The 72,089-nt window shown below is 37.7% G+C and overlaps 1 protein-coding gene across 2 annotated transcripts; it reads left to right on the top strand.

The window, feature by feature from the left end:
• Positions 1 to 8,032: 8,032 nt before the first annotated feature.
• Positions 8,033 to 51,592, top strand: lrrc4cb (leucine rich repeat containing 4C, genome duplicate b). 2 transcript variants are annotated; one of them, XM_055209240.2, is made up of 2 exons: positions 8,033 to 8,407; positions 47,070 to 51,592. In XM_055209240.2, the coding sequence occupies exon 2, from the start codon at positions 47,120 to 47,122 to the stop codon at positions 49,013 to 49,015; it is 1,896 nt and encodes a 631-aa protein (XP_055065215.2). In that variant the 5' UTR covers positions 8,033 to 8,407; positions 47,070 to 47,119; the 3' UTR covers positions 49,016 to 51,592. The 2 variants fall into 2 exon arrangements, with proteins under 2 accessions (XP_055065215.2, XP_055065209.2); XM_055209234.2 differs by lacking the exon at positions 8,033 to 8,407 and adding an exon at positions 16,260 to 17,303.
• Positions 51,593 to 72,089: the final 20,497 nt, after the last annotated feature.

The following is a 72,089-nucleotide window of genomic DNA, read 5'->3' on the forward strand; positions in this document are numbered from 1 at the left end:
ACAGGGAAAAGCACTGAGCTTTCTATTTTTGCAATTTACAGCTATAAAGCAACCATCTAAGCTTCCTGTAGTCGTACATTTGCTCCATTCCCAACCATCTGTTTAAAATAATCCACTATCCATAAAAAGTGCTGATTTTAATGCATTAATCAACCAGTCAATCACACCTGAGAACAGCGGCATCTGTGTGGTGTCTGATTTCATGCAATCACAATAAGGTATGAAGGGAATTCCCTCGGCGATCCACAGCATGGATTTACTGTTATTAAATCTTGTCACTCATTGTGTCATGCATGAAATCATGGGTCTGCTGGTTTATTCATATTTTTCCCATTGTATATGATCGATAAAAAGTGATAATCCAAAGTTTATTTTTACAAAAGTCTTATTTTATCCAGATTTTACATTGATGTAGTCACAAAGAGGCTTGAAATGTATCCAAGTATAAAACATGAGTCTTTTCTTTCTTTATGTTTCTGTCTTGTGAACGTTTTCTTGTTAAACTTGAAATTGTACTTTTAACACCCACATGTGCGCAGACTCATCTGTATGCAAAGGAAAGCTTGTAATCTCATGACATGTATTTATTGGCAGAGATTCAGCGTTTAGAGAGAAGTATGCTGAAATGTTCCAGTTTTTCTCTCTGTGATGAGAAAGTTAAATGAATAAAGCTCAGTTAGTTAAGATTGCCTCACAAAAATAATGTCTTTACTGTAAAAAGAGTGAAACCACAATTTGGCTTTGCACACTTTCACAGAGTTTCAGAGCAGCTGCATAAATAGAGGTGACTGCTGAGCAGTGGGTCTGTGGCTTAGATGCCTGTGATTTGACCTGGTTTACTTATGCTTAGGCTAAAGAGTGCAGTTATCTTCTGCCTGCACCATATGATGGCCATATGCTTTTCCAGTAAATGCCAATCCAAAACCCTAGAGCCTCATCCGAGAGGCTGTGCTTTCTGATAGCCTGCTTCACACAATTAAATGTCTAAACAGCATATTCAAATCTATATTCTCTTTAATATTAAAGTATATAATGTATGTAAAAGTAGTTTGATTACAATCTTGTGGCAATTCATAAATATTTTATAAGATGGCTAATTTGCATTAGCTACACTCTAAAAATGGCTGGGATTAATTTTGACCCATAATGGGTAAATATTGGACAGATCACATGCTGGGTTAAAAATTGACCCAATGCTGGGTTATTATACCCCATGGTTGCATCACAACAACCCAACATTGGGTCATTTTTGACCCAGCATGGGGTAATTTTTAACCCAGCATGTGTTCTGTCTAATATTTGCCCATTATGGGTTAAAAATAACTAAGACATTTTTAAAGTGTAGTACTAGCACATTCGTACATTTTTGTATGATTTGCTTTCGCCCCGTGACGTTGGAGTTAATAGTGGGGTTTCAATATTGATTTTCTTTCTAATTATTGTATGATTTTGTATGATTTACTTAATTAAAATTCATATGAATTAGCCAACTCCTAAAATTTGTATTAGCCAGTTCCTCCATTAAAACGCGATTATACGATCGCATGATTCAACGCATTATCAGCCAAAGTCTGCATATTTATGCAGGGGCCGCATTTTTTTAAATACGCCGCACTTTCGCTGTATAAATTGCAGAATTCCGTACGCAAAATATGCAGGTCTTGCATGATTTCATAATCCCTGCATTTTTGTAGCAAAAATCACATATATCTTACTTTACACAAGCGCAGCCATGTCCCCTGTTGCCATGGGAACGTTATGACGTGAAGTTATGAAGCGACGTTATGAAGTGACGTGATGATCATGTGACATGAACATCATTGAAAAGCTGCAAACAGTTTTTGCAAGTTCCCACAATTTCTGCAATTTCCAGCAATTTCATCGCATAAAATTGCATAAATATCCTGCAAATTCCATCGCCTTTTTTTTAAAGAAAACGTGCTGCAAGATCCATTCATACATTTTTGTATGATTTCATTTCGCCCCTGTGATGTTGGGGTTAAGGGTAGGCTTTCAATATTATTTTTCTTTCTAATCATCATACATTTTTGTTCGATTTACTTCATACAAATCAGCCACCTCTTAAAATACACCTCAAAAAATACAAATTCCTACACGTTACTACAAATGCCATGATCTCAGTTGATCTTTACATTCAGTAACTTATTTGTGACAGCTATACAGTATAATGTTAAACTATTTTGTAGCTGTTTATATGTGACCCTGGACCACAAAACCAGTCCTAAGGGTCAATTTCTTGAGATTGAGATTTATACATCATCTAAAAATGAATAAACACGCTTTCTATTGATGTATGGTTTGTTATGATGGGTTAATATTTGGCCGAGATACATTGAAATCACCCCAATTTCAAATGAAGTCCTTAGCAACTGCATACACTCACAGAAATAAATGATATATTGATTTACGGTAGGAAATGTACAAAATATGTTCATGGGAAACGATCTTTACTTAAAGCACAACTATGGTCCGATTCACGATTTTACATTTCCTTTGGTGTGTAAGTGTGTATAAGTACATGTTAACGATATTCAAAAGGTACAAACCCCAAAGTAAATGATGACGCGAGTTATCCTCTCCGACGTAAATTTCTTGTCTTCACTCTCAGAAATAAAGGTACAAAAGTTGTCACTGGGACAGTAACCTTTCAAAAAGGTACACCTCTGTACCCAAAGAGTGCATATTAGTACTTCAAAGGTACATATTGGCAGTTAAAAGATACACACTGTATTTTGGTACATATAAATGGTACATATTAGGAACTTTTTTAAAGGGTACTGCCCCAGTAACAGCTTTGTACCCTTATTTTTGACAGTGTTGGACTACAACAAACAGATTGTAGGCAACAGTTTACTTTCTGGGCCTGTTGACATAGACAAGACCGATTGTCCTCTCGCTTTGATTCGCAGCCTGTAAATTAAGTCCTGTCAGCAATGCATTGTGAGTAAATCGTCACATTTCCGGCTGACTTCAGATGCATTCAGGCCAATCACAACATACAGATTAGCTGGCCAATCAGGGACACAGAGCTTTTCAAATCAATGAGTTTTGGACAAAATCAATGCGTTTGAGGAAGGCAGGATATCTGTGGCTATAAAAATGTACGGTATGTGGAAAAGTTTTTAACCATAATCCACGCTAACACATTGTATTATACCAAATACACAAAATAATATTTTGCAATGAAATAAGTGCAATTTTATATCCTAATGATTTTTGGCATAAAATTATCATTTTGACCCATACAATGTATTGTTGGCTATTGCTACAAACATACGCATGCAGGTGTGGTCCAGGGTCACATATTATGATAGTATCCATATAGGTGTGTTCGATAAACTGTATTATCTTTCCTGGACAGTAACGGGGGATGAACAGTCACGGCTGATGTTTCTCACAGTCCATCAAACAGACATTTATCAGTGAAGGGAAATGAACTGATAAATACCTTTGTGGTTTCACTTTAGCACATAAACCAGTCCACCACAGCTTTACCTCTGACATGGAGATCAGTCTGGTGAACTTGCTGTCTTGTACTCTGCTGAATGTTTGTTTCTGTAGTGTGAATCTCTGCAGAGCAAAGTTGCTTTTCATTCACCAAGAAAATAGTAGGACCGACATTCAATGACAAAAACATGGCGCCAAATAAATGTATAGAAGTCTACAGATGTCAGTTTGAGTCAGATTCCCAGACATTATGATTGTCGCAAGTTTTGGTGATATAAAAGTTGACGCCTTTAATTGTCAGATCTGTGAAGTCTCTATGTTTTTGACAGGATCTGAACCCTGAATTTAATTTCTCGGCTTTCAGAGAAATGAGCATTTATTGCACACAACATGCTCCGTGGACAATATTTTATGCCTTAAAAACTAAACAGGTATACAATCATGATTTAAAGTGATTTAATAGGTGTATGAGTTCCATAAAACATGTTTCAAAAGTTGTTTGCTCGAAATAGCTTGTAGGAAAAGATTGTTACCCATCTCTAGTAGCCTCTGTTTCAGTGCATTTCAGATTTTGCTGTTTTGAGGTAGTTATTACATATTTATGAGCTGCTGCTCCTTTGGCCATGCCCCACTACTAACGAGGGGATGTATACTGCTTGTGGGCCGCGTGCTAATTGCTAGAAGCTAGCGGGAGGTCCGGACCGTATTTTGGGAAAGTGATAGAGACTCGGCGGTACGTTAGCCTCGTCAGAAAAGCCGGGTCGGTAAGGCCCGGTCTTGGTTAGTTTGGCAAAACACTTTTAGTTGGGCAAAGCACTATTACTTAGTTCATGTTAAATTGCCAAAATAAAGCCAAATAAATATTTTTTTTTTACTTTCGAAACCACGCTGCAAACTATCTAGCCTGCAAAAAAATATCTAGCCTGTCTACAAACAATAATATTCACATTATTATACATTTAAAAGGTATAATTTACGGGATTTGCATCAATGTATGGTCTCTGTTTTGAGATACAGATGCTCTAGCATCATAAATGTAGTATTTTTTGACAGATGACAACATGCAAAATATAACGTGACTTCTTACCTTTTGTGTTGATATAACGATCGCGAATCGAATCAAATCTGTTTCAGATGTGTGAATAATCCATGAAAGTCCAATAAAATACATCCAATGACCATATTTGTCCACAAATGCGTATCCGTGAAATATAGATACATAGTCTGTTGTTTACATCAGATTTCACATGAACGTCTTATCGCCTACAATCTGATGACTATTTGCGTCGCAACACACTGTATATAAGATTACACTTTAGGTTCCAATAAACAACTCGTTAAAACGTTGTTCTTAAAAGTAGGCGGGAGTATAATCCATAATATCCAAATAGCGCTGTTATTTCCGTGAGACATGATAACATCATAGAGGGTATCAGCGAAGTGACTGCTCTGTGCTCTCTAGCTACCTGGTGGGTGGAGACCTGCGAGTGGGGTGGTGGGCGGGAAAATTCAAACTGAATGTGACGAAACGGCTAGTTACGTCACAGTGATGCTGAGTTTGATCTTGTGCAATCTGAGACTCAAGGCAGAGGACATTCAGAAACATGTATCTCACTCAGAACAGCATGGATGGATTTTTTTCAAAGTTTGTATGTGTGTGGGAGCATCGGAGACACAAATGAACACCCCAAAACCCAGAAAAAGTGAGTTTTTCATAATATGGGCACCTTAAATACTCAAATCTCTTGTAAAACACTAGTTTGCGTTACCAAATTTTCATTGCTGAGCTGCAGTTTTGCTTTTATTCCTTAATGTACACTGCATAATATGAAATTTAATCTTAAAATGCACAGTATTGCAAACATTCAACTGGCATCTAGAGAATAGACAGTGATATCTTCTCAGATATGTCTATTGTGAGAGCAGTACTGGGGAGCTGAATATGTAACTATAATTTCCATTCACCCATCATTCAGCCTGGGGTCTGATTCCACCCGCTGAGAACAATGTGTTTGTCAAATTTTGGCTCTGGGCTGCAGGTGGCTTTCTGGGACCTCGTATAAAGACTGGGAAAACCCGAATGAGAGAGCGCTGCATGTGATTTAAGTGATTGAAAATCCCAAAGGTGTAAAAAGCCTCTGAGATTTTATTCCCCCGACTCGATTCCATAACAAACGTTCAGACCTCACAGATATGTTCACTTTCCTTTGGCTTATGCACAGATCATAAATAAAACGTGTGTGAATAGTGCCTCTTATTACAGTTTGCAATGTTTGCCTCTATAGAACTGGTAAAAGTGGTTAGCGCCTATGATTCAGAATAGGATCATTTGTAATCATAAATGTCTCTGACTCCCTTTCCTGAATCAAACCCAATGCAGATATGATGTATTGCTTCTGTGGGGTAAGGATGAGGAAATGAGGGCATCTTTTAAAGATCCATCAGCCCATTTCAGCTCATTTAAAAAACTAAGAAGCCATCGGACGTAACGGCCGGTAAGTGGAATGCAGGAAATAAAATCAGCTATAGAGCACCGTGCTGTAATACTATGAAATGCTTAAAGATGCTGGAAGTGTTTATGTGCCGTGCAAAATGGTAAAGCAGAGATTGCTTGGCTAAATGGGTCTATGAATATGTCATAACCTTTGGACATTTTTCTGCAGGCATTTTCCTTCACTGCCTTTGTGCTGCTCGCTCCACAACTGCAATAAAATGGTGCAATTCCGCATCCGATTATGAATTATGTTTGAATTTGTCGCTTTCTTCTTTCATATAGGTTACAGTAAATCATTTTGTCCTGTGGTGCATTTAGAATAAATTTAATCATGATTCATGAGAAAGATTAAATATATCTGTGCTTGCATGGCCATGCATTAGTTTTAGTACTGTATGTTACATATTAATACTGTATATTATTTACAGATACAATTTTCCTAGTTATTTGGCATGATTCTTATACTGTACATCCAGAATTTAAAGTCATTATTTTGACTCTTTTAAAACAACCCATCTTTCAGAGCACCACAGTCAACTCCCAAACTCTCCACGTGACTAAAATATATCGGTTGTTTAGACATTTGGGATTCAAATCCAAAGTCATATTCGAAATGATTGATGTCAATCTCAACTCTCGGCATACCGCAAATTCAATCTCACAGATCTTACAGTTCCGCATCGGTCGCTTTCCAACCCGCTCGGCTGAATTTGAAATTTGCTGTCAGTTTATGTCGATGCCATTTATCTTGAATTGTGTCACCATCAGGTTCGATCATACTGATGAAAGTGTCTTCCGTCACCAGTCTGTCCTTCCCTGTCCAGACTGAGGGGAAATGGAGGAAGAATAGGTACCTGCGTCTTGATTTAGGCACGATGGCAGTGGGAGGATTTGACTGAGTCTCTGGACTTTCAAGAGGCCAAGGAGGAGAACATTTATCATCTAGCACTACAGCACAGCCAGGGAGTCTCTCCTCCAGCCACTCCACCCTGTGATGGATGAGCACATCACGTAGGATTCTTATTATTTCAAAAGAGGCCAAAGAAAAGGCCGACGAGTTCAAATACTGAGCGATCAGTCGCTGTGGTGGATCAGAGTTTTAACTATGGACATAATCCATTTATAGGCAACTTACACATTTTTGAAGTGGTTGCTGGTTGGGCACAGATATTCTGTGTTGTAGGGTAAAGACAGAGATTCCTGAATCGGGAGTAAAAAAAGGACAGATCCGGCATGGGACAGATATCTCTAAACCAGGGGTTTCCAACCTTTTTGTAAGCAAGGGCTACTACAATGGATAAAACAATCTGGAGGGCTACTATTTTTATATAGTCTACTCAAACCCTTTGAAGCCAACCTAATAAATAATTAAAATAATAAATATTAAAATTGAGTATATTAATAAAAAATGTGCTTTGGCGGGTAACTCACAGACTCCAGGCGGGCAACCTGGTGCCCGCGGGCATGATGTTGGAAACCACTGCTTATGTGGACCTATCGCTTGTTTAACCTCTACTTTGTCACAATGGCACTTTTTATGGATTAAATAAAGAAGTTAGATAAAAGAAAAGCATATACTTGAAAAAAATAACACTATGCCTATACAACAATAACAAAAATATGTGTGACTTAAAAAAAACAATTATAATGGCAACGTTACTGTCTGAGGTCCTTTAGTAAGCAGAATAATTAGCACTTATGTGGTATCAGTAATACAAAACTAGATTAAGTGTGCTGTATATTCCAATTAACAAAACAATAAACTATCGTAATTCAATTCGCAGTAAAAAAAACAATCTTGTTTTTCAGTCCAATAACATGGATTAGACTGAAAGCCTTAGTTGTCTTTGAGATATATGAGCTAAGGATCTGATTTGTAGTCTAGACTGTCCTCTTGTGTCCTCACGTGTTCTTGTTAGAGTCTGAGAATCAGAGAATGAGAGAGGAGGGGGGCGAGGGGAGGATGGTTGGGGATTTGGGGCAGAATGCAATGCAGCACAATGTCATTTATCTACTGTATGAAGAAAGTGATGCTTATAAGGCAATGGCTTTCAGTAGCGCCGCGGTGCTCAGGTCCATCAGCCTAAAGACAGGACCATGCCGCAATTCACACAGCAAGACAAGTTTGGGAGTACATTGTTTTCTGTCTTTCACATCTTATTTTTTTCTCTTCAACATACTCAACTGGGAATATGTTAAGACCAGCGTAATTCTTAGTGGCGGTAGTTCTTGTTATCTTGACTTGTAAGGCTGTGTCACCAGAGGACTGCTTTTTTGGAGGAAGTGTGCTTTGATTTTAGTCACCATCTGGTATGCCTTCGTAGCCGGGGGATACAACTGATAAAAGGCACCATCCCAGATGAAAGTTTCATGGGCTACTGTACCTGGATGGATAAGGCAAAGGAAGAAAGAGAGAAAAGTCTGAAGAATGATCCATGCCCTGAGGTAAAGATTTAAATGATTTATTTTGCCAGTCTATTTTGGTGGGTCAGAGAAGCCTATTGAAGATTTTTTTTTAGGTTTTGTTGTAATCTTGTATGTCCTTTGCTGATGAAACCTTGTATGGAAAGACAGGATTGTAATCTCTGACTATGTTTTTTAAGAACAAACTTTAGCTTTAAAAACGTTATAGGAGCTATAGTATAGGGTATAATGACTATTTATTTTAGGCATTAGTAGTCGTTTTTATTTTCAGAAAAACACTAATGTTGTTTTTTATCCATTCATTCTAATTAAATAGTTAAACCTTCTGTTGCTGCCACAGGGATCTCTTCATTTCAGAAATCATTTTTACAAATGATTTAACCTGTCTTTAAAGGTGCAGTGTGTAAATTTTAGCTGCATCTAGTTGTGAGGTGCTGGTGAATTGCAACCAATGGCTCAGTTCACTGCTTACCCCTCGCTTTTTAATCACATAGAGAAGCTACGGTAGCCGCCACCGGACAAACATGTCATCGGAGACAACTTAGTAAAAGACAGTTTGTCCATTAAAGGTAGGGTAACACATTTGATCCTGAAACATTTTTAGTTATGCTTTTTAAAAGTCTCCTCACATCCTGATAGCAATCACTATGTTAAGTTGTTTAAATGTATTTGTAGAAATTTATGTCATCTGTGAAAGGCGTAGGACCAAAAAATTTTCAACCAATCATAGATTTCGGTCCGAACGGACGTTGCCTTTTTTGTCCCACATACGTAAGCGTGATTTTAATGCCGACCGCGCAGCTTGTTCACGCAGACACCATACGCCATCGGCGCGTTCACGTGCCCTCACCTCCCGTCTGTAAACAGCAAGAATGGCAAACTTTCCTGCTGACAACCTGCACCGGAGCCACAAAACGAAAGACATGTTTTTTAACAACAACAGCAAAAACTGCCTAGATCAGGAAAGAACAAAAACCCAAATGAACATCGGTAACTTTACTGCTTTACCATGAGATGCAAACAGCTGCAGGAGGCAAAGGGTCTGAAAGGGTCATTGCTCTGTTTATTTTGGTAAGGTAGGTACGCAATATGTTTGTATTGAGATGGATTCAGATATTCTACTTTGATGAAACATTGTGTTTCTTATGAAATTTGTGTTCGTTTACGGATTAGCGTAACAATGTAGTTACAGTAGGCGATCTGACTGGAGGGTGGGATCGTGATTTCATTGCTAGACGGCAACCGTTAGCATTTTTCAAAATGTGAAACCCTACCTTTAAGGGTTTCTATAGAAATATATAATATATATTTAATAATATAGTTTTGTATATTATTTTGCATTTCTGTAAAGAGATCCTTCTAAAAATTACACACTGCACCTTTAACCTAAACACACATTTTAACATAATCAAATCATTCCTGTAAGCTGTTAAACTAATAAGATGAGCACAGTACTTGAACTAGAAAAAAAACATATTGATTATATGGGTTACAAGAAACACAAATCCTGAATTTAAGAATACATATCAAAAACACAATCTTATAATTTCATATTATAAACAGAGAAATATTTTCATAAGTGAAACATCAGTTTTACAGCTCATTTATTCTATAACAGAATACTATTTTAAATGGGGAAATGATTGTGTAGTGCATTACTTCTCAAAGCAAAAAGAACTAATCATATGTTGACAATCACAAAGGTAAGGTTTGCATTTTATTTTTAAATTTGATTTCATTTCATGACATTCTCCGGGGAAAAGCTACATTTTAATGGAATATAGTGCCGGCCAGACTCAAAAAAAAGGTAAATGAAGACGAAAAAAAGCGCTTCCCACCTCACTTTGTTTCTTTTTATTATATTTAGTTCATTTTATCTTCACACTCCAGTAGAGAGGTCACGCTCCTGAGCTGCTGTAATTCAAAAGAACTGATAAGACTTCTGAAACAACAATCAGGCGTTCCACAGACAACATTACATCAGGTGTTGTTCTTTAGGACCACAACTTAAGACTTAAGATTTGACCGTCTTTTCATTTTTATAACTAAATGACCTCCAAACTGCTCATTTGTCCTATTTTCACTTCAAACTACAGTATTCAAATCGTAATAAATACTAAGAAGTAATACAATGTGAATTATATCTTCAAGCACCATTTCTGGAGCCAAACCCCCAAGCGACATTATTTGCAATGCATCAATTTAAACACAATAGGATTTAGATAAATGGTTAAAGATGGTCGACACTACACTCATCAAGCATGGATTTAGGCATATTATTCAAGAACTACACAAATTTTTGATGAGCAGGTGGCACTGTCCACAAACCTCACCATTGGGGCATATGGGTAAAATGAATCCAATGTTTTGTTTAAATAAATCCACATGTTGCCAAGATGCAACCATACATATGGTTTCATGCTAATAAGAATAATTTTAATCTAAATTAGAAATAATATAATACTGAAGTGCAAAATGTAAGATATTGCAGACTTACTGGAAGAACCATGCTGTGAGCATTTAACATTTTGCCTTAAGAGCCATAACAAGCACAGTATACAAAGCTATGTTTACAATAGAAATGGTAATTAAGCTAGCAATGAAGAGTCTATAAAAAATTTTAAAAAGCATCTTATCTCCAACATTTTCTTAAACATTTCAACACGTCTTTTTAACTTCAATGTTTATTTATGGAATGTATGCATTGAATATTCAATGTTTAAAGACACTGGTTCAGCAAACAGAGTAACCCTCTAGGGTTCACAAAAGTATTTGATCCCGTGGACATGTTTAGAGCAAATAGCCCCATTGATATTCCATACTAGTACTATTTTGAAAAGTATTTGGTTTTTGATTACTAAATATTAACACCGATAAAGCCACAACACACCATTGGCATTCCTCTTCCACTCTACAAGTTTACCCTGAACTTCTGTACTTTGCTTCTGAATGAATTATAGATGAAGTGTTTGGTTCTTTTGATTTACTGCACTGCTCGGTGCTAATATGCTGAATGTGTGTGCTGTTTTAATGCCATTCCGTGCTGGGCTTTGTGCCTTTGCTTTTCTGGCCAAATGCCTGTCTCTAAAAGGAGTAAAATGAGTTTAGATCTATGTAATATATAACTAGATCCCTATGTATATGCATATAAATGGATACTAGAAACACACACACACCCTTTTTATATACAGTATATCCATATGGACCTAGTTTCCAGGGATGGAAATAATCCAAAGAAACAGTTATACCCCCCATATTCATACAAAAAATAATGAAAACATGTATAGTTGACACCTCAACCAACCCAATGTTAAAACCAAATCTACCCTCCTTTGGTTATAATTTATTGGCTGTTACTGTTTTAATTTAGCAATTTAAAGGTAGTGATGCCATCTATAATTTTAAATGTCTTTAAAATATTCCCCAGGCCCAATATTTTAGATAAAAGTTCAGCCACTGTGCAACATTTTTAAAAACCAATCCAAAGCCTCTGCCATTGCTACAGGAGTGAACTCATTTAACACGCATGGTTAAAATAATAACTACTCATTTGTCTGCCTCTCAACAAATACTACTGAGTGTTATGTAACCTAATTACATCCCCCAACATACAGTACAGTTATGCTTGCTGCAATATGGTGAAAACTGATTTGACCAATGTATTTTGTATTTATGTGTTCCAAAGTTTTCTCTATTTAAAATGTTTAATTTAATAGTTTTTTGTAATGAATATACACTCACCTGAAGGATTATTAGGAACACCTGTTCAATTTCTTATTAATGCAATTATCTAATCAACCAATTACATGGCAGTTGCTTTATTGCATTTAGGGTTGTGGTCCTGGTCAAGACAATCTCCTGAACTCCACACTGAATGACAGAATGGGAAAGAAAGGTGATTTAAGCAATTTTGAGCGTGGCATGGTTGTTGGTGCCAGACGGGCCGGTCTGAGTATTTCACAATCTGCTCAGTTACTGGGATTTTCATCAACAACCATTTCTAGGGTTTACAAAGAACGGTGTGAAAAGGGAAAAACATCCAGTATGCAGCAGTCCTGTGGGCGAAAATGATAGAGTCAGAATTTGGCATAAACAGAATGAGAAAATTGATCCATCATGCCTTGTTACCAATGTGCAGGCTGCTGGTGGTGGTGTAATGGTGTGGGGGATGTTTTCTTGGCCCACTTTAGGCCCCTAAGTGCCAATTGAGCATCGTTTAAATGCCACGGCCTACCTGAGCATTGTTTCTGACCATGTCCATCCCTTTATGACCACCATGATGTACCCATCATGTATTGGTTTCTTGAACATGACAATGAGTTCACTGTACTAAAATGGCCCCCACAGTCACCAGATCCCAACCCCCACAATTTTTATCAGTGGTAGAGTTTACCTGTTCACATGAACTTTCAGTGCAGGCATTGCTGAGACTGCTGGTTACATGCTCTGTGAGCGTGGGCATGTGCATTTTTGTTTCGGAACCCATACTGCCCGAACACTTCCACTAGTGCCATGGAAGGTCTCAAGTTGAATTGTGGGATTGACAGCGGCCAGCTGGCTGATTCGTACTCACACGGTCCAAATTACTTGTGCTGCAGTGGTACCTATACAGTGTGAGTAACCCTATCTAAATATATATATATCACGTGCACACTATACTGTATACATCCTTGTTAATAAGAGATTATTTGGTATAAAAGTGATTTCCAATGTTAAATTATGCGATGGCATTGCTTATACCTATGTTTACATCCAGGACCATGACGCAGGGTTCAAGACCATTGGCCCTGGCTAAAGAGTTGATGGTCCGCTTATACTGTTCTGATGGTGGCAGTGCAGCTCAGAAAACGAGTATAAATTATTATTCTGTTTGAAGAAAGTTAAGTGAACATATTACAGCCCATCAGTATTTTTTATTAAAGGGGACATTTCACAAAACTTTTTTAAGATGTCAAATAAATGTTTGGTGTCCCCAGAGCACATATTGTATGTAAAGTTTTAGCTCAAAATATTATAAAGATAATTTATTATAGCAAATTAAAACTTTTACTTTGTAGGTGTGTGCAAAAATGTGCCGTTTTGGTTGTGTCCTTTAACATGCCTGTGAGCTGATCTCTGTACTAAATGATAGTGCTGTGGTTGGATAGTGCAAATTAAGTGGTGGTATTATCCCCTTCTGACATCACTAGGGGAGCCAAATTTCAATTACCTATTTTTCACATGCTTGGGGAGAATGGTTTATCAAAACTTAGTTACTGGGTTGATCTTATTCACATTTTCTAGGTTGATAAAGGCACTGGGGACCCAATTATAGCACTTTAACATGGAAAAAGTCTGATTATGTGCCCTTTAATATATTATTATCATACTAAGTCATTACTACGACTTATTTTGAGGCTAAAGTGTTATATTTTTATTATAATGATGTGTATAGTTTTATTTTAAAAATGCAACATGCATGATTTGGATGAAAGCAATGAATAAATGTATAATGCAGCAAATATAAAAATATAAACAAACTTCGGACCTAAGTAATGTTAAGTAATGTTATCCTCTAAAACATCAGATTGGGTTTCCCATTTTTAGATAAGACACACAGTTTTTTCAAGACTTTTCTTACACCCCCATGCTTCTCTCAGAGTCATGGTTGTGTTGAAAAGAAATATGTTCTCAAAGGTACAAACTCTCAGGTTCGGAGGAGGCAGCCTCGCCTCTACTCTCTGCATGGTTCTTATCATATGGATATTCTATGTTGGGATAAGTCATTTAAAATTAAAGTGAGACATGAAAGAACAAGAGCAGTGGGACAGCAATATTAATAATTTAAAGCCAGTCTTAGTAGCTTTAAAAAGTCTCTCTTCTCGTCTTTTACTTCTTACAGTCTGTCCCAGAAAGCTGACATGGCACTGAATCTATGCTCAGAACCGCAGATGTGTGGGATGTAACAAAAGGACTAAAAAAGTAATGCTTGAGGAACAAGAATGCTGCTAGTTTCTATCAAACAAGCAAATCTACCTGGCTCACACACATGTACATACAGCCACTAGAACAATACAGACAACCCATCTATCCATCCATGCAGAAGTTCATGCACATTAATGTGCACCAAATAGAAACTTTTAAATCAAAACATGCTTGATGTAACAATTTCACAGTTTAGCAATACATGCATAAATTGCTGAAGCTTAGAAATCTGAACCAGCGAAATCAAAATGAATGTGTTTTTGAAGATGAAAGTGTTGTCAGTTCAAAGTACATAACTATCTAGCTTATTAATAATTTGCTTTTTGTACGTGGCATTACTTCTCTTTTACAGGCGTAACAGCACCACCCACAATAAAATAACTTTTAGATGCACCATATTAGGCAGTTTTTGTTTATCTTTACTGGCAGAAGAACCAACAGCAATGTGTTTTATAGGCCTTATGATACAAATAACATAAAATGAATTAGGAACAAGTGCACAAACCCAACTGATGATGGGTTGTTACTCGAAACAGCATTTGGGTTGTTTACTTAAAACCCAGCGGTTGATTTTGTCCACATTTTACCTATATGGTTTCAAACAACCCAACATATACAGAAGATCAAACACAGGCAGGCAGTACCACATCCAGTACTTTTGAGTTTAAAATGCACATTTAAACACAATCCTTGCACATATAAATAGATTCCAGGAAACAGTTAAAAAAATCCCCAAGCAACTTTCAAAGAACTACAGGCATCTGTGGCATCAATAAGGTCAATGTTCATAATTCAACAACAGCAGTCTGAGCAAAAATGTATTTCACAGAAAAGTAGTAAAGTGGAAATCCCTGCCGTCTCATGTTTCCTGAAAAAACATCTAAAATGGGACATTTAGAGAATGCAGGTCTTTTATATCCAGTATAAAGTCAATACCACATTGCACTGTAAGAACATCATACTTAAAGTGAATCATGTAAGTAAGTGGCAGTGTTTTTGGAATGGGAATATATTTCTGTCGGGCAAGTTGGACAACTTGTTGAAGGATCATGAATTCAGCTGTGTACCACCAGACAGTTCTTAGGAAGAATGTCCAGCTGTGAGCTGAAGTTAAAAATGGGCGATCCGGTTGGACAATGGTCTAGAAAAGAAAATAAATCCACATTGAAATGGCCTCCCAACATTGAACGAAGCTTGCCAGTTGGCTATAATGATGATATGATATGGCAGTGGCAGGGCCTGAAAAGAACAGTTTATAGTTTAATGGGCCAGAAATGTGCACGGCTCAATAAATTAAAGGTGATGTGCTATTTAGTTGCAGTATTGCTGCCTATGGTTGTCCAACCAGATATTTGGTGTATTTACATAGTCTATCAACTATTTTCGCAGAAAGAACTTTTAAATTGTGCATTTACTTTTTCAAGCATGCAATAATGCTAAAACGTGATAAATAGAGGTGATGAATATGTTTTGAGGACATATGTATTTCAATGGTGTGGAAAATCAGTTGCCCAAGTTAATATTTGCCCAGTTCTGGTATGTTTGTGATGCAGAACCATTAACTTTAGATTACAAAATAGCAAAAATTAATTGGAAAAAAATAAATTGATTTTAATATTCTAACAAATGAACACATACCTGCTTTGTATTATATCGACAAGATATGTGCGTACATAAAGGGAAACGGCAAGAATGTTCAGAAATGCATACAATGCCATACACTAAAATTGTGGCGTTATCCTAATGGTTGACAGAAATGTTGAGAGAGGGATGTATGCCGGTAGGTGGCAATCCCACATCAAAATGTGCCAGGAAAATATTAATAAGCTAACTTTAAATAAAGATATTTCGATGGTTAATCATGTGTAAGGTAAAAACTAACGCGCGCGCACACAAGTAATGCGCATCATTCAGCAACAGATGCCTTTCAAATGCACACGGTGTCATATACTGAGTAATCAGCCGTTAAGCTCGTGCACATATTCTCTTCTTATATAGATGCCGTTTAAGGACTCGGTGCATCTTTTCGTGGGCTTTTACTTTTAATCAACATTATCTGACGAAACACAGAGCTGTCCAGCGCAACTGCGAATCATGTAAGAGAGCAAGAAATCTGCAGCGCATACGCGTGTCAAAAGATGATTCATTAAGAGGACCCTGTAAGTTTACGTTGTGGATTTGAGTTTATTGCGTCGGTAAATTGAAAAAATATACCGGAATTCGCATTGGCAACGCGAACAGAAACATAATTACTGGATTTTGAGACTTAAGTATTCAGTGGAGGCAATTGTATAACTTTGAGGAGGGCTCTGCAGTGCACATCGCTCACGAGAAATGATCAAATATCCAGACGAGAGGACGGAGTCAGAAGGATGCTGTGAGGTGATGCTGTAACACATTAAACGCCATTCAGCGGAGTCAGCGCGTTATGTTAAATCTATGGACTGCGGTTGTGGATGTAGGCAAGATGTGATCGGGCCAGTATGCGTTGAAAACGGCGGTATATCGCGTTGTTTTTTTCTTTAAGAGCTCGCCTCGATCAAACGTAGATTCGGGAGCCAGTACCTACACTACTAACTACTAACTCTGCTGGATTTTACCCGAAGGGAATATTCGGACTAGACAGGCTGTTGAAAACCCATGTGATACAGACATTTCCTTCCTGGATGTGGATATTAGGCTGCTTTATGTTTCCAGCAAAACATACCAACGTTGGTACATTGCTCTCCTTATTATTTACAGATTTTGTGTAAGATTTTTTTCCTTTAGCCCCCCTTTCCCTTTTTTTGCACCTGCTTCGCTTTGTCAAAGCTCACCGACCGCTTTAGAGAGCGCCTGCCCTTACTTACATCTCCTGAAATCGTGCATGGATTCTACATGAAGTGGGATTTTGTGAGGGCTGCAGTAATGCTCCCATTTACTGGCATCGCTTCACATCTAACACTGAAAATAGGTAAGAAACCTAATCTAACAGTTCAATCTATTTAAAAACGTCTATATCTATCTAGATATGGTTTGCATTATTTCTGACAGTAGATTTTTCATTTATTTCATTTATTCAGAGCTCTCTAATGCCTTTCTGTTGCTCTACTTACCATTACTTTTGCTAGAATATGGCGTTGGGTCATTCATATTCTGTTCACATGTGCATTGCTATGCTCTAAAGAGACGAGGGGAAAGAGGCAGTGTATCCATGATGGTCGACACAACTATTCCTCATTGATTCTAATAGAGACTTTGAGACTTCCTGGATACTGCATAAGTAACACATTTCAACTGCATGATGTGTCATAACCCTTTATAGCAAATTTAATCATTTCTGACCGAATAACCCAACAGTTTAGTTACAGGAAAACTGGCAGCACACACTGATGCTAATCTGCATTTAACATTCAACCCTCGAAAGGCTTCAGAACTTGACTGTGCATTGGTAAAGAGATGCTGTAATATACAAGTCAGATCCAGAGGAAAAGCTTCTGAGCCATGTATTGGTTTTCGAGAGCGCTTGCGTAATTTTCGGTGGATGATTCATGGGTTCGTGGGTTGTTGCTTCTTCTGTGGTTTTGAGTATTGAGGAGCTGTCTTTTCTGGGAAGGTGCTGAAATCCATTGCTGGTTTTGATAGAAGAGAGCATCTATTTAAACATGGATACAAATCTGTTACCTTATTGGGCTGCCTTTGGGTAAATCATATGATTGCATTATGCTCAGCTGATACTTATCAGTGTTAAAAAAACACATTTTGTTGTGTAAAGAGGCTAAATCAGTTACAATCAAATGAGCTCATTTTAGGATGCAACACATATTTTAACAAGCAAAGTATTTCTTGGTTACTTGTTTGTATGGCTGATCTTTTCTCTAAGCACTTTGTGTGCTCTGATATTCTTAAGCTGAAAGAGTAACAAAAACAGTAAACATTTTAAAAAAAACCCGAATGCATTCAGAAATAAAAAAAACTGTATATTCTCTTTGTTAGATTAAACACACTAGATGGGCTTCAACTTGGCCTTTCGCTGTGAATAATCCATCACAGATGTTCTGAGCAATCCAGTCCACCGTGGTCCATAATCATCTTATCCAGCTTAAATGAAAGCATCAAATAGCTCAATTAAAGTATGAGATGAAATGAATTTGCTCAAATGAAATGTGTAATTAAAATCACACATCTATTGGGCCCACTGTCTTTTTTATTTCATTTATATATTTATTTGCAAGATGCAAGACCTGCACTAAAGCACCATACTATTTTCACCAAGGTACCAAATGTACAATTGAAAACTTCCTGTGGTGGAAAGCTTGCTTGTACTTCAACAGACTGTGACCTGAATTTATTTTTGGACTGGAAATTCCTCATTTTTGATTCAGAAAAATGTTTCAGTGTGATTCTAGGCAGTGTCCTGCTGTCATGAAAATGAGTGTTAATGTATTAAATGTGTCAGCTGAGCCAAAAATATGCCACATAGCATTCAGTTCCCCAAAGGCAAGAAGGAAGAGCCTGTAAACGAGAGCATTTAGCTAATATTGCACCCATTAACCTCAGTAATCTCTGCCATTTAGAGAAAAATGAAGCAGCTGAAATGTTTCTGCTCAACCTGATACTTCATAAAGACCATCTCTAATGCGGGTCAGGCTTAGAGATCATCTTGTCATGTCTTGTGCGGAATTGAAAAGTTTAATGTCCGCGAATAAAGTGATTGTACGTAATGGCTTCCTCTAAAAATGTACAAAATTTGGCAAGATTGTTCTCGTATTTGCAAGCGCATTTGCAGTGGAGATGCAGTAGGGCCCAGATGAATGACTACTACTGTTCTCAGGTCAGAGGAAGTGCTGTTAGAGGAGATAAACATTATAGCTATGCAGACTTTCTCTTTTAAATGACCTTTTATTCATCTTTTGTCGTTCCTCTATTCCTGCAGAATTCAAAGTAAGAAAAGTATGATAGTGGAATTTTAAATTGAGTTATAAATGAAAGTTTGGCAGCAGCAGGATTTTCATTTAATATTGTCAATCACGATGCAAAAGAGAGACTGTATATCGAGAGTTACTTGCCTCACACAATTTTCCATTGACCGCAACCACTACTCCGCCTCAATTCACTTAAGTTTTAAATTATTTAATACTGTTTTAATTAAACAGTCCAAGAGAGGGCGTTTAGAGTTAGAGTCTAGCCTGTAGCAACCCAGACAAGTTTATCTCATTCAAAGATTATATGAAAAATATGAATTGGGAAAAATGTCTGACTTCCTCTCTAGCTAAAATGTTTGACCTTTGGACCATTAGAATCAATGTAGAATCAATAGCTCAAGGCACTTGGGGGAGGCTTAATGTAACGTTAAATTATTTTGTGGTTATTGATTCATTCTTTCTTGTGTTAGAAGACAATATCAGCCACACTGTACAATGACCAATGCAGTAATACAACAGATACACTGTCATGTTAGTGGATAGTTTTTCATGCTAACAAGACTGCAGTTTTCAGATTCCATTGAAGTGAAATATCATTACACAGATAATGTTCTCATAGAACTCAAAAGATTCATTCAGGACTATAAGATGCATGTTGGTTTTAGAGCTTGGTTTATAACTTCTCATATCTGATCTTGTACCCAGGATGTCTGAACAACAAACCAAGTAATCCCAATAGCACACAGCCTCCAGGGCTTCAGTGTTTTAATCAGCCTTTATACTTGTGTTTAATAGGGTCTCCTGTGGCAGATTCTCGCTGATAATAATTGTGGAATCACCAAGGGCTGTTGCCAGGTCATGCGGCCTCTGCGAATGCCGGTTCACATTAATCTTTTGCGAATTTGTGCAAGAGTGATGATCCTGTGGTGTATTACCAACAGTATGTAGGTTGTCACAGTAGATCTCCCTTAACAATTTAAGCTACACTGTGGTGAATGTGCTGCTAGAGTAGCCTAACCTTGTTTCTTGCTCATTGCCCGCCTAGCAATGTTGGGGTCACAGGTTCAGATCCCATTTGGAGCCAAAGGAAAATTCATCAGGCTTATATGTAATGAACTCCCTTGCATAGTGACACACACTAATGATAAGATCCATTCAAGATGACCTGCTGCCCAAGAACCTGTGCAAATTTATATAAAGCTCACACTCACTGTACTGTTTGAATACATTTTACCCTGCTATCTCGTATTCTGTGCTATCAGTCAATTGTTTATGTAGATATATCAATCCACATAATTAGTTTGTGGCGGGTACAAGAAGCAGATCGCCCAATGTGCATTACGTTAGCAAAAGGTGACTAGGGCATATCAGTCAGTGTCTTGCGAAACAAGACAGAGCCCAAATGGCAACAGATAAATGAGGGGGCAAGCACGCGGCACTGGTTTTAGTTCTGCAGCAGATGTCTAATGCCATACTCGAGGGAAATAGACTTTCAGAGGGACATTTGGTGCACTGGAGAAAAGCCAGGGTGGTGAACATGCGCATAGGCATGAAGGGTTAAAGTTCATGCATTTAAAATCTATGGTGCTTGTGCTTCTAGGCAGGTTATTAACCAAACCTTTCATTTCAGTGAAAATGAAAATTGACTTCCATGCCCTCCGGCTCAGTAACTGTAATAAATGTCTGTGCATTTAAATTCCCCTGCAAAGACCTGCAATGGAGATTACGCTGTCACACAATCTCAGCCTTTGTGTTGATTGTCAATTCAGAAATCCTGTGTCAACATGATATTCTACGGATGAGCCATAAATTGTACTGTTCTCCTAATATTAGTCAGCGGAGACAGAGAGGAGGTGTGTTCAGCTCAGCTCGGCTTATAAATATCAGTTTGCCTTGCTTGAATACACTGTATGTTTTTCACCACAAGCATGGAAGGCACGGTACAAATCTGGGTTGCTCATTATATCGGAAACCCTTTACAAACAACCACCCTTCCCCTCCCCTGGAGGATGTCTTATCCCACTCTCAGCATATTTTTTAAAATAGGAGAAGAAGAACATGAAGGCAGTTGTCTTTTTCAAGCCTCTTAGATCAGTTGGCCTGGATTCATGAACAGAAGTGTATCAGAGAGATTCATGTCTTAAATCACAGACTTGCTCGAATACATGCTGTTGTGACATTGTCCGGGTTGCAACCGGTTCTGCAATGAAAACATTTGCCAACCGACAGACTTTATATGAAAGGCGGTACAATAGTCCAGGGAATACAATCCATAAGCTTGTGCGGCCCAGGTGCAAATGCTGTGGGAAGCAAATACATGCTCTTTTGATGCCTGGGTACCATTGTGCCTTTTATATAATAAGGCACTTGAGACCGTGCATTACAGGTATTTTTCTATTGATAAGTGATGTTTGTTAAGCTCAATTTCAAGGCAATCACTATATTGCACAATAATGCAATTAACATTGAGTGTTTTTTTTTAATGACGGCAACATCACTATAAAACAAAGCATATTTATTACACAATTTTTTAGAGTAAAGTAGTATATGGATAGGTGATGTTATGTAACTTTTTAATATCTTAAAAACTGACATAGGCCTTTTTGAGTTGGTAAAAAGGTGATGTAAATTAATATAACTACTAATCTTGGTTTTGTTTTAAAGAAGACACTTTAAAGTGTCTTTTTTTAAGTGTCTGGAGGTGAAACATTAAATAAAAATTTTGTAGTAGTTTACATTTATTGTGATAAATAAAAATAATGCAATAAATTCAATATTTATATAATAGTTATAAAAATTGAAAATGTTTCACTCCAGAAATGATACAAAAATTAAGACAAATCTAAACTAGTTGTGATCCAAATTTCAAGTACAAATCACAAAAAAGTGAGATTTGTCACACTTTTAGTGGTTTTACCAACAACGGCCACTAGGTGTCAACAGTTTTTTGCATACTCTTGTCACAACTTGATAAATTACTGTCACTGTATTATTATTCAGTCCCTCCAGAAAAACGTGATTATGCGATCGCATGATTGAATGCATAATCACCCAAAGTCTGCATATTTATGCAGGGGCCACATCTTTTTAAATACGCTGCACTTTCGCAGCATAAATTGCAGATTTCCATGTGCAAAATATACGGGGCTTGCATGATTTTATAATCCCGGCATTTTCGTAGCAAAAATCACATATAGCTTAGCAGAAGGTTAAAAATGTGTGCAATTACTTCACACAAGCGCAGCCATGTCCCCTGTTGCAATGGGAACATTATGAAGTGACATGATTATGTGACGTGAACATCATTGAAAAGCTGCAAAATCTGCAGTTTTTGCAAGTGCTCACAATTTTTGCAAGTTCCCACAATTCCATCCTATATAATTGCATAAATATTTTTTAAGAAAACGTGCCTCAATATCAATGATTTTTGCCCGCAACAATCACACACAAAAAAATTAAGTTTTTCTGATTATTCCATCGCATTTTTTAAGAAAACGTGCCACATTATCAAGGATTTTTGCCCGCAACAATCACACACACACACAAAAAAAGTTTTTCTGATTATTACTACAAGATTTATAATATTATATAGTGTTATAAATATTTAATAATTTGTATATAATAACTATGGGGGAATCATGTAACAAAATACTGCCAATAAATTATTTCTATTATCAGATGACCATGAAATATAAAAAGTACATTCTTAGAGCTTTCCAATGATATATAGTTTATCAACATTTTTGAAGATTTATAATAGGATATAATGTTATGAATATGTAATAATTAATACAAATATGGGGGGTCATGTAACAAAAAACTGTCACTACATTATTTCTTTCATCAAATGACCTTGAAATATGAAAACCACATTCTGAGAGCTTTCCAGTGATATATAGTTTGTCAAGGTTTTTAAGGTTTAGAGTAGGAGTGTCAAAATATGTAAAAACAAATTGGGCCTACCTGTGGGCCTGTGACCTTTTAGAAACGGACTCTCACTACGTCATTTCTTTCCCAAAGTGGTGATGATATATGACAACTGCACTCTAAGAGCTTTCAAATCCAACGATATATAGTTTTCAAGATTTTTTAGGTTTAGAACATGGTATTGTTACAAATATATAATAACTACATAGGCCCACATGTGGACCTGTGGCATTTTACAAAATGACTTTCACTATGTCATTTCTTTCCCAAAATGGTGATAAATGAAAACTACATTCTTAGAGCTTACAAATGATATATAGTTTGTCATGATTATATAAGAATACATGTGCAAAACACTGAAGTAAACATACATGTCCCTGGTGGGAAAATGGCATTTAGCAGGATATACATGTTTTGAGGCACACTCTTTATAAATGAATCAATTACTCTTTCTAAATAATTTATGTATGAAATATGTAGCTATAGAGTCTTAGACCTTTTCAATGATGTATAGTTTGTCATGATTGATTAAAATTTACATGCAAAATATTAAAGTAAACTCGTTTACAGGACAGTGCCATAAGGGGTTTTAAAGTATGTTGCATTAATGTTGTAATGTTGCAAGCAACTTTTGATGTACGATATCATAATGCTTTAAATTAGCAAAATCAAATGAAATTATAATAAAAAATACAATTATATAACCAAAAAGCAAGCAATGGCTGTTATTTCACTGTCACTGTCAGATTATATATAGACCCGATATAGTCCAGCTATAAGAAAACCCACTTCTAGCAAAAATAAACTAAAATGTGGTTACATGTTATTTTTCTAGGCTATACTGTAGGTCTGTTTGAAGAGTATATGCTGCTTTGCAAGTGTGAATGAGTGTCTCATTCAAATCAATCAGATTTTGCCAAAATTATGTGTTTCGTTCTGTTCCTAAAAAAGGTCAAATTGCTTGCATTTGAATAAAGAGCTTGAACCCAGGCTGGTGCAATGTTATGGGAGATTTCCATGATACACTATAAAAACAAGTAGTTTTATAAAAGAGAAAAAGAGAATGAATTGAAGTAATGTGCTGGCTTCCTTGGAGAGGCACTCAGGGGCTGGAAACCCGCTGGATTTATGTGTGCCGCCATGCTCGCAGCCGAGTGCTACAATTGGCTGGGCCTCATGCAGAGTCAATACTAATGACGGAGGAGACTCTATGGCCACAGTGAGATTATAGCTTGGAGGCCCTCAGCTGCTCCTATTGTCATCTCAAGCAGGGAAAGTAATGGTTACCACTGTTTGCCTCCCCTATTCTCCTCTGCATTGTCTGTGTAGTGCAGTCATTAAGGTTAATGACTAGGCAGATGTATTTGTTTTGAACTGTGAAAAGCACAGCTCACAGGAATATATAGGTGTGCTGAATGGGGAAGTTTGAAGCAGAGTGGTTTTACATTTTCCTTCACCAGACATAAGAAGTGGGATTTTAGGGTTTTAGTATGTTTCCCTATAAACACTGTCGAAATAAACACTTCCTTTCGACATCGCAGGTGATGGATGCTAACATCGTACTTTGTGTTTCTTGCATGTGACAGTGTCGGGTTCGCGTGATGGATACTTCAGTCCCATCTCGTTCCTGCAAATGTCCGGCTGGATGTAATCCCTTTGCTGAGTGGAGTGCAAACAGATGAGGGCGTTCCATATGTTGCTAAATTAATCAAGCAAATTGTCACCATGAACAGCCCATCTCATTTAAAGACTTAAGCACAGGCCTCTGTTTATCCACCAGTAGTCAATAAAGGCGGCAGGCACTGTATGTCCAGAGATACGTTTAACATTGGTAGGTGTGATAATGATCCTGCTAACAGATTCTCTATTGATATTGAGCATGGTGGTGGCGGATGAGTAAAACAGTCTCCCTTGTATAAATCGACCATAGGGGAGCGTTCAGCTGAGCGAGACAGACTGCATCCACACACTAAGGCATGCCAGTGCATTAAAGGAGCAAAGGCTCTTTGAGTGGATTGGCTGTGTAATGCAATCTGTATGCACGGGATGAGCACCATGCTAGCTGTGACTCCTTCATTTGTACCCAACCAGGAGGGTGAAGCCGTCAGTTTTTTCTCAATCTTGCTGTTCTATTCTGGCCTTCCACAATCATCAAGTTTAATTCAAGCAGAAAGCGAAAACACCAAGTTCTCATGGCAACAATGAATCTGCCATGTCTACCGTCTGCGGTGTACGTACAGTGAAGCACATTACCGTCGAATGTTGCTTTTCAGTGAGATGAAAATCAAGATAATTGCTGCCATGCAAATTTAGACAACCTCCCGGGAATTTGATGGCAGGGATTACTTTTGGAGTTCGGTATGGAATCACCTACAAACACAATTTCTGTTTGTAGGTGAAGATTTTTGTGTTTTAATTACTATAACTTAGCTAATGAATAATGAATGTGGCTCTGTACTGAATGTGATCTGACTTTTAATGCATCACTATCACTCTTTGCCTCCGTCTCAGGACTATCTTTCTCCCCGTCTCCCTCTCTTTCTCTCTCTCTCTCTCTCTCTCTCTCTCTCTCTCTCTCTCTCTCAAATTCAAAGGCTATTCCAGAGGTGGAAGTGTCTATTTCGTGTGTTTGAGCGTCGCACTCTGGATACGCGTGTTTGAAATTATGCTTCAAATTTGAAATTATTACAGAACATTTCATTTATGAATTTAATTTGAACTAATCAAAATAACTTAAACAAATCCTACTAAAGTAGCCCACGTGTTTTATATCTTTGGCTGCTTATAATAAACCCATAGAAATGAGGAAATCATGATAAATAACAATTTATTATCTTCATTAATTGACATTACCATTCATAAGGTTGAGTTACTTACCTGATACAGATATATTTCAGTGTCCAGTCTTAACAGTGTACGAGATTTGGCTAGTCTTGATAAATTTTTTTACAGTTATTCTGAATTGCTAAAACACATTTTTAGAAACCATCACTCATTTTCTCAAAACCTTAAACATAAATCCAAATTTACAGAACCCCTGACTCTTCCAGCAAAATCAAACAATTTCTTCAAAACCATTTCACTTGTACTGCAAAAATCTATATTACTGTAATCACAAGTTTAGTTCAGTGAATATAGCGAATACTTTACTGTAAGTACTGCAAGTAATAGTAAGTTTTCAATATTACTGTAAGCAGCACTTGTATTTTGTAAAAAGTCAGCAATCCAACTGCAACTTTTGCCAATTGCATCGTCTCTGGTGTCATTTTCTTCCTCATACTCTTCATCTGCTTCTCAGACTGTTTCCAATCCACACAATTGGTAAAAAATACTATTAGATAAAGGTGTGTAGAGTTGTTGTGTTTACTCTATGATAACAGTGTTGTAGTTGTGTTTAGAATTTTGCAAAAAGAGTGCATGATTTGACAAATGGGTTTAGGCCACTATGAATTTGGTTCAGAGATTGGGGTTTAGTGTTTTAGCCATTCAGAAAAACTGTAATCATCTAAATGGACATGTCTGAATGAATGGAACGCAGGAACTACCAGTGGCGGCTCGTGACTTCTCTTCCAAGGGGCGCAAATCATAGACTGTAAAAAAGGTGGACGACGTGATTTTCTCCCTCCATTATAATGAATTGAAGCCAAAAATGTCCGACCATGGTCGCCACCATGTTATGTAAACACGTCAGTTTGGAGCCAAGGCATGCGCAGAAGGAATCGTCTGTAGAGCCAGAGGCGGAGGCGCGGTATCAAACTTCCGCCCAAACGCTCGCGCGACCACTTCAACCACACCAATCATAACGTCACGCCCCGTTTCTATAGCATCAAAGTACTAGCTAAAATAAAACGTATCACAAAAACGAACAATTGAACATATATCCGCGTGATATCAACTACCTGAAAGGACCAAAACCATCTTTCGGAAACTTTTATTGGAAGTGTAAATATTTATTTTTTTTAAAGCAGAGTCCCATTTGTTTGAATTGAGAGGGCGGGGTTTATGACTCTTACTGCAGCCAGCCACCAGGGGGCGATCAAAGAGCCAGCGGCTTCACTTTTCAAGACTTATGAGGCACACTCGGCGCAAATTTAAAATATATGTCTGGAGTGTCATGTGAACCATGTGCATCACGTGTTTTGTCAAAATAATTGCCTGCTGCACATGCGTCAAAACCGTTTATGATAAAAGAGATGCTCAAATACATGCAAGACACTCCCTTAACAGTAAACTCTGATTAGGCATGAGATCATGCGAGTATCTGGCAAAAGCAAGCGTCTCTTTTATCATAAACCCTTTAGAGGCATCTGCAGCAGGCACTTATTTTGACAAGACACGTGATGCACATAGATTCACTCAACGCGTCGAACATATATTTTGAAATTTGCATCGTACGCCCTCGAAAAAAGAAGTCACCGGCCGCCACTGCAATATACGCGCGTTAGAAAGACCTTACGGCAGATCACGTTGGCCAAAACACGAATAGAATGTTTTCACAAGATATTGCTGGCAAACACAGACATTCGCATTGGGATGGGATTACATTTCTCAGAGGAACTCTGAGTTCGGCGAAAATTGCTCTGGAATTTTTTACGGAGGTCGGGAGAGAAAAACACATCCATGGCCGATTCGAAAGGGATTAAAAACATAGAAGACCTCTGAGAAGCAACATTTTCTCAGAGGTCCCCCTGTAAAACTAATCCCGTCCGAATAGGGCTTTAGACACTATGGGGTGGTTTCCTGGACAGGGCTTATCCTAGTCCCAGGCTAAAATGCATGTTTGAGCTGCTTTCGTAAAAACATCTTGTCCTGTTTCATTTTAACATACTGTATACCAGTGACATTGTTTTGTCTTTAGATGCACACCTGTAGTGTTTTTGTAAGGTATGTTTGTAAAAACGTCTCAAATGACCTAATATAAATGAGGCCTAGTCCTGGATTAACCTAAACTCTGTCCAGGAAACCGCCCCTAAATGTAAGGGGTAGGCTCCTTAAATGGTCAAAATGACCTCAGGTGCTAATATGACATTGTGCAATGCAGTATTGTAAGTTCTCATTCCTTATAATATGAAGAAAAAAATACTAATAGTGTGTAATGCAGATCTCTTACTATATGAGTGAAATACATCATATACTGGATGTGCAATAGATATAATAGAAAATATAGTCAAGCACTTCAAATTCTTTATCAAAGTACAATCTAAATTATTTTCCACAATTGCTAAAACACATTTCTTGAAACTGTTGCCCACTTTCTCAAAACCTTAAACACAAATGGTGGGTTATGGCTATCCACAGTACGTATTTTTGTTGTTACTACTTCTGTTGCAAACGCTGACAGTCGTGCACAGTTGCTTTTGACCAAACATGACATAATTGTATTATGACTTCAAAATTAACTGGAAAAGTAAGGCTTCATTGAGTGTGTGCAAAGGAATTGGACAATTCAGCAAATAGATGGTAAAGTGTTTTAAACAACTTTAAGTAAACAAACTTGGCTGTTTTAGCACTTTACGTGTGTTTAACTTTTAAAAAGCGAGGGAGGTAAACGTGCATCTGTGTCAGAGTTTTATGATTGACCGAAGCTGTCAGCACGTTTTGACATTATCCGTGTTCATACTGCTAATCTGTTCACACATAGCATCATACAGTACCAGTAAATTTTACTGGTAATCTTACAACTTCTCATACTGGTAAATTGACAGAACCGATTTACCATTTTTTTTAATGGTCCTGTTGAAATATATATGACATTAACAGTAACATACAAAACACTACATAGCACATTACATCAAAAAATTAAAAACACAGCATCCAGAGTATATGGATAGAGAAAAATACATCTTTATTGTATGAAGTATAACAACACACCTTTTACACAAAAAATCTGTAGTAATCAGATAATTTAGTGAACATATTGTATACTATGTAATGCAGGTACGTTTTGAATGCTTGTACATGCAGCACTTCTGTAAAAATTCAGTGGTCCAACTGCAAAAATCCTAAATATCAAAGCAAGCTGTAAATGCAAATGATGTTACAGTAAAATGCTGCAAAACCAAAGTCAATGAGAAATTTATTCTGTCTTAGCATCACTGTGTCTTCATGCTGGTCTGACCACAAGCCTTTATCCACATCACAGGCAACTTTGTCCCTTGCCAGTAAACAGAGGATAAACCCTCTTGACACCACACCTATCACACCACAGGCCAACTGCTTTTTTCTGGAATCCTCCTCTTCCTCATGCTCTTCCTCCTCATCTACAGTACCACCTCATACTTCCTCGTTTGCCTTTCAGATTGTTTTTATTCATTGTTGGTATAAACATACGAAAAAATCTTGTTTAAAGGATTAGTCCATTTTCTTAAAAAACAATCCAGATAATTTACTCACCACCATGTCATCCAAAATGTTGTCTTTCTTTGTTCAGTCGGGACGAAATTATGTTTTTTGAGAAAAACATTCCAGGATTTTCTCATTTTAATGGACCCCAACACTAACATTTTTAATGCAGTTTAAAATTGCAGTTTCAATTTCAAATCTCTAAACGACCTCAAACGAGGCATAAGGGTCTTATTTAGCAAAACGATTGTCATTTTTGGCTACAAAAAATAAAAAATATGCACTTTTAAACCAGAACTTCTTGTCTTCCTCCGGTCACGTGACGAGCCAGCGTGACCTCGCGTAATATGTCATCACATCAAGAGGTCACGGATGCTTATGCGTTGTTGAATGTCGAATGATACTAATTAATGTCTTTGTGTCAGTTTATTGTTTAAATTGGTTCGCAAATGTGCGTTTCATATATGTAACACGTGACCTTTCGGCATCATTACGCAATTATGTGAGGTTGTGCTGGCTCGTCACACAGCTGTAGGAAGAAGAGAAGTTGTGGTTTAAAAGTGCATATTTTTATTTTTCTTGACAAAAATGACAATCGTTTCGCTAGATAAGACCCTTATGCCTCGTTTGGGATCATTTAGAGTCCTTTGAAGTTGTGCTGAAACTGCAATTTTGAACTGCATTAAAACTGTTAAGTGTTGGTGTCCATTAAAGTCCATTAAAATGAGAAAAATTCTGGAATGTTTTTCTCAAAAAACATAATTTCTTCTCGACTGAACAAAGAAAGACATCAACATTTTGGATGACATGGTGATGAGTAAATTATCTGGATTTTTATTTATTTTTTTTTTTTTTTTTTTGAAGAAAATTGACTAATCCTTTAAGGATTGCTAAAAGAGATAATCATTTGACAAATGGGTTTAGACCACTGGAAATTTAGTCCAGAGGATGGTCTTTAGTTTTTACCAATTCAGAAAATATAAGAAACACTCATTTTAAAAATATGAACCTTAAGCAACTGTATCACTTTGCTTTTGCAATTGTTTGCACTGTAGTGGCCCTAATGCAAACCCATGAATTATTCCTAAGCAAGCTGTCTGTGTGGATAAAAAGGGAGATAGAAAGAAAGAGACAGAAAGAGAGACAGAGAGAGAGAGACATAGAGAGAGACTAATAGAGAGAGGGGTGAGTGTAAGAACTGAGTCACAACTGCTGTGCAACAGCCTGGACACAATGTGGGGTCCAGTCATTGAATTAAAATCACAGTAACATGAAATAGGAAAGACTGCATTTACTGCAATACATGGCACAGTTCTCTAAATAACCATTACACCGAGTGTGCTTCACATCACCAGCTTTCCTGTTCATGAAGTCAACATAAAAACATATTCATTAGGATTTTATTGTTTTGTGAAAAATGGCTGTAAGATATTACAATGGAGCCAGGCGGTTAAAAATGGGTGTGAAAATAAGTCATTTCAGTTACTGACTAATATCCTTATCACTGAACCTAAACATGAGAGCCTGATAAAATGCTCATTTACAAAAAAAAATGTCATGTTAGATGCACTTAGAAGGGTTTGCATCTGAACTACTGATATATTTTTACTAAGCCATTTAATACATGAATACCTGAATATGCTAACATACCTCATTTTCCGTTCTCTTCTTATTTTGAAGGCTTTCAGGAGTAATTTGCATCAAACGCACCTACGACTGAAATTCTTTAACTGGCAAAAATTTCAATTAGGGTTGATGATAAAAGCAACAATTTTGTTTGCTTGATGATAAAAGCAAAGTCAGATCTAAAGCTAGATTAGACATTAGATGAATTTAGTTGGCCTGAGTGCTTTACCATTGATGTCCCTACTGCAGGATACAACTTTGAAAAACATTTTATATTAAAGGGATGGTTCACCCACTAATGAAAATTCTGTATGAATTTCTTTTTTCTGATGAACACAAAATATATATGAAGAGTTTGGTTCCAAAACGCAATTAATTCATTTGGACTAATTTCGGTAAAAATGTGTTTTCTATACCAAGAAAATGACAAGATGAAAACCACTATTTTCTGTTACAAACTTTCACATAGCATATTTAGGTTATAATAACATTAAAAATTCAAATCCATAATTAGATTTTCAGATTTATTATAAAACTGATTTTTTTTCCGCAAATTGCTATAAATCTATTGAATCAATATATAAATGTGCATTCATCTTTGCCATGTTATATTCATTTAGTTGACAAGAGGTATACACAAAAAAATTAATAAAAATAAACATTAATGGCATTAATCAAAACACATCATATCAAAAACACTGTCATTGCTGCTGTCATCCTTGGGATGTCGTCGCTGAACTTTTTTGACCGCGATCAGCTGTAAAATGTTTTGGTCCTGCTCGATTTCCGGTGACTTCGAGTAAAATAGTGGAAAGTTTTTCATAAGATCCCCTATGGTCAATGTATTAGCATGACAGAAGCTTGATGCTGTCGTGTGAGAACTACCAACAGCCGGCATTTTTCTGTCGCCCAAGTGGTTTACCTTTCTTCCCCGCCACAGAAAACCACCACAGGTTTATCAATGCCATCAAAATTATTATTTTGTTTTTGTTTGTTTGTTGATCACGAAGTACAAAGTAGATGAAGAAAACTAGGATTTCATGTGTAGCAGCAGGCGCCGCCATTGTTGCTTACTATGCGTGGAATGGTGCGCTGTGATTGGTTAAGTGGATTTATTGCATTCTGCAGAGAAGGAGGACTGCCGTTATTGCGTTTTGGGAAAAAAGGGAGAAAAGATGACAGAATAACACAGATTTTGCATAAACTCTTCATATTTTGATAAATGAATTCCATCGTATTTGTTTTTCCTACCATGAAAATCAATGGATACAATCAGCTGTGTGGTTACCATCATTTATCAAAATATGTTCTTTTGTGTTCATCAGACATTTGTTTTATACAGGTTTAGAACAACATGAGGATGAGAAAATGATAACAGAATTTTTATTTTCGAGTGAACTAACCCTTTAAAACCAAATGAATACTGTATAGTGTAGTTCAATGTTAGTACCCTGCAGCATGTTTACCCAAGATTTCATCTTACACAACTGCATTTGCAGATAACAAATCATGTTACTGGCAGGCAGCTACTTAGCTAAGCAGGACCCTTGTGGTAAATCTTCAGGGTAAATGTAATATTCTTAGTTAAAATGCTATACTTTTAGATACGTCTCTGTACTGTGCATACAGTATGTACTGTACAAAGAAGGCTGCCTAGAGACAGCAAGCATAGTGTTGCAATATTGCAGGTGTACAGTATGTAACTGTAAGGACAATGTAACGTGTATAGGTCTTGTATTTTGCATTTGTTTTTTTTTTATAAGGTATAGTCCTCCTAAACCCCTTGTGATTCTTTATTCGCTTAGTGTAGATTGCATTTGTGGGTCATTGCGGTGCGCCTTTAAAGATTGCTGTCTCCCGTCTCGTGTTTTAGCATGGTCAGCACTCTGCCTCCCTGATTTTCAATTTGAACATTAAAGTGAACTGAAGTGGCCAGACCCAGCTGTGATCACTGTACTCAGATAGTCTAGATGAAGATCGTCTCATGCTCTTTCACTGCTTAACGTGTTTAAGTACAGCACATGTGCTTTGACTTGACAGCTGTTATTTAGGGGTAAACAGAAAGTATGTTTTTAACTAACCGGGTGTTTGAATAACTTGCAAATTTTTCTTGTGCTTATGTTTCAGTCATGTATTCGCTCGCTTTGTGTCTGCCCGCACAAACAAACAGGCTAGTTGCAAATGCCTCGCCTAAATTTCTGCCAGAATACAATAGGAGAATATGCAAGATCCCTCCAGCTGTGTATTTCCAGCAAGGCAGACTGCTGCCAAGACTCGGTTTGTCTTGTAATTGTATTCTTACTCAACACCTTAGCCCATTATAATATGGATTTTCTCCCAGGGATGTGGTTGGAGAGCAGTCGTATGAACAGTTTCCTTCAGGAAGATTATGTGCTACAATAGTCAAAGGGTCTGTTATAATGAAGATGGCTAATGTCAAATGGGCAAATATGATGAAGTCCTGCTGTTGCCCACGTAATGTGCTCAGAATAGCTAGACAGATTTTTTTGCTGCAGCTATGTTAGGTGCCGCAGCGACATCAATTTTTGAGAGTGGTTTGCAGTAGGTATGTTGACAGGTGCAACAGTGCTATGCGTGCTTTAGCTTCATTTTATATGTTAAAGAAAATGATCGAGGTTAATTCTCAACCAGCCAACTTTTCCTCACCTGCTCCAATACTGTGAGATGCAGTTTTGGCTGAGGTCCTGACAGTTTAAAAGTGCACCAGTATTTCTGCTAACAAGGCCCTCACAACATCAGAAAACATTGGGGTGCACCATCCCACAGCCAGTAAATTACCCTTACGGCTAGATGTTGTTAACACCGCTCATGGATGTGCTTGCTTTCTGCAGAGCCCGTGCCCAATTTTATACTGCACCTTTTATTTCTCCAGCCAACCCCAGCTTGCCGTAGGACAGTACGTGCCATATATCATCTTTAAATGAATAAAGTCGATATTAAGGGCCATCGTAAAACCATAAAACTGACTATCAGCATGAGGTCTTCTAATGATTTACCAACTGGCCATAAATATAGACGGCGGATTTGATTCGAATCAATATGTGTAACTCATCTGTAAATCCGTTTTCTCTGTAGTATTGCAAAGTTGAGTGCAAATGTTGATTTTTCCTGTGTTGTTCATTAGAGAATGAAAGTTTTCCTTTTGCTATGAATATAAATAGGTGGCAAAATTAACCGTGGAAGGTCATAATTTCCCAAGTGAGGGTTGCTAACATCCTTACAAGTAATGATTGCGATTTCATTTTCTTGATTTAATTGGCCAGAAGAAACACAATTAAATGGCAAGAGAATCTCTCTGTGTTTGTGCCCATGCTAGAGTATCTCCATTGATTCAGATCCTTGAAAGTCGCTCTCAGCAGAATGCTCGGGAGAATCTGGGCCGAGCAAATGACAAGAGGTAGTCTCATTAACAAGTTCATTTAAGTGATACTATTACAGTACTAATGATATTTAAAGCGGCTGGTGTGGACCAATCGAATTCAATGTAATGACCATGTATTAGTAGTGCTTATATGAATGTAAGAGCATTAATGTGTTAATATACTGCAGCCTACATGTGAAGAGCTCAGATGCAAAAGCCTTTTAAACGGCTTTTTTACCGAATGTTTAAAGGATAATTCCGGTATTTAACACTTTGAGTCTCATTTCTGGTTTGTTTTGGATGAACTACAGTGATGGACACAGAAATTTTGACAATGGGTCGAGTCTTGACTTTTCGACTCATTTAGAAGCGTCTCTTGACTGCTTCCGAATGGAAGTCAATGGCCATGCACAAACATGTCATAAAAACAACACTTAACGTTCATTTTCAAAACTGTACTACTCACCGAGTGGTTCGTGGTGTTCGTTCATGATTAAAAACAAATATATTGGCGCAATGTATGATTTCAATTCGTGTTATTTGCTATAGTGGAACTATTTTTTCAAATACCTCACAACCGCGTATATACTTCCGCTCTATATTTGAGTCTGAAGCATGAATGAACGTAGTCCAACAAACTGTAATAAAACGGTAGCATACTTTCAAAATCAAGTTTATTTATAACAGTTACACCATCCAATATGTTTTTTTCATCGGCAGAACAATAAAGAAGATATTTTGCAGAAACCCCGGTGCTCCGTCATGCAAGTCAACAGATCCGCACACTTTAAGAGCTAAAGCATATATATCCAATACAACAGTAATCCCCCATAACTCCGTGTGACATATTGACATCTTGTGAACCAAATCAATCAGTTTTTGCAAGAAACTGAACGTTATTTACAACACTATTAGCGTAAATGCCAAAGCAGGAAGCGCGCTTTAGGTTCAAGGCGATCTCTTCCACACTGGTGCCGCTTGGTGGCTGTTGGCTATGGATGTTGGTCTGTCTGCGCCACCTATAGAGCGGGAGCGTGAAGCGCACTTCCTGCTTGGCAAAAGCTCTGCATTAACGCTGTAAAATATTTATATATATATTCGAATCTCAAAACTGAAAATCGAATGTCAACCCTCGGAACAAATATTCGAATATTCTGGTCCAGCCCTACAAATATGGGAAAAATTTCTTCTGAGAGAAACCGAGCGAAAAAACTACAACCACATGTAAAAACAAACAGACCCTTTTCTGTTTCCCGGCGGCGGAGTTATATATCAGCGAGCAAACAGTCTTCCAAGAGAAGTCAATGGAATTTTACAAAATGCCAAATAAAACACGACAGAAACTGTATTTCGCTACACAACTTGTTTTTAATCATCAACGAACACCACGAACCACTCGGTGAGTAGCACAGTTTTGAAAATGACCGTTAAGTGTTGTTTTAATGACATGTTTGTGCATGGCCATTGACTTCCATTCTAAAGCAGTCAAGAGACGCTTCTAAACGAGTCAAAAACTCAAGACACGACCCATTGTCAAAATTTCTGTGTCCATCACTGTAGTTCATCCAAAACAAACCAGAAATGAGACTCAAAGTGTTAAATACCGGAATTATCCTTTAAGCCAAGACTCAGGCCATTCAGAAATCCCAGTTTGTTGGCAGAATACGTTAAACGCCATGTCAAGTCCTGAAGACAAATGTGAAACAATCGTGGATCACATTCAAACTTGGGTTTTGTATCAGTCACTAACCCTGTATCACAAAATTATGTACCTATAGTCACGTAATTTTGTGAGTGTTTTCCGTGACACTGACACGTTTTTCTGCCTTTTTTGCGTAAACGTCACATATTTCTGTGTACATGTCACTGTCACGTATTTGTTACTCAACTGTTTTGTCCTGTTTTCAAACCATTGACGCTTTGGTTTAGGGTTAGATTTAGTGTTTGCATTAGGATGTCACTTTAAGGATTGGTTTCAACTTTTTTTCATGATTTTTTTTATATTTATGATTTTTAAACCATTGTCGCCTGGCCTTAGGGTTAGAGTTGGGTTTGGGTAAGGAGGTCATTTTGTGTAAATCTAACCCTGGGGTGCGTTTCCCAAACAACTATAACTCGTTGCTGAACGACCAAAGTCCAATGCAACGTTGGAGAAATGAACTACCTTGTCACGACTGTTTCCTGAAAGCATAGTAACTTTGTTGCACATTCGTTGTTTGAACCATGTTGGTTTAACTCTTTCACCGCCAGCGTTTTAAAAAAAAGTTGTCAGCCAGCGCCAGCGTTTTTCATGATTTTCACAAAAGTTTAATGCCTTCCAGAAAATGTTCTTCTTCAAATATATAAACATACAATATACCAAATGAAAGAACAGACCCTCTGCTTTCAAACAAAAAAACCCGTTTCATCCCACCTTCAGTAGTTCCCCTGTAATCAGCCTTGTAATATGGGTAGATTTCTGCAAAAACACCACATTTTGAGCAAAAATCAGAGACAATTCCATTTTTGTGATGGACTTTTCATAGAGATCCCATTCAAAGCGATCTTTAAAACAGACACAGACATGCAGCAGCTTGCCATAGGGCAATACTTCCGGTTTTAAAAAGTTGCGGAAGGATAATAGCGGTATTGCGGAAAGAAGGAAATACTCGTCATTGGCGGGGAAGCGCCCCCTCCCGATTGACAAGACATCTCGTCAATGGCGGGGAAAGAGTTAACACTATGCATTATAGTTAGAAAATGTAGATTTTCAAAATATCAAAACTTAAAAAATTTTCTGGACTCAATGCTAAATACATGTCTGACTGTTGAAGCGAACCAAAAGAAAACCAAGAAAATCGCATTCTTGATGATTTATGATGATTTATTTCGGTTACACCATTGCCTACAATGATGCTGATGAGGGGTTCCACTGTTTCAAGATGGCGGCTCTATTTGAGCACTCGTGAAATACTCGTCATTGGCGGGGAAGCGTTTTCTCTTGATTGACGAGATATCTCGTCAATGGCGGGGAAAGAGTTAAAAACATAGTTGATGATGTCACGTGGGAGATGAAGTACTAATTAATCTGTGCAAATCCATTTAATGCCAGATTATTGCTGTAAATAACATATATTGCATCGGAAGACTGATTTTGTTATCGTGATTTTGTTATCTACTGTTTATTTTCAAGATATTTAATTCACGTGCAAGTTCCCTCTTACGTCACTCCTCCCAGGGATTCCCCAGGGTCTTAAAGCTCGTAAAACTACACACATGCACAGTTTTCAAATGCAGAGCTGTCGTTTCAACGACGCAAGTTAGCGATGCAGTTTGCAAATGTTCGATTGAATGATGGTTTCGGGAAACACCAAATCGTTGAACGATGTTAATAACGATGAACCTTGCGATGTTCGTTGGCTAACAATGCTTTTGGGAAACGCACCCCAGAACCAAAGCGATAATATTAAGAAAATAGCATTTATATTCATGTATCTTACAAACCTGTAAAGACACAGTTTTAAAAATATTTAAATTAAATATATTTTCAACTGCAAAAATATACTTACTTTATACATACTTATATATTTAAATATTTAAACTTTATGGGGTTTCCCGGACAATGATTAGCTTAAGAAAGGACTAGAACTTAGTTTACAGTAATTAGGAAATATAACTAGTTTTAAAGGGATAGTTCAGTCATCATTTACTCATCCTCATGTTGTTCTAAACCTGTATGAATTTCTTTTTTCTAATGAACACAAAAGAAAATATTTTAAGAACGATGATAAACACACAGCAGATAGTGACCATTGACTTCCATAGTCGGAATAAAACATATGATGGAATTTAATGTGTAACGTCAACTGTGCTTACCATCATTTATCAAAATATTTTCTTCATTTATCACAATACTTTCAAAATATTTTTTCCTACTAGTCAATGCTCACTATCTGCTGTGTGTTTACCATAATTTCTCAGAATATCTTCGTTTGTGTTCGTCAGAAAAAAGAAATTCATACAGGTTTGTAACAACCTGAGGGTGATGATGTCACAATCTTAATTTTTAAGTGAACTATCCCTTTAAGAGGGTTTTGCATCTGAACTCTTCATATTGTTCTTATCAGGAATTCTACCCAAAAGATCCAATCGCTAACATTGCACTGACTAATGCATTGGCATTAGAGATATTCGGTGAGAACATTAGATCCATGGACAATATATCCCTGCAGCCTAATCCACCCACACAGCCAGAGAAGAGCGAAGGGGAAAAAAGTGTGATTAAGGCCATTTCATCTGATTATTCATCAGTGTCATTATGATAATGGAGGCAGCATAAGTTAGTTTGGCACAATCCAATGATTATGGAGATTATACCTGGCCCTAGACGCTTGAAGTATAGGCTTCATTTCTAAATTACTTTACAGACTAAGACTCCTACTAGATGTGCAGGGGAACTAGAGGAGCAGAGGAAGATCTATGTGGGAGTAATTTGCATCACTCTTTCGTTTTGTATCTATTTTCTCTGGCTAAACTGCTTGAAAAGCCCTTCTAAGAGGCGAGTAAGGTATTGATTTTTACTTGTTTAAAAACACCACTTTGATCATTTGAAAGATGGACATCACTCTTTATGTATACTTGCAGTGTATGAATGTATTACCATGCATGTGTTCAAAGTTGTCATCATTTTCCACTGCAACCAAAAAACATTTATTTTACTCGAGACATATGTTTGGAATAATGATTTAAGATTATGTAGTAATTAATAAACATCCTTTTATTTTAAATATGTTTTCATGAGCTACATTGTTTAAAACAGAGGAATAACAGTGAGTCTCATTTGCATGAGAACAAACATTGCAATAATTCAAATGATGAAAGATTTGTGTGAAATAAATAGCACAGATCACACTGTGCTACGTTACATCTAAACCGCACTCTTTTACAATCATATGGCAGATTTATCCCGTTGTTTAACATTATTGTCTACTCAAGGTGAACTTGACACGTGCTTATAATGCACTTCAGTCTTTGTATATTCAACTGGAGGGCTTTCATTTGTAAAGCTTCTGCTTTGGCTTCAACGCAGTTTCCCAATTTAAGTAAAGACCTTGGCAGACGTCCCATAAGCAGAATCCTCTTTGTAAGCCATTGTTTCCAGGTCCTGAGGAACCAGCGTACTGTCTCGTGAGACCTCACTTTTAGTGTGTTGTTGTTTGTCCTTATACAGTTCTAGGGTAAATAAGTAGAGCACCCAATAGTGTTTTTAGATAATACATTTTTGTTTGTGTGGTTTCAGTCAATAACTGCTCATTCAGTTGTTGTCTCTAAGCTCACAAAGGAAAAACAAAAGCAAAAATGCTTTCCGATATTTCAGACACATTTTAATAGAGGCTGTGACATTTGCTTGCTGCATTTGAACTTGTCTTTTTTATCTATGCAATTGTACTCACAAGACGCATACACATGTGTGTGTATCCTTCCATTACATTGAATTGATTGTTGTCCTTGTGGAGACCCTTGATGTGATGTAGGAAATAAAGATTTACTGTGATAACAAACAGATGAGCTCAGAGCACACTGGAGGTTTGCTTCCAAGGATAAGATCAAATATTTTTAAATTAAGAATTGCTTGATTTATCATCAAATACACAGTGCTCCTTGAATAAAAGTTTAATAGTTTTTATATGATGCGTAACCACATTAAATGCATGCAAACATTGTGCCAAAATATGTATTGAAATATCCAAAAATCACTATCACATGTTATGTTTTTAACAATATTTGACTTCAGAGAATTCACAGTTTTAGCGCTTCGCCACGATTGCATTGATTATATGGTTGCTTGTCAATGGCGTCATGTCCGGGTTATCCTTATATTTTTAGCTGCCATAAAAAACACCTTTTTGACTTAATGTGGCACTGCGCAGGGCGATCGGTGTGTGCCTTCAAAGTATTACAAGATCCATTCAAAAGCACTGTTTTGTTGCTCTCGTGATACTTTTATGTTATACGCTGATCATTCTGTGCAGTGCTGCTTATGTAAGTAGTTCTTATAGCGTCTAGCAAGCCTATCCGTTTTTGCTCTTATCAAACTACACTGTGGGCTTTCATTATGAAACACTTTTTTATCATTATCCATGAACATGATCGGATTGATTCCTATGGTCAGTGAAGGTGTAGACTTCAACTCCCATCGTTATATGCACTTTCACAGTGACATCAAGCTACGCCATTGTTGTTGTTTAGCGACCTCTATATTTCCTTAATAATTGAACAGTTAATCATTTCATTTACTCTTATCATTGTTTTATATTACCATCTGATTTATGGTACAGAAGGTACAAGGATTTTATCCGTGTCCATACAAAGTCCTTGTTTGGAGAGCTAAAACAGACCATCATCATGTACTAGTTCACTTAATCTACAGTTCAAAGCTGCAGCTTCTCTTTCATGCATTTGACTGACTTATCAAATTTATGTCATGACTAATCAATCTGTGATCTTCTGTGTCAGTTGATGTTTGGCCAAGAATGTACACTCTAAAAATGGCGGAGATATTTTTGACCCATAATGGGTAAATATTGGACAGAACACATGCTGGGTTAAAAATTACCCCGGGCTGGATAAAAAATGACCCAATGTTGGATTGTATTTATGCAACCATGGGGTATAATAACCCAGCAGTTGGGTTAAAATAACCCAGCATTGGGTAAATTTTTAACCCAGCATGTGTTCTGTCCAATATTTACCCATTATGGGTCAAAAATAACCCAGCCATTTTTAGAGCATACCAAAACTGCACACGTGTGGTGACAATTTGGTTAGTTCCTTGACATGTCTGCTTAAAGAGACACTCCACTTTTTTGAAAATAGGCTAAACAGTTAAACATTTGATTTTTACCATTTTGAAATCCATTTAGCCAATCTCATTCCGGCATAATAATCAAGGAATATGCTGCTGTACCATGGCTGCAGGAGGCACATTGATATTACGTAGTGCCTGAAAAGAGTCCCCTGCTATTGAAAGTATCCAAGGGGACTATTTTCGGGCAGTGCGTAACATCACTACGCCTGCTGCAGCCATGTTACGGCAACAAAGTCATTGATTATTACACCGGAATAAGAGTATAGTTCTTAGCAATCGGCCATGAAAGTTGCATTTTTTAATTTTCCGTCGGTCTTAGTACACGATGTAACCCGTGAAGAGTCAAGTTTTAAATAGAAAAAATATTGTAACTATTTGGTCATTTTTAGCGTGATGCTAATGGTCTAATCAGATTCAATGGATTATGCTAAACTATGCTAAAAGTGGTAACGCCAGACCCGGAGATCGGCTGAATGGATTTCAAAATGATAAAAATCAAATGTTTATTTCTTGGGGAGATGGAAATGAGAATATTTTCAAAAAAAGTGGAGTGTCCCTTTAAGAAAAGAGTAAACTTATTTTTTCTTATAACTGAAAATAGCATTTTTTCCTGATGAATATAATACTTTAAGCTTCCTCTTTAAACATCTATTTATCAAACCCCATATTTATGTTTTGTTTTTGAAATCTTTATCTGTGGAAAACTAAAAAAAATGTATCACAAGAGAACTCTGTTTCGAGATATTTTATAGGTTAAAGAAAGACAAGTAGCTACTGCATAGTTTTCTTCAAGGATTTTGCTAAGACAAATTTTATCATTTCATTTTCTCTTCTTGCTTAAAGTTTTCAAAATGGGTTTGGTACAAAATAACACAATAGTTCAGTTAATATCATTAAATAGTTTGAAATCTAGAATTCCATTTGAGCATTTTTCTCAAATCTAATATTTTTCATAACCGAGATATTGGTAGCCAATAACAACCAAACAAAGATTATGGTACTGTATATGACAGGCTACTGAGCCCTTTACACAGTTAGACGAAGCGTATGTAGATTTTTTAGTTTATCCTGAAAAAAATTCATAAAATGTTCAATGTTTATAAAAATAATATGTGAGAGCAGTAAGTTCATGGCTTGAGAAGACTTAAAATACAGCAAATGAGTCATATGGACTTTTTAAAAAAATAATTGTGGAGCTTGACTAATTGAATATGGCCAGTGCATCTGTAATCAGTGCATTTCTTTCTCTGTGTTCTACATTAAAAAGACTACAGATTTAGTACAACATGAGGGTGAATAAATCAATTTCAATTCGAGTGAATCACTCCTTTAAGGTTCCTGCATGGTGGATAATCTGTGGATGTTACTATTCTAAGATCAAATTTGGTATTATAATTCATGTTTTCAATTTATGATGTAGACCTTTAGCTAATCAACCAATCAATATCTCATATATTAGTTTGCTTGCTCTATAAATTCCTTAGTTATTCCTGGTATGATAAAGAGGCTCCTGCCAGGACATAGCCTGATTACCTCACACATCCCATTAAATGTGTGTCCATTGAAAGTTCTCTCAGCATCTCACAGTGAGGTGTCAATTACACAGCCTGCTAACTAACATTCGCTGCTGAACAGCGAGATTGATGTCTCTCTGTGACTAAATCAATCACGGTTCACTATTTTACGTTTATGAGATGATCTGTTGCAGCACGGATTTACAGTGAAGCCCTTTTCGGAGACGGTTCATAGTGTAATGGGACATCACAGACAAGAATTGCAGATAATTCATATTAAATTGTTCATTATTCTGCAAAAACCGAGGTATGTATAAAAACTAAACTATTTAGAAATAATATTCAGTGATAAAGCAAGGGATATATAAAGTCTTCATCTTCTCAAACTCTTCCTCAGTTTTAGAAACCATAGACCGCAATCTAATGCTCACAGTCATCTGTAACATTTACTGTCTGCACTTACTGTATTATAATGCTTGATATAAAGCAACATAAAGCCACTCGTGTGTATTGAGATTGCTGATGGGATTTTATTTTTGAAACTATTTTATGCAACGATACAATGCCTGTTGCCATACTAATTGTACTAACGCACTATGCTTTAAACACAAAGAAATCCATAAGGTCACTTTTAGGACTTTTATTATGCATCACTTGTTATTCAATTAATGTCAACCCTATTCAACCAATTCAAGAATATGGATAAAATGAAGTCTTTTACCATTTACTGCCATATGTTTAGTGTTAACCTCCAAAATGACAAATGCACTATTAAAGTAGGCCTTTATAGTATGTATTATATTACAAGGCAAGTCCACTTGTCTTACAGTAGCTTTTTGCGAGGAATATCCTTAAATTTATTTGCAATTACATTTTCTGTTTTACAGCCATAACTTGTCAGCACCATCCACTAAACTGTAAAGAAATAGTTTGAGATGTACCTCAGTTTAAGATGGTCTTATTCATTTCCAGCAACGCCAGAAAAACTAAATGTCTACTGCATATAATGCATGCGTGATAACCAAAATATTAATCTGTCAGCATCTAAGTGTTTTCTCTCTGACAGTGGTGACAACTCATTTACCATTTCTTTATTGTTTGTGAGTTAATAGATTTGATTTAGAGGTCTTAAATGTTCCCTTTTATTTCTCCTCGTTATTTATGAGAAGGCTGAATGTAGTAACTTGCCAGCTAATAGAACACAGTATTTTTCATAAGATAAAAAAGATAAGCTTGAGCAGTAAATAAGAGCAGAGATGTTAAGGATGTTAAATTTAGTTTGTGGCAGATTTCTTGTGGGTTTTGGTTGTTAGCAATCTAAGCACAAGCATATAGTGAATATACAAACCAAATACATATTCTTATCTCCTGGATATGCCCAGTGATGGTGTTGTCTGCAACTTAATCCATGTCTCTGACAGCTAGCGGTGACGAGATTTCCATATGTCTCATTTAATTGCAAAGCACAAAAAACTCAGGGGTGGTTTACAGTAGGACTCTCACACAAGTGAAGCCAATACTTTTCAAACTATATACAGTACGAAGAGTTCAACCAAAACCCTCTAAGTGCATCTCATAGATATGTACACTAGATGTCGCCTTGGCTACGGCAGTTTATTGGACCGAGTGCGTCAAATAGAGCCGCCATCTTGAAACAGGGGAACCCCTCATCAGCATCATTGTAGGCAATGGTGTAACCGAAATAAAATCACCATAAATCATCAAGAATGCGATTTTCTTGGTTTTCTTTTGGTTCGTTTCAACAGTCAGACATGTATTTAGCATTTAGTACAGGAAAAAATTAAATCTACTTTTTCTTACATATATGGTGCTAGTAGCCCTAACATCCATACGCAGCACAAAAGTCCGGCATCGTCCATGAATTCAAAGTACAGGCAGACATAACAGCTTTACCTAGATACTTCTAGTGACAAGACCCCTGTTCTAAGATGGCGGCGGTTTTGACGCATGCTAAGAACCCCAAGGCGACTTGCGTTTAGAGGATTTTTCCAAAAAGCATTTTTTTCTGAATGGCCTGAGGCTGGAATTAAGCAGATTTGAAGTGAAAGTATTTGATGAACGTATAAAACAGTACATGCCGAGAGCATTTGGTTAAAGGGGCCATGGCACAAGACTTTTTTAAGATGTGAAATAATCTTTGGTGTCCCTAGAGCACATATGTGATAGCCTGACGTTGTCATACTCAATTCTGGTCAGAATTTGAGTCTGATACCGCTCCATTGAGCTATAATTATGAGGCGTGTCTCAACCGAAAAATGCCTCTGCACTCAATTATAGACCTACGACCAGTCAGAGCAACGGAGTGTGTAACGTATGTTGAAATATCGTCTTTTGTAGCCTGACCGAACTGCTAGTTATTGCGCTACAATGACACTAACATTGTGATTATACTAAGTCTAAGTTAGCAACGTGCATCAACACCTACTATGTTTACAACATTTCATTCATATCACAACATTAAGTATTTACTAAGTCATACAGTAAGACTATCTCTTACCATTTGTACGTTAGGTGAACTTCATCCATGACGATATCCATTAACGTTACGTTGGCTTGAAAAATATCGGAGCCTAGCATGTCCCTCCACTTATTCAGCAGTCACGATTCCGGGGTTCCGAAAAGAAGCTGGCAACGACTGCTAAAATGTGGTGGGCGGGGCTAAGATCAGCTGGCACCCAGGCTACATATGTGAAGTTTTAGCTCAAAATACCATATAAATAATTTATTATAGCATGTTAAAATTGCCACTTTGTAGGTGTGCGCAAAAATGTGCCGTTTTGGGTGTGTCCTTTAAAATGCAAATGAGCTGATAAAGTTCAAACACTGATCACAATGATGGTGGTTTGTTGAAATTGAAACTCATTGTGCTGTGAATTATTTTCTCTCTCTCTCTCTCTCTCTCTCTCTCTCTCTCTCTCTCTCTCTCTCTCTCTCTCTCTCTCTCTCTCTCTCTCTCTTCTCTGCACTAAATGGCAATGCTGTGATTGGATAGTGCAGATTAAGGGGCGGTATTATTATAGTAAGAGCTCCTTATGACATCATAAGGAGAGCCAAATTTCAACAACCTTATTTTTTCATGTGCTTGTAGAGAATGGTTTACCAAAATTAAGTTACTGGGTTGATCTTTTTCACATTTTCTAGGTTGATAAAAGCACTGGGGATCCAATAGCACTTAAACGTGGAAAAAGTCAGATTTTTATGCCATGGCCCCTTTAATATCATCATCTCATTTTTGACAGAGGTGGCATTTAGAGGCTTTGGCATCTGAGCTCCTCATATATACACAGTAAATACATATAAAATATTTGTGTGTATGGATATTTTTTTCCAAAAAGTGACTTTTTATGATTTTCTTTTGAAACTAGCATTACAATATTCTTTTCTTATGTTGATTGCGGCAGAACAAGTCATCCGATAATTGCTGTTATGAAAGGATCTGTCTGGATTAGGTCAAGGAAGTGGAAACACTTTAGAGTTAGGCCAAAGGGAAATACTTGACTAAAATTGCTTTTGCTAGAGTGTTGCTGTGAAAAGCAAAAGAAATAAAGAAAATTACATATTTCAGTCATTTATTTGGTGCATCCTTTTTGGTGTGTGGTTCTGTGTGCTGGGTCATTAAACAACTCTGACAGTAATGATGCTCAATTTATCAGTCACGATGTAGAAATATATATTTTGCATGTGCAATTCTCCAAGTGCTTTTTCAAAAATGCAATCATTCTTTTTGGTTGACATTGATAAAAAGTATAAAATTGTCCCCGGGGAAACACTGTATCTTTGTAAGGTACAGTGCATACCATGCAGTTTAGTTTGTCAAGAATCTCAGAAATGTACATGCTGCCCCTGGACAAAAAGTTTGGTGGTTGTAATTTATGTATAGTGTCAAAAAATAAGCAGTCAAAATATGTACCAAGTACTTTTTCTCAAAAATACAGCTTTGCACCTAAAGATTTTAAATTAGTATCTCAAAGATGCTTCTTACTATATGAAAGATACATATTTGTACCTAATTATACATATTTTGACGCTTTTGAAGTCTTCTGTCCCAGTGACAGCTACATATTTTGACTATTTTATCTAACAGTCTAATCTAATGTTCTGTTTTCAACATGACACATTTTTGATAACATATTTTCTTCATCTGCTTCTTTTTCAGACTGCCTATAAATGTGTGGGAAGAGAAAATCGGTGGGCATTAAATTATGAATGTTGAACAAGATGACCTCTTACCATCAGCGCCAGATGTTGAGAGGTCCTAGATGGAAAGGGGCTTGGTTTGACCCCTTGTTTCTCCTGCTTTTAGCCCTGCAGTTGCTTGTTGTTGCCGGCTTGGTGCGAGCCCAAACCTGTCCATCTGTATGTTCCTGCAGCAACCAGTTTAGTAAGGTCATCTGTACACGCAGAGGGCTAAAGGATGTACCTGATGGCATCTCCACCAACACACGGTATCTAAACCTTCAGGACAATCAGATCCAGGTCATCAAACTAGACAGCTTCAAGCATCTACGACATCTAGAAATTCTTCAGCTTAGCAGAAACCACATCCGCAACATTGAGATTGGCGCCTTCAATGGGTTGACCAGCCTTAACACTCTGGAGCTTTTTGACAATCGCCTCACAACCATCCCAAATGGCGCATTTGAGTATCTCTCAAAGCTAAAGGAGCTTTGGCTTAGGAATAACCCTATAGAGAGCATACCGTCTGATGCCTTCAGTCGCTTGCCCTCCCTGCGGAGGTTGGATCTGGGGGAGCTGAAACGTCTCTCCTATGTTTCAAGTGGAGCATTTCAGGGCTTGAGCAACCTCCGCTACCTGAATCTGGGAATGTGCAACCTCAAAGAGGTCCCTAACATACAACCCTTGATTCGTTTGGACGAGCTGGAAATGTCTGGGAATCAGCTGACGGTAATCCAACCCAGTTCTTTTAAGGGTCTCATCCATCTTCAGAAGCTGTGGATGATGCACTCCCAAGTCCAAACTATAGAGAGGAACTCCTTTGATGACCTGCAGTCATTAAGAGAGCTCAATTTGGCCCACAACAACCTTACCTTTATGCCCCACGATCTCTTTACACCCTTGCGCCACCTGCAGCGAGTCCATTTGCATCATAACCCTTGGAACTGTAACTGTGACATCCTTTGGCTGAGCTGGTGGCTGAAAGAGACTGTACCAACCAACACCAGCTGTTGCGCCCGCTGCAATTCCCCTCTCAGCCTCAAGGGGCGCTACATCGGAGAGCTGGACCAGAGCTACTTTCAATGCTACGCGCCCGTTATCGTCGATCCCCCTGCTGACCTCAATTTAACTGAAGGAATGGCAGCAGAGCTCAAATGTCGGACGAATTCAGTGACCTCAGTCAGCTGGCTAACACCAAATGGCTCCGTCATCACGCATGGGACAGTCAAAATGCGCATCTCTGTCCAAAATGACGGATCGCTAAACTTCACCAACGTCACCGTTCAGGACACAGGAACCTACACTTGCATTGTGAGCAACATGCTGGGCAACGTTTCAGCCTCTGCTGTTCTCAATGTGACGACTATTGACAACAGTGGTTTCAGTTACTTTACTACGGTGACCGTAGAGACAATAGAAACCCCAAACGATGGGGACAGTAGGACACCAGTGCAGCCTTCTTTCGGCTGGGCTTCCTCCTCAACCACAAGGGGGACACCGATTGCCACAGAGAGAGCATTTACCATTCCTGTGACTGAAATAGACATGGATGGGACTCTCAATGGTTTGGAGGAGGTGATGAAAACCACCAAGATTATCATCGGCTGCTTTGTGGCCATCACTCTTATGGCGGCTGTCATGCTCATAATATTCTACAAGATGCGCAAGCAGCACCACCAGCAGGATCACGATGGGCCGGCCCGCACCATTGAGATCATTAACGTAGATGAGGAGCTGACAAGGGTTCCAGCTATGGAGAGTCACCTGACTCTTCCGCCCCTGGAGCATGAGCATTACAACCACTATAATTCGTACAAAACTGCTTACAATCACATGCACACTCTCAGCTCGTTGCATAGTTCAGTGCATGAACCTTTACTAATTCAAGCCAGCTCAAAGGATAACGTACAGGAGACGCAAATTTGATGCTTTGAGTTGGACGAACTAAACTGTACAGACGTTGTTGGTTGCGAACATGCTGTCATAAATTCTTGGATTACACAAAGACATTCAGCAGTGTCATTGAGAGTCTGGATGTATGTATTATTTTAACAAGTGTCTTTACAAATCTTATTTATTAAAGATATGTGAAGTGACTGAATCATGAGCCACAAGATTTTTATCATTTTTCTGTTCATTTTCAAATGGAGGAATGAATGTTTTTCTTTAATTTGTTGGTGAAATTAGGATCAACTTCCATGTTTATGAGAGTAAAAAGACAACAGTTCTCTTATTATTTTTTTCATATTGGCACATTATATCACTTTGCTCAAACATGTTTTTGTTTTCAGAGAAACTGAAACCTTTAAACAAAGACTGGCCAATAAAAAACGGACGTCAAACTGAATGGAGCATTTAGATATGAATGGCAGGCCTGATGGATGCAGCTGCTCTAGTGAGGTTTACATAAAACAAGCAAAAGCCTTCATTGTCAGGGCATGGAAACTGGAAATATTTCTAGTTCTTTTAGAAGTTCCACCTTAAAATGTTGCCATCTGCTAGGTTATCAAGTTACAAAACCATATACCAATATATACAGTGAAGAGCACTTATAATTGGGACACAAAGTACTCAGAAGGCATATACTGTACACCTTTTTTCTCTACGGATTTTAAAATAAAAAGCATGCTGTGAATTGAACTATGTTTCAGCTTTACCAAATTAACATTTATAGGGGCAGTTTCCCAGACAGGGACAGGAATAAGCCTTTGTTATATTAGGACATCTTAGTAGTTTTTACAAACATACGTTACATAAAACATTTCTGGTGTGCATCTTTACGTTGTGTTCACACCAGGCGCGTTTGAGGCGTCAAAGTTTGCCGCTTAAACATTTTGAGATTACTCACTTCATTTGCGTGTGAAATTCTAGTCATCGAGACATTCACGTGAAAATTTGCGTCATTGGAGGGGCTTCTTCACTCCGCTCGCTTCCTGTAATCTCATCACTATTAGAGCAAGCTCTTGATTGGTTAATGCAGTGTGTTTTTTCGCCAAAGTTCACATTTTTCAACTCGCGCGCATGCCGCGGCAATGCTCAATTCGCGCCATTTGCGTAAGCAAGGCGTAGTCTCGTCTACTACGCCGCGCTAAATGCCTCATTCGCGCTGCGAGACCTCCAGACGCGTGTCAACGCGTCTTTACATTAAATAAACATTGAAATCACTCGTTCTTGACGCCTCTACCGCAGCTGGTCAGAACGCAGCATTAGACAAAACATTGGTACTGATATATGTGAAGATATATCAGTGCAAGTAGTTTTATAAACTAAGTCAGCTTAAACACGCATTTTAGTCTGGGAAACTGCACCATAATGTTAGTAATGAGTCAGGCGTGTTTAAATTAATATTTATTTAACGTTAATTTACACATTGATATTGTAACTAAAAGTTGACATTATCAAATTATGTTGTAGAAACATTTTTTTTCACAAATATTATCATTTGTAATTGCATTTTCTTCAATTTTCTTTAATTTAGTTTACTTTGATTAGTGCTTACCTTGATTATGATTCACTGTTTTTAATCCTAATACCGTGTAATTTAACAATTGCTTTATCCAAATGATAAATAAAAATGCATATTTTAATGGAAGTCACACTCCTTATCGCATTCCCAAATTCTTATAAGAATTTCTTTGTCTCAGTGATTAACAGTAACTAAGGGGGCGGAGCCTAGCGAAATGTCAGATACCATAAATTTCAGTTTAGTAAAATGTGAGCTTTATAAATCTGTCAGTGACAACAAAATATTGATAAAAACAATAATTATACATCATTAAACATCTGAATTGTACAATAATTGCCACATTGAAACATTTATGTGACATTAGGCCAAAAACACTGAAATATAGTATTTTCATGGCATGCAGGAGCAGAATAATCCAGACATGTTTATTGTTTATCTGAGAGCTGCATTGTTTTGAGCAGATGTGATTTGTAAACCACAGGTTTATATTGTGAATGTGCACATTATGTGTGTCTCTTTGTGTGTCTACCATCAATTGCCTATTATTTTATCGTCCTCTACCAAATGGTGTATTTATTTTGTTGTGATTATTATTTTGTATTATTTTTTTTGCTTGGTTAAGTGCATACTTCTCTTAACATGTAGATTGTGTGCGTGTGCGCGTCAATGCATGCAAAGGGTACGTTTGTATGCCGCGTGTCGTGTGTATGCCTTAACATAAAACCTCTCATGTTTTCACTAATGTGTGTTAGTCTTTTTTTGTTATGTTTTCTCATGGTCAATGATACAGTATATATTGATATGTTATGTCTCACTTCCCCTTTGATTCATTATTTAAAGCATGATGCGGTGCTGTTTCTTACCAGCAAACTGTCAGTAGTTCAAATACATATAAAGGTTCATGCAGAATATACATCTAATTCACTACATTAATTTTTAAAGGATACATTTGCCTGCAGGGAATCCATCAGACAGCATATTGTATGAATAATCAAGCCTAAATTTAAACATTAATTTAATGAGAATCTTTCACTGATGTTCATTAGATCCCCTACAGTTAAGTAAACAAATGTTATTTTCCTTTATTCCCTATAGATTTAATATTTAATTATTCGTGTTATTTATGCTTTGTTTACCCCAGCATTTCACTTTCATCCTCATTGTCATTTGTAAACTGTATGAAAGATGAATTAAAAAACCTGAATTAAAAAAGGATTGCTTAAAAGTTTACATTACATGAACTGTTGCTTCCAAGACATTGTTTCTTTTTCTTTTTGTATCCAAGTAAAAAAAATGTTCCTACCATTTTTATTGTACATAATAGGTGGGATAAATTGGCACAATAGAAAAAACAGCATTGGGCCATAAAAAAGATGTCTCTATTTTCAGAGCGTGTTAATGAATGCTAGCTTGATCCTATCTGCATCAGTGTTCCTGAGCAGCACTGCATCAGCTACTAGATCGATGAAGCCTACATGATCTACATAGAAAATCTGTGAAGTTGGACTTAACCGATTCTCTTTGGTTTTCTTCTTGTGATTTGTTTGTTATTGGTAACTCATTTTAGATTTCTATGCTGAACTTAAGTGTTTTTTTTTTCTTTATGGCAAAGAGAATGTCTCTTTATTTAAATATTTCTACAAGAACTGTTATTGAAAATAACCAATAATATTTCTGTCAAATGGCACGTTTGCTGATCAGTTCATAATGCTTTGGGAATACAGCTAACTAAACGTTAACCATGAAAAATATAAAATACAAAAGATTGTAGTTCATACGATTACATGCTGTAAATGTAAATAAAATGTTTTTTTTTCTAAAGTGTGAAGTATGAGAATTATTCAAATATTTTTCTGGGGGTTAATGCTCTTTCGATTCAATTCTGTAATTCATGTTTTGTTTTGTTTTATTTTAAAGGGTTAGTTCACTCGAAAATGACAATTCTGTCATCATGTACTCAACCATTGTGGACCTCATTTACTTCCATAGTATTCTTTTTCTATTGAAGTGAATAGGGTCCACAAAGGGTTTGGTACAAACATTTCTGAAAATATCTTCCTCAGTGTTCATCAGAACAAAGACATTTATGCAGGTTTGTAACAACATGAGAGTGAGTAAACAGAATTTTCTTTTTGGGGTGAACTATCCCTTTAAGTCTCTTCCTCTTTTACAAAGAGTTTAATTTGAATACAGAAATAATTCAGACACATAAATGTTTGATTTCACACATTGATTTTATATTAATTTCAATCATTGACACAACCTTTCTCAGTTAATATAAAAAATATCAAGAGCACATTTTCACAGAGAGTTTTTGCATTATGTAGGAGGATTTTATATAAGTCACAAAAAATTACCTTAGCTGGGTTTTCACAGACTGGGTCACCTAAATGGCAATTTTCCTGACTTATGTCCCAAGCATTGTTTGGTAGTGTAAATTGTAGATCAAGACATACACACATGCAAGCTCTTATTATGAGTTAAATTATGTTCTGTTATGTTTTGTAAAAATGCATACACTGTAAGAGCTGTCACTGTGGCAGTAGCCTTTAAAAGGGTCCTAATATGTGTTGGATCAACTCAGATTTACAAGTCATTTCAACTTACTATTATTTATCTTGACTACAGATGAGTTCTTAAAGTTTATAAGTTGTAGTAACTCATCTTTTGTCAAGATAAATAATAGCAGGTAGACATGACTTGTAAATCTGAGTTGATTCAACAAAAAAATTAAGGCAGCAAAGATTTTTACAGTGTATAGGCCTATATCTCTGAACTAAACTAAAAAAGCTTGTTTGGTACCAATATGTACCTCTGAGGTGCTAATATGAACTCTTTATCTGCAAAGAAAGAGTACAGCCCCAGTGACAGCTGTGGTAGATATTTTGACCATTTTATCTGACAGTGTAATAAATAATCTATGTACAGTATCTACAAAAAAACACCTGCGTCCGAAAGTTCTTAAATGCTGCCTCAGAAGGCATTAAGGCATGTCCAAATTCAATGTTTTGTTTACTTCCTGTCTCCTGAGATACCTCCATGTCCTGTCTCACAATTCTATGCATTGGCTTGCACGAAGAATGTGATTGGCCCAGCCTGGTCAAATTCGAAAAAATAAAATGGCGCCAAGGAAGCAGCTGGGGCACAAATTTAGTCTATATAAAGTTATATTTTCACTTTTTACACTTTTTAATTGCATTTCTAGCGAGAAATAAGTATTATAGTTTTCAAACATAGGATTAGTTATCACAAATATTTCAAACAGAATTCCATTTTGCTGCCTATGAAGTCTGTCTGAAAGCATTTCTCTTGAGCTGCCTTCATGCCTCCAAAGTCATTGCCTCATGAGCAGTGGCGGATCGTGATTGCTCTTCCGAGGGGTGCAAATTCAAAATATGTGTTCGGAGTGTCATGTGTGTTGCTTTTGTTTTCAAAATATGTGTTTGTTGCGTCATGTAAACCTTGTGCATCACATGTTTTGTCAAAATAAGTGCCTGCTGCACACGCATCAAAACCGTTTATGATAAAAGAGATGCTCACCTTCACAAAATACATGCAAGACACTCCCTTAACAATAAACTCTGATTAAGCATGAGATTATGCGGGTATCTGGTAAACGCAAGCAGCTCTTTTATCATAAACCCTTTAGACGCGTCTGCAGCAGGCACTTATTTTGACAAGACACGTGATGCACACAGGATCTCTCGAAGTGCAGAACACATATTTTGAAATTATGAACCACACACATGATGGGCTACATACATGCAAACTTCGCATAGAGCCCCCTCGAAAAAAAGAAGTCACCGGCTCATGAGGCAGTGAGACAACAAGTCAGCGAAGCTTTCGGACACAGTGCTTCCCAATTCTGGTCCTCGAGTAGCCTACTCCCTCCCAGAAAGTTTAGATGTCTCCTTATTTAAAACACCTGATTCAACTCATCAGCCTTCTTCCAGAATGGTTAACATGTCTACCTAACAAGCTGATGAGTTAAATCAGGTGTGTTAAATAAGTAGACATCTAAGGGGAGGGGGTACTCAAGGACCAGAATTGGGAAACACAGCAAAAGCAATTTTCTCCTAAACCTTGTAAGGGGTATCAAAAAACAGGATGTTGATAAAAAGCCAAATGATACCAGTATGTACAGGTATATGACTAAAGATTTCATAAATGATTTATTTATTCTATGAAATCTTGACAATTATGGAAAGTAGCAGGGCTCAATTATTAAATCAGCCATTTTTCTTCCAAAAAGCACTTTCTGCTATTAGGCTATTAGGTTATGGATTCAAGCCAAAACATAAGACCAAACTCCTCTTTAAATGATTATATCCATTGATCACGTTCATTAGTCATTGAATACATCCATATAGGCTGACATATAGACAACAATACATTTTTTTAGGGTTTAAAAGCTGTTATTTTATAGTACCAACCGAAGCACCAGAAACACCTTATTTCATGCCAAAATGTTACTGTCTTCACACATTATTTCATTCAGATAAGGAAACCAACTTGAAACACTAAGCTACAGGTTCGCTTTAAACACTTCATAGAACCGACATCAAATGAAAGATGAGTGACCTCTAGACACCCAGAGGTGCTTCGCAGTTCAAGATGGACTTAATTTAACAGCACCTTCTATTGAGTTACGAGACTTGACATCTAATCCATAGGGTTTAGACTGGGGTCTGCACAGAACTAGAAACTTGTGAATTGAATTTATAGTTGCTCGGCATTGTCTCGTTCCTCACATGATTAATTGCACGGAGTCCTGTGACAGACGGAAGTACATCAGTTAATTAATTTCGCCTGGACAATGCCATTAGCAACACAGGAAGAGGGCGGGGGGGCCGAGGAACAAAATACAGGTGCAGTCTGTCGCCTGTAATAATTAATCTCTTCGGTGATTCACACAAGCTGTCAGAAGCCCTCATCACATTTACAGGTAGCAGTATCTCCCATCACTGCAATTACTGTGATATGGAGAGGATCAATTACAACAACATATCATTTGAGAGATGACTGGTTCTTCTACAAAAGAAACGGGGCACACCTTGGCATCTTTATCTTTTAAATAGTGCTGATATAGTTATCTGCAGTTATGATCTGTTCTGGTGGATTGGCAGGGGAGCGGAGATGAAATACAGAGAGCTTGCCTTTGCCAGGAAGTCCACTTACTTCTCCCTCAGCTGAAACATTAAGGTGTCATATTAATTAATCTTCACCTCCTCTTAAACTGTTGGCAAAGGTGTGTTTTTAAATAAAGAAATCTACCAACTTCTTTCTGTTTTAGAATGCTTAAATATTATCTGTTGATGATGTCTTTATGGTTAATGTTAATGTAATCCTTTAGTGGGATTACAAAACTCGTAAAAGCACCCATGAAACACCACCCCTATGAGAAAGAAAGGTACAGAAGATGTCACCGGGGTGGTATCCTTTGAAAAAGTACTCTTTTGTACTTAAATGTTGCATATTAGTACCTCAAAGGTATATACTGTATCTGTAACTACACTCACCTAAAGGATTATTAGGAACACCTGTTCAATTTCTCATTAATGCAATTATCTAATCAAACAATCACATGGCAGTTGCTTTAATGCATCTAGGGGTGTGGTCCTGGTCAAGACAATCTCCTGAACTCCAAACTGAATGTCAGAATGGGAAAGAAAGGTGATTTAAGCAATTTGGAGCTTGTGGCATGGTTGTTGGTGCCAGACGGCCCGGTCTGAGTATTTCACAATCTGCTCAGTTACTGGGATTTTCACACACAACCATTTCTAGGGTGAAGAATGGTGTGAAAAGGGAAAAACATCCAGTATGTGGCAGTCCTGTGGGTGGAAATGCCTTGTTGATGCTAGAGGTCAGAGGAGAATGGGCTGACTGATTCAAACTGATAGAAGAGCAACTTTGACTGAAAGAAACACGTGTTACAAACAAGGTATGCAGCAAAGCATTTGTGAAGCCACAACACGCACAACCTTAATGTGGATGGGCTACAACAGCAGAAGACCCCACCGGGTACCACTCATCTCCACTACAAATAGGAAAAAAGGCTACAATTTGCACAAGCTCACCAAAATCACAGTCAGACTTTGGCGTAAACAGAATGAGAACATGGATCCAACATGCCTTGTTACCACTGTGCAGGCTGGTGGTGGTGGTGTAATGGTGTGGGGGATGTTTTCTTGGCACACTTTAGGCCCCTTTAGTGCCTATTGGGCATCGTTTAAATGCCACAGCCTACCTGAGCATTGTTTCTGACCATGTCCTTCCCTTTATGACCATCATGTACCCATCCTTTGATGGCTACTTCCAGCAGGATAATGCACCATGTCACAAAGCTTGATTCATTTCAAATTGGTTTCTTGAACATGACAATGAGTTCACTGTACTAAAATGGCCCACACAGTCACCAGATTTCAACCCCAATAGAGCATCTTTGGAATGTGATGGAACGGGAGCTTCGTGCCCTCGATGTGCATCCCACAAATCATCAACTGCAAGATACTATCCTATATTGGCCAACATTTCTAAAGAATGCTTTCAGCACCTTGTTGAATCAATGCCACGTAGAATTAAAGCAGTTCTGAGGGCAAAAAAACACATTTGGATTAAGGTAATTCATGGCTTGCCATCCATGATAAAGGGGCTCGAGCTCACTTCTCATTCTGAGGTCTTAGTACCGCCTTAGTTCCTGAAATGAAATCAAGATGAAATGGGCATGAAGGTGATGGAGTGATGTAAGCAGCCATTTAGTGCTTAGAGTAATGCATAAAATGAACAAAATCATGTAGGTGTATTTCCCTATAATTTCCCACTTTACCACTGAGCTCCATGCTAATAAATTTCCTCTGGGCTGTTTTCTAAAATATTTGTTTTACAGCACGTTTAATATGAAAAGCGGTTTCAATGTCAGAAAGGCAACCTAACTCACAGCGTCAAAGCCGCATAAAATCCAAGGTCTGTTTTCTAACTCTTTGATTAGGAAACTGACATGGCAATTTGCACATTATTTGATGTGAATAATTTGTGTTTGTCTCTTGCTGTGCAGTAGGGACTTCAGTGCTTGCATGTTTAAGGCCAGGGTCACCCTGGAACATCCAGAGAGATTGCTGTACGACCCAGGGGGCAGACATTTCGGGCAACTGATGTTGTCTTCTTTCTAAAGTCACAACATCCTTCTTCAAACAGCGCCTGTGATTGTAATGCTTATCTTTGGTCTCTTCATCTTTAGCAGAGAGTAATTAACAGCTAGCACGGAGAGTCTGTCTGGTGCTAAACTGTAATTACAAGTCCCATTACTCCAAGGGGGCGTTCAAAGCAATTAGCATTCCTCATACAGCGGTCTGAAAAGTAAGATGAGAGCATTTCATTCAATTTGATGGTGTTACATTCTGAAGATTTATGCACTCTATTGCGCCACCAAAAACGTACTTGATGTTTGCTAGCTTTGATCTAAACTGATTTATGTACTAATGCCACTCCTACATCAGAGAATTAGGTACAGAATTATGCTCTCATTGATATTACATCTCATCTTCAGATGCAAGTCTTCAGCTATTTTGTCAGTGAAGATGCTTAAAATTTACGGTACAAAAGCTAAACGGACAACACTCATTTGTGTAATGTCATTCAGTTTTTTATAGCGTGGTAATCCTCCTGAGCCGCTGACAAGGCTTTACTCATTTGTAAGGATCCCGTGGGGATATGCATTTGGTTTGAAGGAGCTAAAACTATTTTCAAAATGTTAAATACTCTTACATTAGAATGTGTAAAATCATTCAATTCGTACCCTAATCTGTGACACTTTATACAAGAACTAAAACTTCTGTGAAATTTCTTTTGGAAATATGTATGCTTAACTATGTATATTATTATACATTCTTCAAAATAAAGGTGCTACATAAAGGTTATTCAGACTTCAGCAGTGCCACAGAGGTAATATTTTTGGTTCCCCAAAGAGCCAAGTTTTAAAAGAGTAATTTCTTTCTTACCTTTTTATAGGGGCGTCGCCAGATCCCTTTTATTTGAGCACATTTCCCAATGTAAATCTGCTGTGCCCCAGTATAAATCTATAGTTTAAATTTTAATAATTCACTTTTATTGTTAGTGTTAATTTACGTTCATTTTCAACATAGCTGTAACCCAGTTAAATTTACAAAACCAACACAAAAACTGACACATAATCCATGTCTGCACACGACTATTGTGTTGCCAAGTCCACGGCCTTCGTTCATTAGTTTGTAGCCCTCATTTTCCGTGCTGTTGGTATTTGAGCTGTGAATGGTCATTGGGATGCTTTTGGGCTAGTTTTTATTAACCATTGGGATGGTTTTGTTGCAGATCTGGCAACCCACGCAGCTGCGCACACTGAAGTCAAGGTGATGGTACGTGATTGAAGCAGGAAAGCAGGAAAAGAAAATGACAAAGGAGAGATTCGTTTGAGGTAAGATGAACAGGTCAATTTTAGATATACATCTGGATGTCAGGCGACATTGTTTTTTGACGTCAACTCGATGTTCATCTGGACATCAGGCAGATGTTAGATTTGATGTCAACCTGAAGTGACATCTGGACGTCAGGCCGACGTTGTTTATTTGACGTAAAGCCGACATTACATCTAGACGTCAGGCCGATGTTATATTTTACCTGAGGCCGATGTTGTTGTTTTTTTACATCAACCCGACATAACATCTGGATGTCAGGCCAACATTAGATTTTGACGTCAACCCGACGTTACTGCTTGATGTTAGGCCGACAGTGGTTTATGGTGTCAACCCGGCATTACATCTGGACGTCAGGCCGACTTTGGGCTTTGACGTTAACCCAACATTACAGCTTGACGTCAACGCGTCGTTACATCAGGATGTCAGGCCAACGTTGGTTTTTGACGTCAACCTGAGGTTACATCTGGATGTCAGGCTGACATTGCATTTTGACATCAACCCGACATTGGTTTTTGATGTCAACCCGACGTTGGTTTTTGATGTCAACCCAACGTTACATCAGGACGCCAGCCTGACGTTGGTTTTTAACATCAACCCAAAGTTACATGTGGACGTTAGCCCGATGTTGGTTTTTAACGTCAACCCAAAGTTACGTCTGGACGTCAGTCCAACGTTGGTTTTTAATGTCAACCTGAGGTTACATCTGGATGTCAGGCTGATGTTGGGTTTTGACATCAACCCGACGTTGGGTTTTGACATCAACCCAAAGTTACATCAGGACGTCAGTCCAACATTGGTTTTTAACATCAACCTAATGTAAGAGCTTGATGTCAGACCAGGGTTAATTAATGTCAACCCAACTTAACGTCAACCTGAGGTTACATCTGGATGTCAGGCCGACGTTGGCTTTTAATATCAGCCCAAAGTTACATCTGGACGTCAGTCCAACGTTGGTTTTTAACGTCAACCTTAGATTACATCTGGATGTCAGACTGACGTTGGGTTTTGACATCAACCCGTTGTTGGTTTTTGACATCAACCCGTTGTTGGTTTTTGACGTCAACCTGAGGTTACATCTGGATGTCAGGCTGACGTTGGGATTTGACATCAACCCGACGTTGGTTTTTAACGTCAACCCTATGCAGCCATTGTAGAGGTGGGGGTGATACAACAAACACCCGAAAATTCTCGGGCCAGCATCATATGTCCAAATTTCAGTCAAAACTTTTCTATTTCATCATAAACAATCTGAAAACAGGGCTTTAAATGTAAAATACCGAACTTGTCCTTTAATGATGTCAACCTGACTTACAGGTTGCAACAGGCCGATGTTGTCCAATCATCACATAAGACTGTGTTTGACTCAAGTGTGTATGACTGATGAAGATCATGGGACTGAAAAATTGTGAATACTGTATAGATATTTTTAGATATATTTGCAAGTATCGATAGGGGTGTAATATCCATGTCTCAGACCCATGCTTGTTAAAATCACCCATGCGTGTACAGTATGGCACTCCTCTGCGGTTCTCTCTGTTTATTTAGTTGTTGTTTTATTTACCTACTTTGTATTCTGTTCAAGCCTTTGTCCTTGCTTAAGTCATCATTTCACTCCTCTAATTGCATCTCTAAGTGCAATCACTTTTTCCTGGTCACAGATGGCAAACATCAGCATATAGCCCTAGTCTGTATGTACCACTCACTTCAGATTGAATATAAAGAGTTCACTGGGGATGGACTGATGAGTAGAGCCGTGTGACATCTTCAGCTTGATGTCTGAGAACAGAGAGCCGAGAAAAGAATCTTGTTGATACACAAAGAGTGCCGGTACTGATGGGACACTCCTTTGACTGTCTGGCACATATTAAGGCGTCTTTCAGCATTCTGCATGATGTGCTGCCTCCGGAATTGGCATTCTTTGTGAGTGTTTGTGTTCCAGGCTTTACTACGGAGAAGGTGGTGGGTGTTTGCCATCTGTGTAGATAGAAACACCTGCTGTGCTCTCCAGATTACAGAGGAACTTCTCCATTGCATTCATTTGTAAATGTCAGGTATGAATATAATATAATTTAAGCCCCCATTTCTGTCTCTGATTGCCTCGTCCTCTTTGTTGGAAGAAATACAATGCAAACGTATCAGAGCTGTAATGACGCAGGGTTTGGAAGGTGAACTCGTTCACAAAAAATGCTTGCATTACATGCTTTGGTTTAGGTGTTTCTGTTTAATGGGATATTTATTAAAATAAAATTTATGTTGTGAAGATATTAAGATAAGTACACAGGCTTTGCAATGTACTGCTATATATATATATATATATATATATACATATGAAGAGTTTGGTTCCAAAACGCAATAAATCCATTTTGACAAATTTCGGAAAAAAAAATTTTTTCTATACCAAGAAAGTGACAAGATGAAAACCACTATTTTCTGTTACAAACTTTCACACAGCATCTTTAGGTTATAAAAACATAAAAAATTCAAATCCATAATTTGATTTTCAAAGATTTATTATAAAAACTGATTATTTTTTCCACAAAATGCAATAAATTATTCAAAATGCTATAAATCTATTGAAACAATCACCTATATAAATGTGCATTCATCTTTGCCATGTTATATTCATTTAGTTGACTAGTTGTACACACTAATTAAAAATATAAACATTAATGTCATTAATCAAAACACTTACTTTGTGATATTAAGAACACTGTCATTGCTGCGGTTATACTTGACGTCGTCGCTTAACGTTTTTCATCAGCTGTAAAATCTTTTGGTCCTGCTCGATTTTCGGTGACTTTGAGTAAATTATGGAACGTTTTTCATAAGATCCCCTGGGGTCAATGTGTTATCATGACAGAAACTTGATGTTATCGGCCCGGGCAAACAAGCACCCGTCTCCCAAGTGCCTCTTGCCTAAATTATTAGATGTTGATGGCTTACGTTTCTTTCCCGTCACAGAAAACCATCACGTTTGGTGATCACGAAGTACATAGTAGATGAGGAAAACTAGGATTTCGTGTACTCAACGCGCCGCCACTGTTTGTTTACATTGTGTGGAATGGTGCGCTGTAATATATGGAGTGGATTTATGGCATTCTGTAGAAAAGGAGGAGTGGCGTTTATTGCATTTTGGGAAAAAAGGGAGAAAAGATGACAGAATAACACAGCGGATATTGGATTTTTCGTAAAATTAAGATTTTATATATGAATATTTTGTATTTCTTTTCTTTTATTGTGAAAATGTAATTTGGTGTTTGTTATGTATGCATTTGTTGTGATTTGGCTGCTGCCTTGGCCAGGTCTCTCTTGTAAAAGAGATTCTGAATCTCAATGGGACCTCCTGGTTAAATAAAGGTAAATAAATAGGCTTAATATTGTAGTAGCCTACATAATGTAGGAACATGCAAACAAGTAAAGTGAGAGTGACATAAAGATCAGTGTATGGTAACCCATATTTGGAATGTGACCATTTAACCCTTTCAGTAAGTACAGTGAACATACGCATTTCAAATTGTTAACACACACAAATAGCAGTGGACAGCTATCACTGCAGGAGCAATGTGGAGCAGGTGCCTCTCTTACACATTTGGCAGACACGTTTATTCAAAGCGCCTTACAGTGCATTAAAACGTATACATTTTTTGTCGTCATGTGTGTTCCCTGGGTTCGAAACCATAACCTTATGCTGCTAATGCAATGCTTTACCACTGAGATATACAGGAGCACATAACGATTTGTTTTGGATGGAGTGTATGCTTAAAATCACAATCATTAAAAACACCGTTTAAATGTATTTGCGAATATTATTTATGCAGACAATCACTCATCCAGCATGGTCCAGTTATATTTATTTTGTCATATGAAAAACTTCACATTAACAAAACGTTCTGTTTCTTTGTTTTCTATTGCATTAAAAGTGAGGTAAGCAAAAACACATTAGAGGAAACATATTTCTTTATGCTGAGTGGGCTATGACAGATTAATGATATTTCACACCCTGTAGGAATCTAAACCTAGTAATACACTGTACTGAGTGTGGTCATATTGCTGACAATCTGTGAAAGAAACCGCAAAATTAATTTAAGTTAAAATGTAGTGGATGATGTTTTGCATTTATGTATTTGCTGTAGTGTACTGTGAAAATTTCCGTCTACATGTGACATTTGCAAATGTGAACGTAAACACACACGTAAACTTTCAGCGCTCTCTCTCTCTCTCTCTCTCTCTCTCTCTCTCTCTCTCTCTCTCTCTCTCTCTCCATAAAATGCAAGTGACCAAATATATAAAGCTCCTTTAGAATTAAGTGGCCTGGTGCAAAATATCTGTGCGTCATGCGCCGTAACAGCGTCCAGCTTCACCATAAATCCTTGTAAATGACAGGGTGTAAAAGCGCAACTGACAGGGAATTTATTTCAACAGCAGGTCTGAGATCTGACAACAACCCCAGTACCTTAAACAGGAACAAAGTGTGGAAAGAAATCCAATTTGAACAGAAGAGGAGTGGGACAGGTCCACCTTAGCGCTAGGACTCAGTTCAAAAGCGAGGTCCCTGATGGCGCTGTCACAATGACATCTCTCAGTGCAGGACAGATAAACATGTGATACTGGAATGAGTAATGCAGGGTTGCGGCCAGAGCATTTGTCACTCATCATGCTTGCTCTTGGAGTATGGGTTGTGACTGCTATTACTGCATGTTATGAATCTCTGTGCAAACAGTCCGGCAACGAAATATAACGTAGAGGAATGATGCCATACCACCTTGCAGCCAAATGTATACATTCTCACTGCCCAATTATAGAACAATCAATGAACAGGACAACCCACCAAATGGCTAACCCTATCACACACAGCTGAGATTCTGGCACCTGCTACTGTCATTTACATTTATGCTGCAAGTCATAATAAATAACTGAAAAATCAAACCTATAGAAAAAGCTTTGTCACCCTTATATTTTGCCGCCTAGTATTGAGATGCTTTGTTGCATTGAATTCCATCCAAGGTTTCAGAGCGGCATGTCATCATTACATGCTTAACATCTACATCATTTGAGCAAAGACAAGGTTTTTTGCTATTCAGTAGGGTAATCTTGAAGCTCAACTGCTAAAATGTGGCATTAGCGGCACTAAGATAATAGGTTTGATTCCCAGGGAACAGACATAAAATGTATATCTTGAATGCACTGTAAGTTGCTTTGGATGAAAATGTCTGCAAGATGTGAAAATGTCTCTTAGCACATTGTGCCTCATTCATGAGTACATCATTTGGAAAACAGTTCTTATGTAAATTGCCACATTCATTTCAATATGGTAATTTACGTAGGAACGGTTTTATGAGCAACTGACACAGAAATTCGCTCGGCTAATGTTTCATAAATGACGCCTGTTGACCCTAAATGCAAAGAGAGTCGTTATTTTTAGCATATCTAATCAAACAACAGCAAAGCTGCAATAAAACATTTTACAATGGCAACATACTGTATTTCACCTTTTGACAGGTGTTTTATTATATACGAATATAGAAACAAATCACTTGAAATGTATATTCTGTCATAGAAATTCTGACATTCGTGTTTACTCACTCTCATCTCATCTGAAGCCTGTACGATTTTCTTTCACGCAAAGGATTAGCAGGATGATAGACAGTGACCATAGTCCAAATCTGTACAGCAGTGGATGGGGAAAAATCCTGTTTTGTTCCATACAGTAGCAATGCACCAAAACCAATAGCAATTGTCATATTTTACGTCTTGAAATTCAGTCTATCATTGACTTACTGAGCAGAAATCCTTTAGAACAGCTCTGCATGTTATCATAAAGCTGCCAGGTGAAAAGCCAGTCTTTGAACAGTTAGTCCAATTTGCTACACAGCAGTCCATTAACGATCAATGGACAAACCTGCTATTCACTTTCAGTAGTGGATTTTTGATGATCAAACAGTAACAAGTCAGGTAGACCTTAATAACATGTTTGCAAATTATCAGATGCTACTAAGAATAACAAGAGGGTCTGTTATTCCAATTACTTTTTTTAGTTGCAGTTTATCGACTAAAGCTGAACACAAATGCAGACATGGTTTTAGGGGCGGTTTCCCGGACAGGGATTATTTTAAATTAGGATTAGACTAAAAGTTAAATTAGGATTAGGCCCTGTCTGGGAAAGCTCTCCTTAATGGCCCTGTCCCAAATGACACATTCCGGACTTGGGGTCCTCTTCAGAGTCCCCACTTTGATGACATCATAGAGTGCAGACTTTAGGGATCCTTGTTGCGAGTCCACGTGGGTGCACCGGAGTCGTATTTTGGGATAGACTCGAGCGTCACGCTGGAAATAGGAAGAGAAGTTGCCCATCAGTGTGAACTCCTCCCTTCCATCATTGGATTGGTCTGATTGTTCTTTCGCAAGGACTTCTGGGTTGGTAAAGTGTGCGAAGCCTGCTGCAGTGCGAGTTTTGCTGAAGACCGCTTCAAGGGGGCGCTGATGAGGCATCTTCAAAGTGTAAAAATGACAGATGGGACACCCTAAGGACTCGTAGACCAAGCGAGCAGGCGCAATTTAAGGTCGCGAGACCGAAAGTCCACATGAAGTGCGCCATTTGGGACAGGGCCATAGTTTTAGTAATCATTACCTTACACTGTTAAACTTAACTGTAATTTCTACAGTTACTTACCACAAAATGACAAATTAAAATACCATAATTTTCTTTTCCAGTTCATTACTGTAATATGCATTGCATTATGGGTATTAACATTTAATTTACAGTGATTTACTGTATGTTTTGAATTTGCGGTAGACTGCTGTAAAACAACAGCAGTAGTGCTACTGTAGTTGAATAAAATAGTGTTATAAAAGCATGTAAAACGGAAAAATAAAATATATCTATGAAATGAAATACATTTTATTTGTAATGCTTTTAGTAGTGAAGCAAATTTCAAAATGTGAATAGTTTTTCAGCAGTGTAAATAATTTATTGAGAATTGTAGATAGAAACAAGAAAGGGATTATGGATAAATGCTTTACCATCAGATTTGAATGTGACCTCAAGATTTCAAAACACTCGTGACGCCAAGATTGCGCTCCTCAGAGTGTCTGGAGAGTGACAGAAGAGGCTACTTGGGGAATGTAGCGAGCAACTTTTATCAAGTGACTCTGTGGCTCTGTGGTAGTGTTACGGACCTATGACGCGGGCGACCCAGGTTCGGTTCCCCTAAAACTAGGTTACAGTAAGGGTATTATACTGTAAAATGGAACTGCGGTAAAGGCATCATACCGTAAAAAACATGTACAGTTATGGTACTGTAATGGGGCAGTTACAGTCGGGTTAGTGAGTTACTGCATATATACAGTCGGCCAGTGAGTTACCGCATATATACAATAAAAAGTCTAACAGTGTACCAATCATTTCCGGGGGATGAGATATTCAGGCCAATCAGAATATGCTGGTTAGCTGGCCAATCGGAAGACATTGCGCTTTTCAGAACAATGAGCTTTGTACAAAATAGTGCGTTTCAGGGAAGCGGGGCAAAAAGGGGCAACAATAATGTAAGGTATGTTGAAAATAATGAATTTTTTATCCATAAACCACGTGAACACATTGTATTTCACCAAATACACAAAATAACATTGTTTTTAGCAACACAATAGGTGCTGTTTAAGCTCGTCTTTGTTATTGTTTTGAAATTGTGACCTCTAGTGGTGAAATCCTACATATTGTGCCTTTAAGACCTCTTCAAAGGGTTCTGCCCCAGTGACACTTGGGACCATTTTTTTCTGACAGTGTAGCTTCATGACATTGTTTATTTTATCAAATCTACAAATATATCCCCCCAAAAATGTATATTATAAAACGGGCAGTTCTGGTTCTTCATTCTGATTGGTTGAAACGCGTTCTAAGCCGTGATAAAATACACCGGTAACCTCACGGTTCAGACCACATTACATAAGTATCACTGCGCCACTGTTGCTGCGTACTGATTTATGAAAATAAACACCACAGTCTTTATTCATATTTTTAATTTGTCTACAATTGCACAATTAATGGCGATATCCAGGTGAATGTCAATAAATATTGTTGAGTCATCTCGTCGATAAAGAGAAAACGTTGTCTGAGGATTTTATAACTCAACTTCATACATCCGCTATTATCCACTGGGTGGCGATCTTACCCAACTTAAACACTGACGCATTCACTGAAAACACCGTGTAGTACTGTTCATGGCTCCGTCTGAATCTGATCTCTTACTAAAGTTCTTCACAAAAATGGAATTATCTCCGCTTTTAATAAAAAAATTTGAGAGGTGATAAGAGAACAAATTAAGGTAAGATGAAATGTTTTTTTGTTTGTTTTTGTTTGAAAGCGGGTGGTCTGTTGTTTATATAAAGAAGATAATTTTTCTGCAAGGCATTAAACTAAAACTGGTTGGCAACTTAAAAAAAAACCGCTTTCATTGTGTCTTTGCTGCGTCTGTGTTGGTTGGGAACTGCGCTCTGTTTCAGCCACACTTGATTCTGAGGAACTACTTTGTTTGGCGGACGAGTAATATTTGTACTAATATAATTACAACTTATTTGGGTTTTATTATATAAAATCCCACTAACGTTATGCATATGAAGTAACCGTTTTATAAACGCAATAAACCTCTCGAAGCGTTGGGTTACCAGTGCATTTTATAACAGCTAAGGGGGTTTTAGGCACTCCGCTTCGCGTCGTGCCTAACAACGCCCATTAGCTGTTATAAAATGCACTGGTAACCCACTGCTTCTCGGGGTTTATTCCTTTATTAGGCATTTAGTAAAATAAATCTTATAGCAAACAGCACAGCGACATTTGCACAAGTTGCAATAGTTCTTCCATAACATTTCTTAGTCTTATGGGATCGCTCATAGAAAATCATGTGTTGACTTCAAGAACAATTATAAGTAATTGTAGTACTACTACCGCATACTGTTACTCCAAAATAGAGGTTAATCTAGACATAAAGTGGCAATCAGATGCATGCACATCTGCTCAACACTTTTGAAACATACGCTATTCCCATGAATCTCAAAATATGAATAGAATTCTAACTGACGTGACTCAGATGTTGTTCAAGTTTGTGTGAAAACTGTGAAATTGGCAGCTATTTCACGCATATTGCTAAAGTCCAATATCTGCCAGCGGCTTGGCGGGCAGTCCAAAATAAAAAATCACACAAACAAAAATACAACAATCTCTCCAAGACAGCCACTCAAACAGGACATGTCAATATACCTCTGAAGAGAGAAGATTCCCAGAACAAATGGCTCCTTCAGACATACAGTCATTTTCCTTTCCTGAAAACCCTTTGCCCTCATCACACTATCCATTGACAACCTCTCAAGAGTTTTTGGCATTAATGTGTGAACATCCGCAATGCACGCCAGGCCGCTCACGCCTCATTCTTCAGTAGGCCCAGTGGACATATGGAAGCGGCAGTTTTAGACAGTATTGTCAACATGGGGGAGTCTGCAAGTCGCCTGCAGCGCCACACACTGCCTGTCAGGCGAAGATATCTGGGACATGTCAAGAGGTGTCACTGGTACTTCATTTCTTTTGAAAGAGATGTGTGCGTGGTATGAAAAAAGCTTTTATGAAGGAAATTTTGAAGTGACATCTATTCATAGTTTTAATAAATGTGGAGGGCCATGTGGAATAGAGTTTAAGAACAATTGCATTTATTTGCAATAGTTTATGTATTAATGCTACTTTATTAAAATATTATTAAATTCAATACTATGAAGGATTAGTCAAAAATGATTCATAGAAATATTCTAATATTTAAATGCTTATATACAGTATCTTAAAAGTGTCAAGCTTTATATGTCTTAGGAGTTTATGGCAGCTCTAAACCATTCAGAAGGGAGAAACGTTCTTTACCTTGGTTGTTTGACAGAAGCTTAAAGTTGTTTATGAATCAGATCACGAGATATTATGATGTTTGTTGATCACCATGTCTGCCAGCACTGGTTTAACAGCTTCTTTCAAAGGTGGGTCAACAGCGTTCCCAAAAAACCATCTGACCAAGATCTCCTCTCTTTGTCATGATTCTCTCTCACTCTCTCTCTCTCTCTCTGCCGCCTTGCACAAGCCAGAGAAAAATTAAAGGGCCCTTCAGAGCGTGCAATGTTGTCATTTGAAATGGATATCTCAGTTGTGAAATTCTGCACTCTCATCACTCTCCATTTATATGAAATATGTACCAGAGCAAAACAAATGAACAAGCAAAGATGATGCTCAGATGTAGGTGTCACTGTGATTCATAATCCAGTTATGAAAAACAGAGAATAGACATGTATCACTTGCTGACCTGATAGGACCTTAAATCATTTTCTTCCTGCATAACAGGCATTGAGCTTTCTATTTTGCCTAAAATGCTAAGACAATTAATTCAACAGGTCAAACACTACATTTATTTTGCCATGTTGTGTATTTAGGAAGTACAGACTTCCTACACAGAGACCACCTGTCCACTTTTTCTTAAACTGCTATCACTGTTCAGGAGTGTTGGATGAAATGAGGCTTTTTTACTTGAGTTAGTCAGCAGAAAATCCAGGTCACTAGATGATAAATATCACCAAACTCGACTGTCATCAATAAAACTATATGCAATTTGGGATGGAGGAATCACTGTTCACTTTTATGACCGGTCAGCAGTCAGAATTCCTCATATACACAGTGTTTTGTGCTTTTAAAGGCTAGAAACCACACACAACTGTGATCTGCGAACACTGTGATTATGGCTTTTAAACATGGGACAAAATCTTTTTTGAACTTCTCTTTAAATGGTGTCGTGACGCGTACTCGCTGTTCTGCGCATGTGCAAGCAAAGACCTCGCGTGTATCATCGCGTCAGATTAGTGAGTTTAGGACCAATTTCATTTGATATATTTAGGGGCCAAGCACCGAAGGTGCTGAGGCACCTATTGGAACTGTCAGTATTATTATTCTTCATCTTCCCCAATGGGAGTCTATGGCAGCCCTATGAACCGTACGTAGGAAAATGATGAAATTTGGCACAGTTGTAGTGGTGGTCTTAAAAAGTCATGTGACCAAAAATGGGGTCTCTAGTCCTAACTCTATAGCGCCACCAGCAGTGCAAAAATTCAATGTTCAAATGGTTATAACTGCTGATCCGCTTGATCTATGAAAATTCTACTTAGTACACGTGATTGCTCTCCTCATGCTTGTTGTTTTTAATACCTTAAAGTAAAACTCCACCCATTACAGTAGCGGCCATTTTGAAATGTACAGTATTCCGTTTATTCGCTACTCCTCCTTCAAATTTGGTTCAATTGTTATGAAATTTGGCACAGGTGAACTTTGGAGTGAGCCGCACAGAAATGACCGAACAGAATTTTGATATTTATCTTTTTTCAAAAGTAATAAATGCGCAAACTTAACGAGGTTGACGCAAAAATGGTTCTGAAGCTGTAGCTCGGCCATTCTTTGATCAATTGAAATGAAATTTGGTACACTTCATGTGGACCATGAACTTGGAGTTCATGCCAAATTTGGTGACAGCGCCACCTATGGGTCATGAGATATGAAAATAGGCTATTTTTGCCCATAACTTCTGAACTGTTTGTCAGAAAATTATGATCTTGATGTCTATGGATTGCTTACCTCATGCCGCATCTGTCGATGTGTATTATGCCGGGTTTGACCGAACCGCCTGTCCGCCATTTTGAAATTTCACATAATTTGTTATATTTTTTGAACTATTGGACATATCCGCGCAAATATTAGTAAGGAGCTTCGACATGATGTCCTGAAGGTACCTGGGAAGTCAGAGTACAGCGCCACCTAGGGGTTATAAACTATAACAGTTCTTATGGAACTGCTTATAACTTCTGAATACTTTGTCTGATATTAATTTCTTTGTGAAATTGTATTCACTGGTTTATGCCGATTGCAACGATACCTCGTTTGTCATTTTCCAACATTCTGTTCATGTGTTATTGTAAAGCATATGGTAGATGATTTTTTGCTACTCCTTTTACAAATTTTGTTTATTTTATGCCAGGTACTGCTCGTATAATGTTTGAAGCAATCCACACAGAAATGACCGAACAGATTTTTGATATTCTGTTCTCTTTCTTAGAAATACCACTCCAAAGTTGACCGTGCCTGTGACATTGTCTATTTGTCATAGTAAATTAATGTGACTGTATATTACATTGTATAGCATTACTATACAGAATGATCTTCTTGTCTTCAATCTCACTTGAGCTTTTTGATTCTCATATACATTGTATTTCTGTTAGTTCTGCTCTGCACCGTCAGTTCTGCATCTGTGTTGATTGGCACATATCAATCCTTGCAGCACCTAAACTGTTTTTTTGCTGCCCTTTGAGCTGTGTTAACTAAGTTGTGCATCTGGTTAACCACATGCCATGAGATTCTGAGGTCATGGGTTCGAATCCCATGTGCAGTGATATTTTGTCTTAACTTTTTTCTCACTTAAGTTTTGTGAATCTCATACTATACATTGTATTTCAGTTATTTGTGCTCTCTGTTGTAATTTCTGCACTTTTGGTAATTGCTGGATATCAATGTTTACAGCTCTAAATCTCTATTCTATAGCTTGGACACACCAACTCAGCGGTTTAATCGTTCACTCAGTGGCGCATGCGGTAACTGCTGTGCTTTGGGAACCTGAGGTCATGGGTTTGAATCCCAGCTCTTACTTTCACTTATTGAGATTTCCTTTTGTGTTCACTTTAACACGTTCTTCTCGACCTGTCTGGTTTTCCACACGTGTTATATTTTTGCCATCTTTACTGTTGTTGCTCCGCACTGCAGTGGTTCTGCTCTGCATTTGCTTTGCTTCGGGTTCGGCCTCTGTATTGCGCGCTTTCTGCGCTTTGCGCATTTGCTGCGTCGTGTGGTTTTTGCTGTGCTTTGGGTGCTCATTGCGCTGAAGGTGCTTGGCCCCGCAATTGCTGCTTGCAGCTATATTTTGTATTTTGGTTTGTTCACCAAAGCTTTTAAATCGTTTGATAAGTAATGCAATATACCGCTCGACGTATACGGACTGCTTTTGTGGTCTTTTTGGAGTTTGGCAGC

The sequence above is a fragment of the Misgurnus anguillicaudatus genome, chromosome 21 (genome assembly GCF_027580225.2).
Source record: "Misgurnus anguillicaudatus chromosome 21, ASM2758022v2, whole genome shotgun sequence".
NCBI classification, from domain to species: domain Eukaryota; kingdom Metazoa; phylum Chordata; class Actinopteri; order Cypriniformes; family Cobitidae; genus Misgurnus; species Misgurnus anguillicaudatus.

Excerpts from the sequence above, each read along its gene's own strand:
- lrrc4cb (XM_055209240.2), top strand. The coding sequence starts at position 47,120 with ATGTTGAACAAGATGACCTCTTACCATCAGCGCCAGATGTTGAGAGGT.